This window comes from Hypanus sabinus, unplaced genomic scaffold, assembly GCF_030144855.1.
Source record: "Hypanus sabinus isolate sHypSab1 unplaced genomic scaffold, sHypSab1.hap1 scaffold_578, whole genome shotgun sequence".
Taxonomy (NCBI): domain Eukaryota; kingdom Metazoa; phylum Chordata; class Chondrichthyes; order Myliobatiformes; family Dasyatidae; genus Hypanus; species Hypanus sabinus.
The window spans coordinates 24,845-96,933 of NW_026781437.1; the positions used below are offsets into that span (position 1 = coordinate 24,845).

General features: G+C 44.0%; 2 protein-coding genes, 1 long non-coding RNA gene and 1 pseudogene across 5 annotated transcripts in view; 2 read left to right on the plus strand and 2 right to left on the minus strand.

The window, feature by feature from the left end:
- Positions 1-27,923: 27,923 nt before the first annotated feature.
- LOC132389458 (zinc finger protein 235-like) lies at positions 27,924-29,794 on the minus strand (annotated as a pseudogene).
- Positions 29,795-45,288: 15,494 nt separating this feature from the next.
- LOC132389461 (zinc finger protein 420-like) lies at positions 45,289-59,155 on the plus strand. Of its 3 annotated transcripts, none has more exons than XR_009510530.1 (3): positions 45,289-45,951; positions 47,314-47,464; positions 57,131-59,155. XR_009510530.1 is itself a non-coding variant. In XM_059961985.1 (3 exons), the coding sequence occupies exon 3, from the start codon at positions 53,582-53,584 to the stop codon at positions 55,205-55,207; it is 1,626 nt and encodes a 541-aa protein (XP_059817968.1). In that variant the 5' UTR covers positions 45,656-45,951; positions 47,314-47,464; positions 53,173-53,581; the 3' UTR covers positions 55,208-58,755. The 3 variants fall into 3 exon arrangements, 2 of the variants coding, with proteins under 2 accessions (XP_059817968.1, XP_059817969.1); XM_059961985.1 differs by having other exon boundaries at positions 45,656-45,951; positions 53,173-58,755; XM_059961986.1 differs by having other exon boundaries at positions 45,656-45,951; positions 47,318-47,464; positions 53,173-58,755.
- Positions 59,156-63,583: 4,428 nt separating this feature from the next.
- Positions 63,584-68,217, plus strand: LOC132389463 (uncharacterized). The gene is made up of 3 exons (XR_009510531.1): positions 63,584-63,712; positions 64,601-64,712; positions 66,231-68,217. It is a non-coding gene; the product is annotated as an uncharacterized LOC132389463 (long non-coding RNA).
- A 2,612-nt stretch (positions 68,218-70,829) lies between these two features.
- The window catches only part of LOC132389462 (gastrula zinc finger protein XlCGF26.1-like), a 7,790-nt gene continuing 6,530 nt past the window's right edge, over positions 70,830-72,089 (minus strand). The window contains exon 2 of the mRNA XM_059961987.1: positions 70,830-72,089. This exon is cut by the window's right edge and continues 315 nt beyond it. Within this exon, the coding sequence (XP_059817970.1) occupies positions 70,890-71,996 (1,107 nt within the window). The 5' untranslated portion in view covers positions 71,997-72,089 and the 3' untranslated portion in view covers positions 70,830-70,889.

Below are 72,089 nucleotides of genomic sequence, written 5' to 3' on the forward strand. Positions count from 1 at the left end.
TTTACGCTGCACTTACATGGGGTTCTGGACGGCTTTGCCCCATTCAGACGGGAGAATGACTGTACGGTGAAGGAACCATGGCTGACAGATGTGAAACATCTGGTCAAGAGGAAAAGAGAAGCTTCAGGAAGTTGAGCTCAGGATTAGACACAAGGATCAGACATGACTCTAGATCTACAAAGTAGCCGGGGACAAACTGAAGAATGGAATTATGATAACTAGAAGGTCTACTGAGGGTCTGCAGTAACTTTAAAGAAAACCCAAGCCATTCTAGATGTATGTGAGGAAAACGATGACTGGAATGAGTGTAAGAACTGACGGGGATAGAAGATGAAACAAGCCCCTGAGTTCGAGAGAAGAAGGGCAGGTCCTGAATAAAGAATTTAGTTCAGTATTTACCAGTGACAGGGAAACTTGTGAGGAGAGCGGTAAACAGGCCGATGTGCGACAACATTCCGAGATTAAGAAAGAGGATGTACTGGAACTTTAAAAAAAACACATAGGATAGATAAGTACTCTTGTGTGTTCGGGAGTAACCCTGGGAGACTGCGGGAAGCGGTGAGTCCTAGTTCAGTGACGGGCAAATTATTGGAGAACATTCTTAGAAACAGGAGTTACGGGAATCTGGAGGAGTATTGCCTAATTTGGGAGAGTCAGTGTGGCTTTGTGAGGGGCAAATCATGTCTCACGAGCCTGCTTCAATTTGTAAGGATGTGACGGTTAAATTTACGGTTAACCATAGTAGGACCTTTCAGAGCGTCAGAAGGCTTGGTATCCTCAGAAAGTTGGCTGGTAGATTCAGGACTGACGCCCAAGAAGGCAGAGGATAGTTCTGGATGGAACATTTTCTCCCCGGATGCTGGTGCCAGTGGTGTCCTGCAGAGATTTGTTCTGAGACCCTCGGATTGATCTGCTTTAAAAGTGATATGAATAAGGAAGTGGAATGATGGGTTATTGTATTTTCAATGATGGGGAAGTTGGTGGAATTATGGATAGTGTAGAAGGTAGCCACAGAACACAAGAGGACAGTGACAGGAGGCAGAGCAGCGCTGAAAAGTTACAGATGGAGTTCAACCCGGAAAGGTACGGAGTGATTCACTTTGGAAAGATTAATTTGAAGGCAGAGGTATCACTTGCTCGAGTCAACCGAGTACTGCACATTAGTACGAGTTCCACAATGGAAACAGAGTGATGAGACTTTCTCCAGTGAAGCGAGGGCCGCTCATCGGTACGAGAACTACAATCGGCACGGAGCGAAAAAAAAACATGGATAGATAAGTCCTCTTGTGTGGTCGCGTGTAACCCTGGGAGACTGCGGGAAGTGGTGAGTCCAAGTTCAGTGACGGGCAAATTATTGGACAAAATTCTTAGAAACAGGAGTTACGGGAATTTGGAGAAGGATTACCTAACTTGGGAGTCAGCATGGCTTTGTGAGGGGCAGATCATGTCTCACGAGCCTGGTTCAATTCTGTGAGGATGTGACGGTTAAGCATGGCAGGACCTTTCAGAAGGTTTGGTGTCCCGGGAAAGTAGGCTTGTGGATTCAGGACTGGCGCCCCAAAAGGCCGAGGGTAGTTGTGGATGGAACATTATCTCCCCGGATGCTGGTGCCGGTGGTGTCCAGCAGAGATCTGTTCTGAGAGCCCAGGATATTTGTACTTTGAAATGATGTGAATAAATAAGTGTAAGGGTGGTTTATTGTATTTGCAATGATGTGGAGTTTGGTGGAATTAGGGATAGTATAGAAGGTAGTCAGAGTTTACAACAGGACAGTGACAGGACGCAGAGCAGTGCTGACAAGTTACAGATGGAGTTCAACCTGGAACGTTACGGAGTGATTCACTTTGGAAGGATGAATTTGAAGGCTGAGGTGATACTTTCTCGAGTCAACCGAGGGCCGCACATTAGTCCGAGTTCCACAATGGAAACGGAGTGATGAGACTTTCTCAAATAAGCCGAGACCCGCTCATCGGTACGAAAACCACAATCGGCACGGAGCGGTGCGCTGCAGGAGCAGACGGAAGTGTAATTGACAGGTGAGCTTGAACACTTCCGCTGTTCTTCACATACTCATAGTGACGCTGGAAAGGCAATATACCTGACAGTAAATCAGGGGGGAAATATACAACTTCGTGGCAAATGATACAACAGCCTGAGAACCTGCTGATTGATCATAGATTTTGCTTACTATATTTGTTCAAACAGAGAATGGATGGAGAAATAGTGGTAAAATTGTAGCAGGTCTGAGAATATCTTTAAAGTTAAATAGACTGCATCGCAGGTCACGGCTATGGGCGGACAAGTCCTACACTGGCAGAGGTCAGGTTCCTGCCAAACGGCCCACGTGTGCGCTGGAAAACATTGTTCTTCAAACTGTCCACAGCCCTCGCTAATCTCCCGAGGACAGTTTTCCTTTTTGAAGACAGGTCTCTGGAATATCGCTGTGGATCTTTTACAGTGTTTGGAGGGATATGTGCAGTTTATTTTATTGTAACACATGTCAGCTGTCACTGTGATTTCCATCACTCAAACCGCTCGGAATGACTGGAACGAACGAAAGAAAAGATGATGAACGTTCCCCTTTCATAAAGAAGTGTTCTCCATTTCACCCGCCAGAACAAACTCCTTCCCTCAATTTCAGAAGCGAATGTGCTCCGTGAAATATTCCAAATATATCGACTTCAAGCTGAATGCCTGATTTAAAATCAACAATGACAAAATATATCTTCATTTAAATAGCTGAAGCCAGGTATCATGGAAAACAACATGGGAAAAAAAAAAGCACATCATATTTTGTTTTAAAGTAATGACATTGCAAAATCCCTTGAGGAGTCAAATTCATGACAAGGGGATTGAAAGAGTAAAAATAGTTTAACGTAAATGTTTGTGTAGTTGGTTGTTACTAATGTCCCTGACGTGATCGCCACGCTAATTACCTCAGTGGAATTGCTCTCTCCTCAATAAAAGTCTGCTAAACCGATCACCAGTCCATCTGAGCAGCTGAAACGTTCCGTACGACTGAACGCTGCTTCTGACGGAATATGGGATATCCGACGATTTACTACATCGCGGCCATTTTCTATCCCACACTTGTAGCGGTCGGTGTCACCGGTAAGATGCCGGAGCTGCTCACTTTATGTATGGTGCCGTCGTTACTCTGCTGCGGTATTCGCACTGTTACTGAGCACAGATGCTACCGTCGGCTGAAACGTGTTTCCGGAATGGAGGTTTCAGGCATCTGATTGTTTTATTTTCATTTTCGTACTTTGTTCGAAGTGATTATTCTTTTGTCAATTACGTATATGCCGATATTGACATTGTTTCATAATTTCACCTCGCTAGGCTTTCTGAAGTGATGCTGCTCTCTGCTTTTCTGGGTCCAAGTTTCTATCAGTACAGACACTTCGACCTTAAAACAACATAGCAGCTTATTTAAATGACTGTCCAGTCTATTTCCGACACGCGGGTCTGTAAATGATAAATTGTGTTTTTTGATTCCACTTTGTCACGGCTGCAAACAATCCCTTCAGCTCTTTCACCTCCAGTAATGGAAATGGTGTTGTTTACTGGGACGATCGTCTGTTCACCGGTCCGTGAGCCGTGGAAGTCAGATTCTTTGCTCTAACCTGCCCAGCCAGAGTGCAGCGACGGAGATTCCCGCTTTCCACTTCCAAGACCCTACCCTGCATACCATCGGTAGAATGGGGCATGCAGGGAGATGACCATATCTCTAATCTCTTTTCAAATTTCTTGCAGTTAATTTAACGGCGATTGTGATCCTATCGCGGGGAAAATGCGGACTCTCCAAATGCATCACCTGTTACCTGGTTGGAATGGCAACAGCGGATCTGATGTTGGTTATCGTTGCTGCTTTAATGGAACAGACCAACAATATCTACATTTATTCTAGATTCCTGCTCATCACTCCTGTATGCGCTCTGACACTTGTATTTCGGGTTATAACGAGTGACTGTTCTGTCTGGTTCACGGTCAGTTTTACCTTCGATCGCTTCATCGCAATATGTTACGAAAAGCTACGGGAGCGATACTGCACCGAGAGAACAGCAACGGTGGTTATCGTCACCGTGGTTATAGTGAGCTGCGGGACAGGGGTCCCGTTTTACTTTGCCATTGAACCAGACGTCATCATTGACAACATGCCCTGGCGGTGCACCACCACATATGAATACCGTACTTCACCCGTGTGGAAAGGATACGAATTACTGGAGAGCATTTTAACACCATTGCTACCAATCGGCTTAATCCTGGTGTTTAACGGGCTAACCGTTAGACATATCGTTGTGGCAAATAGAGTCCGCAGAAAGCTTCGGCACAGCAGCGATAATCAGAAAGATGCCGAGGTGGAAAAACGCAGAAAATCGATGATTTTGCTGTTTTCTATATCAGCTAATTTCATATTATTGTGGATGCCCCATGTAGCCCGTACTCTAAAATGGCAAGCGCAAAACTATTTTTACGAGGACAGATATTTGAGTTCCCCGGTATATATCTTCCAACAATTTGGGTTCATGTTAAAATTTCTCAGCATGTGCACCAATACTTGTATCTATACACTGACACAGAGGAAATTCAGAGAAGAGCTGAGGAATGGAATGAAGTATGTGTTCACATTAAATGGCCATCTGTGTAGATAACGTCGGCCTTCAAAGGCAATTCAGTGAAGTTTTCAAATAAAGCCGTTTTACAATGAACAGGCTTGGCATGGATGTCATAAATTCAAACATTCATATGCCTGGTCATCCGGGAATTGGAGAATTGGTGGAAAATTGCTGACGTGATACAGTTCAGGGAGGTAGCAATACAAACACTCAATGCTGCTACCGTGATTGTTAGATTGGTTGAATTATGTGTCACTCGCCTGTCTGTGAAAGGTACATAAGATTCGCTTATGTACATAGACTAATTTTACGTACTTAAATGAACGCTGGTTGCGCGAACTTCCGAACATGATATGTGTCTGACAGGAAATTATAAATTGACAATGTCAATGGCCACTGAAATGTGTCAACAGGGCAGGGATGGCTTCAGGGCTTTCCGAGCTTTAGGTGTTTCAAAATGGACAGGGTCAGGTCACAGAGTGTAAAGTGAGTGCGATGGGAAACAAGGGATAGTATCGCAGCTGCAGAAAGGGAGGACAATGTGGAGAGTTCGTTTGTTAATAGACTGGGAGACGAACACAGAAACATGAAGGACGCGATCTCTCCGTTTGGAGTATTTTATACAGCTGCCCACAGATTGAACAAAAATAAAAACGGCGACTGAAACAGGGAGGTACCGACCGGGAAGCGGAACTTGAACACGTGTCATGTCATTGGCAAGGGCAACTGAAAATTCCCTAATATTCTGTGGCACATCCCCAGGGTAAAAGGTTTGGTTATAACAGATATCCTCAGTTGTGTGCTGGAAGGATTCACGTCACTATATGAAGACAGGCGGACTAGCGAAGAGTCCATTCCGGATCTAATATTAGAAAAGGAAACGGATCAGGTGTCAGATCTCTCCGCGGGTCAGCATTTCAGAACGACAGGGAGAACTCCCCGACATCCACCCTGCACGGAGATAGGACCAGAGAGCATGGAATTATTTAATTCCGATACATCGGGCTACGTGGCAGGAACTTGGGAAGGTAAATAGGAAAATGATGTACTCAGGGAAATGCACAACACACATGTGGAGATTGTTCAGGAAACACTTACATGGGGTTCAGTAAAAGCTTGCCTCATTCAGGCAGGGAAAGGATGATTGCGTAAAGTAACCCTTGCTGACAAGAAATTGGAACAGCTTGTCAAGAGGAAGAAAGAAAGATACTTAAGGTTCAGGAATAAGGATCAGATCGGGTTAGGGCGAGTAACAATGTAGATAGAAAATGAATTTAACAATGGACTTCAAAGTTAGAAGGGGAGTAGAGATCAGTAAGATAATTGAAGAGCAAAAAGATGGCTGGAGAGAGTGTGGGCAGATCAGAGGTAAAAGAGGAAAACTTGTGTCTGGACTCCAAGGAGGCGGTGAAGCTCCTCACTGAATACATTGATCAATGTGAACACAGCGTCAAAAGGCAGATCTGCCAGAACCTGCCGACGCTCAGAAAGAGGATGCGCTGGAAACTTGGAAAACATTATGATAAATGATTCCCCGGTGCCGAAAGGGATATAGTCCAGGTAATTTTGAAAGGTGAGCAAAGATTTTGCTGCACCTTTAGACAGGATATTTGTATCTTCGCTGGCCACGGAACTAGAACGAGATGATTGGAGAGTGGAAAATGTTATTCAATTGTTGACGAAAGATAATAGGGATATTTCTTTTAATTTTAAGCAGGCAGTCTTACATCAGTAGTGGGTAAACTACTGGAGAGGATAATTGAAGAAGGAATTTATGTGTATTTGGAGAAACTTAGTCTGGTTAAGGAGAAACAACATGGCATGTTGTCCTTTATTAGCCAGACTGAGTTATTTGAAAAAGTGAAAATAAATCAAACAGAAGAATTAGAACAATAGACAATAGACAATAGGCGCAGAAGTAGACCATTCGGCCCCTCTAGTCTGCACCGCCATTCTGAGATCATGGCTGATCATTCACTATCAATACCCAGTCCCTGCCTTGTCCCCATATCCCTTGATTCCCCTATCCATCAGATATCTATCCAGCTCCTTCTTGAAAGCATCCAGAGAATTGACCTCCACCGTCTTCCGAGGCAGTGCATTCCACACCTCCACAACTCTCTGGGAGAAGAAGCTCTTCCTCAACTCTGTTTTAAATAACTGACCTCTTATTCTCAATCCATGCCCTCTGGAACTGGACTCTCCCAACTGCTGGAACATATTTCCTGCCTCAATCCTTTCAAATCCTTTAATTATCTTAAACGTTTCAATCAGATCCCCTCTCAATCTCCTCAAATCCAGCGTGTACAAGCCCAATCTCTCCAATCTCTCTGCGTAAGACAGCCCTGCCATCCCAGGAATCAACCTAGTGAATCTACGCTGCACTTCCTCAATTGCCAGAATGTCCTTCCTTAAACCTGGAGACCAAAACTGTACACAATATTCCAGGTGTGGTCTCACCAGGGCCCTGTACAAATGCAAAAGAACATCCTTGCTCTTGTATTCAATTCCCCTTGTAACAAAGGCCAACATTCCATTTGCCCTCTTCACTGCCTGTTGCACTTGCTCATTCACCTTCATTGACTGGTGAACTAGGACTCCTAGGTCTCTTTGCATTTCTCCCTTACCTAACTCGACACCGTTCAGACAATACTCTGCCCTCTTGTTCCAGCTTCCAAAGTGCATAACCACATTTATTCACATTGAATGACATCTGCCAAGTATCTGCCCACTCACTCAGCCTATCCAAGTCTCCCTGTATTCTCCTAACGTCCTCTTTGCATGTCACACTGCCACCCAGTTTAGTATCGTCAGCAAACTTGCTGATATAGTTTTCAATGCCCTCATCTAAATCGTTGACATAAATCGTAAAGTGCTGTGGTCCCAATACAGAGCCCTGTGGTACCCCACTAGTCACCTCCAGCCAGTCCGAGAAACACCCATTCACTGCTACCCTTTGCTTTCTATCTGACAACCAGTTTTCTATCCATGTTGAAACCCTTCCCCCAATGCCATGAGCTCTGATTTTACTCACCAATCTCCTATGTGGCACCTTATCGAATGCCTTCTGAAAATCTAGGTACACAACATCTACTGGCTTACCCTCGTCTAACATCCTTGTTACACCCTCAAACAACTCCAACAGATTAGTCAAGCATGATTTGCTCTTGGTAAATCCATGCTGGCTCGGCCTAATCCTATTTCTGCCATCTAGATGTGCCACTATTTCGTCCTTAATAATGGACTCAAGCATCTTCCCCACGACTGACGTTAGGCTAACAGGGCGATAGTTCTCCGTTTTCTACTTCCCTCCCTTCTTGAAAAGTGGGACAACATTAGCCACTCTCCAATCTTCAGGAACTGATCCTGAATCTAAGGAACATTGGAAAATGATTACCAATGCATCCGCAATTTCCTGAGCCACCTCTTTTAGAACACTCGGATGCAGACAATCTGGACCCGGGGATTTATTAGCCTTCAGTCCTACCAGTCTACTCATCACAGTTTCTTTCCTAATGTCAATCTGTCTCAATTCCTCTGATATCTTATGACCCTGCCCATCCATACATCTGGGAGATTGCTTGTGTCCTCCCTGGTGAAGACAGATCTAAAGTATGCATTAAATTCTGTTGCCATTTCCCTGTTTCCCATAAAAATTACTCCCAATTCATTCTTCAAGGGGCCAACATTGTTCTTAACTATCTTCTTTCTCTTCACATAGCTAAAAAAAGCTTTTGCTATCCCCTTTTATATTCCTGGCTAGACTGAGCTCATACCTGATTTTTTCTCTCCGTATTGCTTTTTTAGTTAAGATCTGCTGTTCCTTAAAACTTTCCCAATCATCTGTATTCCCACTCATCTTAGCCCTGTCATACTTCTTTTTCTTTAATGCTATACAATCTCTGACTTCCTTTGTCAACCACTGTGGCCCCTTCCCCCTCTTTGAATCCTTCCTTCTCATTGGAATGAACTGCATTTGCATCTTTTGTATTATGCCCAAGAATATCTGCCACTGCTAATCCACTGTCTTTCCTGCCAGGGCATCCGCCCATTTAACTTTGGCCAGCTCATCCCTCATGGCTCCGTTGTCTCCTTTATTTAATTGCAACACTGACACCTCTGATCTGCCCCTATCCTTCTCAAATTGTAGATGAAAACTTATCATGTTATGGTCACTACTTCCTAATGGCTCCTTTACTTCAAGATCACTTATCAATTCCTGTTCATTACACATCACCAAGTCCAAAATAGCCTCGTTCCTGGTTGGCTCAAGCACAAGCTGTTCCAAAGATACATCCCTTAGACACTCCACAAACTCCCTATCCTGGGGTCCAGCACCTACCTGATTCTCCCAGTCCACCTGCATGTTGAAATCTCCCATAACGACTGCATTACCTTTATCACATGCCAATGTTAACTCCCTAATCAACTTGTACCCAATATCCACGGTACTGTTTGGGGGCCTGTACACAACACCCATTAGGGTCTTTTTACCCTTACTGTTCCTCAGCTCAATCCACACAGACTCTACTTCCCCTGTTCCCAAGTCACCTCTTGCTAAGGACTGAATCTCATTCCTCACCAACAGGGCCAGCCCACCCCCTCTTCCCATATTTCTGTCTCTACGATAGCACGTATACGCTGGTACACTCAATTCCCAGGCCTGATCCCCTTGCAGCCATGTCTCCGTTATCCCAAAAATATCGTAGTTCCCCATTTTCATCTGAGCTTCAAGCTCATCTGTCTTATTTCTGACACTACGCGCATTCAAGTATAGAATTCTTAGCCCATTCCTCCTCTCTTTGCTTAAAACACTGTCTACTGTACCTAACCCAGCTCCTTGAACTTCCATCGGGCAAATTGCACCCTGAATTTTGATGACCTTCTCAAGATCACCCAAACTTTGTACACATTTAACCCCATGCACCTTCTGACCAACCCTCTGGATCTGGATCCCTGCCCCCTGCACATCTAGTTTAAACCCCCCCCCCCCCCCCCCGAGCAGCACTGGCAAACACTCCTGCAAGAATGTTAGTACCCCTCCGGTTCAGATGTAGACCATCCCTTCGAAACAGATCCCAATGTCCCTGAAACAAAGACCAATTATCCAAAAACCTGAACCCTTCCTTCCTGCACCATGCTCTCAGCCTCGTATTAATGTGCATAATCATTCTATTCTTCGCCTCACTCGCACGTGGCACAGGTAGCAATCCCGAGATTGTCACCCTGGAGGTCCTGCCTTTCAGCTTCACTCCTAACTCCCTGAATTCTCTAAGCAGGACCCCCTCACTCACCTTACCTACATCATTGGTCCCTACATGGACCACTACATCTGGGTTCATGCCCTCACTCTCAAGAATAGCCTGCACCCCGATCTGAGATGTCCCGGACCCTGGCACCAGGGAGGCAACATACCATCCGAGACTCCCGATCTGCCCCACAAAATCTCCTATCTGTCCCCAGAACTATAGAATCCCCTAAAACTATCGCTCTCTTCTCCCCTTTCTAGTTGAGGGTTCAACCTCTGTGCCAGAGGCAGGACCACTACAACTCATTCCTGGTAGGTCATCCCCATCAACAGTATCCAGTACGGTATACTTATTGTTAATGGGAATGGCCGCAGGGGTGCTCTGCTCTCTATGCCTGCTCCCCCTGCCTCTCTGGACCGTCACCCATCTGTCTACTTCTTGGTTTTTTGGTGTGACTACCTCCTGATAACTCCTATCTATCTCTGCCTCCACCTCCCGAATGATCCGTAGTTCATCCAGCTCCTGCTCCAACTCCCTAACTCGGTCTGATAGGAGCTGCAGCTGGACGCACCTTTTGCAGGTGTGGTAATCAGGGACAACTGTGTTGACCCTGACTTCCCACATACTGCATACGGAGCACATCACTGCTCTGACTGTCTCCCCCATTACCTGAACTGGATTAATAGAATAAGTCTAAAAATCACCTAGCGACCTTACCTTCTTCCCCTCAGCGAGCAATCACACAAGCTTACCGAACTCCCCTTACGCCGAAGCCCACTTAGCCAAAGCCTGAACTCTGCTTCCACGGACTCCGCTGCCCGCTCTGAAAAGAAGTCCTGCCTTTTAAAGTGCGCGCTCGACGCTGACGTCACTCGCGCCTGCGCAGTTCCCCCTACTCCACAGGTATTGACCAGGTAGGCTTAAATCCTACCTACACGGTCGAATTCTCTGAGCTCCCAGGTGAATCACAAGCTGTAACTTGCTCCCGATTCAAATGACAGAACAGTCGATGTGGCTGCATTAATTATGCTCAGGCTTTTCATCAGCTCCCCAAAGTGGACTCATTCAGAAAGTCAGAAGGCATTGGATCGAGGGAAACCTGACTGCGTTGATTCAGAATTGGCTTCCTATCCGAAAGCAGATGATGTAGTAGACCGAGTGAATTCTGGCTGGAAGACAAAGGACATCCGTGTTCCACACGGAGAGTCGAAACTTCGGTGCAATTTACAAGTCTATTGCGAGTTCGCAGTTACAGTGCTCCAAGAAATAGAGCTGAGGAAATAATCGATTTAATCTGATCACACAGCAGCACCAGGATAATTAATGGAATTTGGACTGACGATGTAAGCAAATCGCTGAGCGATTGACTGCACCTGCTCGTTTTCTAAACTGACCTGTCATTTACATATTACAGGGCAAATGCAACAATGAGTTTACAACATGATTTCCAGTGAAGCCCTAGAACTTAAAACCAGCATTTCAAAGTGTTCAGCAGCAGGTTCTGGTGCTTATTAAAAGAACCTCCCTTCCAAAATGTCAATTCCAAATTCGCAATTCAAGTACACACCAATTTATCTGAATGCCAATTTACCACTGAATCGTGGTTTTATCATATCGGGTGTAGATACGCTCATATTTCGATCCATTTAACCCTGAATCCACATGGCAGGTGTAGAATCCGTGTCTCCCTCTGAAATCAATAATAATTGAAATACACAAATCTACACAACTGAAAACGCAGTGAAGGCAAAGCAAATATCCGGGCTCACTCTTGACTTCCTTGAAAACCATCGCAGGCAATTGGGGAATACAAAATAAACAATTTCCAAAGCTTCCATCTTCTCATGTCATAACCATTCAAGAACACTATCAACGACTTTCTAGATTGGTCAGTGCTGTGACACAGTGAAGTTCTAACCCAGACAGACAGTCAGACACCGATAGGGGTCCATTGCACAGGAACAGGGTCTTCAACCCGTCAGGCCACTGAGGAATTACTTAAACTGCCTACTGCCATCGACTGAACCCGGACCGTGGCCATCCATTCCCCAGTACTTATCCAATCATTTCGTAAGCATTGGCATTGGAATCTCAATCACTGTTTGCGTTGGCGACACTGTCTACCCTCTGACCACCCTCTGGGTGAAGAAGTTTCCCCTAATGTTTCCATTAAACCATTCGTCCATGATTTCTAGTTGTATTCTCACCGAACATCAGTGGAGAAAGTCCGCTTGCAGTTACACTCTCCATCCGCCTCATAGTGTTGTACACCTCTATGAAATCTCCCCTCGGTCCCCTACCCGCTCGGGAATAAAGTGCTAACATATGTAACCTTTCCTTTTAATTGAAAACATTCAGTCCCGGCAATAGCCGCGTAATTTTTTCTGCATTCTTTCAGCCCTTCTAGTCCATGCCGACCAGTTTTTGTTGTTACTGCCTGGTTCCAGCTACCAGCACCAGAGCCTCCATACACCTCCCATCCACGTCTCATCCAGATTCCTCTTTAGTGTCTCAATAAAACCCACATCCTCCACTTCCACTGGCAGCTCATTCCACACTCTCACCAACCTTTGAGTGAAGAATTCCCCTTCAGATTCCCCGAAAATAATTCACTTTCACCCTGAACGTATGTCCAATGTCAGGGTGAGAGGAGGGAAGGGGCAGAGAGGGAAGACAGTAAGGGGAGGGGGTGGTCGAGCGTGGAGAGGGAAACAGAGTGGAGAGGTTATACTTAATATCTTTCAGAAAAATTAATTATTTTAACTTGCTGCAAACCTACTCTCCATACCCTGTACATTCTCAACCAAATTACTGATCTCGATGACAAGTAGCAGTGGTTGATGTTCAAAGTAAATATCAGAGTACATAAATGTCACCACATACAACCCAGAGACTGCTTTTCCTGCAGGAACACTTAGCAAATCTATAGAATAGTAACAGGATCAATGAAAGATCAAGTGGAGCATAGAATTCAACAAACTGCAAATGCAAATATAGTTAAGTATCAATGAATAATGAGAGCAATGGGGTGTAACCCTGGGGAACCTCACTAAGCCCGGGCCTCGAGTCCAATAAACAGCCTCCCACCATCACTCTCTGCTTCCTACCATCAAGACAACTGTGCATCCAGTGAGCCAGCTCTCCCTGGACCCCGTGTGATCTAACTTTCCACAGAAACTTACCATGTGAACCTGATCAAAGGCCTCACTGATGCCCATATTGGCCACGATCCTGGGACAGAGGTGTCACTGATCAGAGGGCACAGATTTAAACAGAGGATGAAGAGGTTTAGAGGGATCTGAGGAAGATATTTTTCACTCAGAGGGTAGCTGAAATCTGGAACTCACTGGTGGTGGTGGTGGTGGAGGCAGGTCCCTTCACAGCATTTACGAAGAGGATGAGCATTGAAACTGCCGAGATACAGTCGACTGTGAACCAAGTGCTGATAAATGGGACCAATGTAGACAGTGAGTGGATGGTCAGAACAGGTATGGCCGGCCAAAGGCCTGTTTCCGTGCTGTGTGATCCACCACTCCGGACATGCTAAATTAACGATGGTGGCACCGCAAGGCATTGATTTCAAAACTCCACACCCCTCTCCAACCTGAAATAAACCAGACTGAACCCCTTTGTCACAACTGTGAGTATCGGTTTCTGTCAAGGTAACATACAAGTTGATCACTTTTGCTGAACAACTGGCAATTGATGAAGTTTCTTCCATTAATGTTGCTGCCTTACAGCAAAACTAACCCTCTCACTGTGTCAGAATCAGTGATTACATCTGGCCCCAAACACTGTGATTTCATCCCTGCACGTTATAACTGGAACCATCTCACTGAGGGTCTGATGGAAACATGTGATCACATCTCCCCTGCTTCTGTCATTTCAAATACCCTCAGAATGGTTTTCTGATTCAGTCTGAAGGTTATGGTACATTCAGCTCGTCGTCAGACCTGACAAACCGTGTCTTCCCACAGCTGGTTCCACCTGTTGGTGAGTCCTCTTTCCTCCACCTCCAGGGAAGCTGCATCTCCACACAAACTCCTCACTTGAGACGACTGTCTGTACCCGTGACACAGGAAATCACATCACTGTCACTCTCCTGATACCGTGTCTGACCTGCTCACCTCCGGGTATCCTCCCTCAACAAGCCTCTTCCTCAGTCTGTGAGATTATATAAAAACACAATTACTGTAAAACGATCTATCAGACAGCTCCTGTACCTCTCCACCCCGGACGATGGTTTCCCTATTTAAACTCTCTCTCTCCTCAGCTCTTCCCTATTCTGTTTCCCTTGGAAAACTCCAGATATGCCAGCTGATCCGAATCCACTGTGAGGACATTTATATCTCACAGGAGGATGTAGAAACCCGTGTTGTTCGCTGATACAGAGGACACTGACACCCCACCGCCATCCCAATCTGTACCAACAGCCCATGACGGTGACAGCTTTTCCAGACACTGGGGCTTTGTAACAAACACAATGTTAACAGCAAGATTAAACAGTAATTCATTTGAAGAGAGAATTGCTGCTTCCTGAAAGGACACGCGAGCGTCCGATACAACGGAGCAGATCCTCCCCTGTTTACAACTTTATTTGACCCGGGTCACGGAACGTCCGATCATCCCACTTTCTCACAACAGCAAACCCACCGCCCATTCCCCCCCCCCCGACTATGGTCCACTCATAACCTCTACCCACACACACACAGACAGATCCCCTTCACCCTAAACCCCTCCTAATCTGGGAGCACAACTAACAGATCCCACAGCCTGGCCTCGGGCGCAAAGCTAAAACCAGGGCTGCAGGACCGGAGAGCCCGGAGCCTCCAGCCGTCCGGCAGAGCTCGTTCCCGACACTTTTCATAGAAACATAGAAAACCTACAGCACAATACAGGCCCTTCGGCCTATCAAGTTGAAATTCCACGCCAACCGGCCCCGATTTCTACCCCACCACCCGGATCAAGAAGAGCGGGATCCCAATCATCAAACCCCAAAACCCACCCCTCCGCACAAAAGGGAACAATAACATCGACCCCCGATGAAAAGAGAACAACTCTAACCCGCACAACTGCGGAGTAGCCGGTGTCACCAGTATGGAGGCGGCCGCATCGGGAGCAGCGGACACAACAAGCGACCCCGGAAGATTCACAGGTGAATTGTCGCCTCACCTGGAAGGATGTTTGGACAACGGGTGGAGTTCGGCCGTCCGGCCCTTTCACTGTGACACCCCGAACTCCACATCAAATCCGTCCAAACGAATCTGGGTGAACTTTAATGACCAATAAATATAATTCCTCACAGCGATCAGCTGTCTGAGTGATTCCCTGACTCTGAGAGGAAGGGGTATCTATGGTCCACACTGTCAGGGTGTCGTGTTTACCAGGAGACAAAGACTGCAGGGATGAGAGGTTTTCTGTTGACTGTGTGGCGACCCCGCTGGCAATTCTGGTGTTGTGACCCGAATCGAGACAAACACCACGCTGCCCACTCCACCAACAACACGGCACAGCCGGACACATAACAGGGGACTTTACATCCCACAACACTGGATTCAGTGATGAAACCCGTGATTAATGTTGTTGTCCCACTGAAAAGTCCATTAAGGTGCTTTTGAATGCCAGCGCTTTCCCACAGGTGACGTCACACAGCTTCTCCCTCCCCACGCGCCTGACGTCACACATGGGCTCTCCACAGCGGGATCTGCCCTCACGTGCGCGGTGTCTTACGTCACCCACGCGCTGTTGTGCACGAGCTTTATCGGTTGAACGGCTGGGCTAATAATCACGTGACCACCCCTCCCCCACCGCTGTCAACAGGGGATTCAGGAGCTGCGCTATCCCATTGGTGCGAAGCGATGTCAATCACTGTTTACAACCAGTCGCGGAGGCGTACAAGCTGAGTGGGCGTTACCCCGCTGAACTCGTCTCCCGCTCATCAGAGCGGAGAAAACCTCAAAGTAAATGTCCGCTTTCTGATTTATTTCCATTTCCCTCCGAGGGCAGTTGGGGCGTTTGTGAATCGTCTCCTGCGGCCGGAGTCTGATGTATCGCTGAGAGGTAGGAGGAGACCGCTCGGCCCGTCGGTTTGATGCCGGTTCCCCGGGGAGGGATTTTATTGACAGGATGAAGATGGTGAGAGAGGGGGCGGACAGGATGTTTGTCCCGGTGGGGACAGGAGGGGCTCATCTGCGGAAATGTCTGAACCCACGGTGGTGTCGAGCAGAGGGATTCACCACATTGGGCGCAAACACCGGCAGATTCTGTTGTCCTGCAAGCGGGGCCAATGGTCCGGGCAAAGTGACAATTATTTGTGCTTTATTGAGATTGTACCTGGAATATGGTGTAAAATCCCGCTCCCCATACTAACACGGGTTATACAGACCAAAGAACAAACTGCTGGAGGAACTCAGTGGGTCGGGCAGCATCTGTGGAAGGAAATGAACCGTCAACATTTCGGGCCGAGACCCTCCCTCTGGACTGAGAGTGGACGGGAAATAGTCAGAGAAAACAGGTGAGGAGTGGGGATCGGGCAAGAGCTGGGGAGTGAGAGGTGGATCCAGGTGAGGGGGGAGGTGGGAAGGTGGAAATAGTGACGTGTGGGAGGTGAGTGGTTGGGGCAACACGGGGCTGCAGAAGATGGTAATTAATTCCATAGAGGATGAACAAAGAGGTTAGAGAGTATTTGTTATAGAGAGAGCAATGAAGATTCACCAGACTGATCCCTGGGGTGGTGGGGTCATCATATGAAGAAAGATCAAATGTGATAACCCTTTCATTTCGAGAATCGGGGACTGAGACACATTGAAATGCACAACCGGTTGAACCAGGTTACCGGTTGAACCAGGGATCACAGTCTCTGAAAAAGCGGGTGGACTGTCCGGGACTGTGATGAGGGGAAATGTCTCCATTCCGAGGGTGGTGAATGTCAGTAAATCCCCACCACAGAGGGCGGTGAAGACTCAGTGATCGTTCTCACATTAAACAGAGGCCGGCAGATGTGTGGAGACCAAAGGCATCGAGGAAATGAGGATCGGTCAGAAACACATGGCTGAGATGGGACAGCAGCCGCCATCTTGCTGATGGTTAGAGAGGCTGAATGGCCTCCTGCTGTTTCTCACTTGATGTTTCAGAGTTCCTGTCCAGCAAGGCTCCGGAGGAATGTAATACAAATTAGTCTTTATAAACACAGAACTGATTTAAATGAAACGTGAACATTTCCTGTTTGGGTCTGAAATACGTTTTGGACCTGGATGGGAATTGAACCGGTGACTCTGTAACCTGGAGGTGGAGGAACAGGGATCGGGGAAGATATGGTGTGGAAAAATAATAATGTATCTGGGGTAAATATGGATAAATGTGGGGAATGCGGCGGATGGGTCGGGCAGCGTGTGAGGGGCGAGGAGCAGAGTCACCGGTTCAAAAGGGAGACCCTCCACCCGTCACCTGATCCCATTCCCCGTTCATGTTTTTCTGCAGATCTGCAGCATCTGCGGGTCACTGCTCTACGTGTCCGTGTAGCTTCATCTTTCACCCGTTCAAACAAGGCAGTGAGATCCGGATCCACGTCCTCTCGTGGTGGGTGGACAATGCTTTATTTTCTCTCTGCAATAGTTTCTGTTGTTTCATTCCACTGTTTTGAGATGCTGAAGTGCTGCCGATGTTTCTGGGTGTCTGACCCGTTTATGTGAGAATTTAGCCATTTGGATTTCTCTGAGCTTCTCATAAATGTGTAAAGTTTAAATCAGCTTCACTTCAGAATTTCCAAAGCAACACCCAGTCAGTCAAATTGCTCCACACAATTAAAATAGCTTTTTACATTTTTTTCTATTTTTGTACTATATATATGTAATTCTTATATTAAATCACAACTGTTTAAAGACTATTTTTATGAATTAGGTTCTACTGCTACCGCAGGGACAACAAATTTCATGGCATATGCCGGTGCTATTAAACCTGATTCTGATATTGATATGGGAGACCCACCACCGGTCACCTGATCCCAGTTCCCGCAGATCGTAATGCGAGATTGAAGCCTTTTCCATATATTTGCATTCCTCAGAAATGACAACAGTTCAGTTTCCTTCTGTGGTTCCAGAGCAGAAGCTCAGTCTGTCTAATATTTCCACACAATTAAAATGGGAAATTTGTTTATTATCATCATGTACTGAGCTACAGTGAAAATCTTGCCTGATGTACCATCCAGACAGATGGATACATTACAACAGTACATTGAGCTGATATACATCAAAATAATCACTGTATCAAAGCATTATGGCTGCAGAGAAAATGCAGTGTAGATAGACATACGGTGCAGGGTCACGTCCAGTTACATTGTGAGGTTGAGTCCATTTTATCATTCATTAGGCTTATAACTGCAGACAGGAAGCCGTCCTTCAGCCTGGTGTTACGCACTTTAAGGCTTTTGTATCTCTTCCCAATGGGAGAGCAGGTTTGCAGCAAGAATGTTTGTGGTTGTGAGGATCTTTGAGTATATGGCCTGCTTTTCCGAGGGAGGGGAAGTGTAGGAAGAGCCCATGGAGGGGAGGCTTGTTTCTCTGATGTTCTCTGCAGTTCCTTGCAGTCATGGGCAGAGCAGTAGCCAGACGAAGGAGTGAAGTATCGACAAGGAGCTCAGAGACCTCGGCCTTCACCCTGCCTTGTGTAGCTGGATCCTGGACTTCCTGTCAGGTCACCGGCAGGTGGTAAGAGTGGGCTCCATCTCCTCTGTCTCTCTGACCCTCAGCACACATACCCCACAGTGTTGTCTCTTTGGCGCCCTCCTTTACTCTCTGTGCACCCATGACTTGTGTTGCCACCCACAGCTCCAATCTGCTATTTAAATTTGCTGACAGCACTACATTGATTGGCCTAATCTGAAATACTGATAACAATCAATCAAATGCCTTCTGACAAGGCTCGGTCCAAACAAACTTTTCACCCTTCTTCAGGAGGTTGGTCAGAGGAAGAGTGATAGCAGCAAAGTTCTCACAGAACTTACGATAATATCCATCCATTCCCAGAAACCTACTAAGAGCCTTCTTAGCAGTCAGAATAGGAACTTGAGAAATTGCCTGGACTCTTGCCCGAACAGAAGCCAACTTGCTTTGACCTACAACATAGCCAAGACAGGTCACACTGGCATTGCCAAATTCTCTCTTAGCCAAGTTAACTGTAAAGTTGTCCTAGGAAAGCCTGTCAAATAGCTTTTCTACTGCAGAGATATGCTCTTCCCAAGTGCCACTCCCTGTAACTAAGTCATCAATATAGGTATCTGTGTGTTCTAACCCTCGAATTAAAAAATCAATCATTCTCTGGGATGTTCCTGGAGCATTTTTCCTTCCAAAAGGCAAAACATTGTATTCATACAACCCAGATGGTGTCACAAACACAGAAATGTCTCTACCTCTGTCCGTCAATGGAACACACCAATACCCTTTCAACAGATCAATCTTTGTACGATATTAGCTATTCCAACCTTATCGATGCAATCATCCACCCTAGGGATAGGATAGGCATCAGTTTTTGTTACTGCATTTACCTTTCTACAATCAGTGCAAAATCTAACACTACCATCATGTTTGGGCACAATAATGCAGGGTGACTCCAATCTCATTTTGAAGGCCTAATAATACCATTCTCCAGCATATACTCAATTCCCTGGTCAGCCAATTTACATTTTTCTACGTTCATGTGAAGTGGGTGTTGTTTAATCGGTTTGGCTTGACCAACATCTACATCATGTACTACGACCGTGGTTTGCTTGGGAACATAGGGAAATCAATCTTTAAACTTCAGAATGAATTCCTTCAGCTGTTGTTGTTGCTTTGGCTGCAGATGAGACAACTTGTTATCAATGTTTTCTGGAACAACCGATTCATTAGCCTAACTGGGACCATGTTTGGCTTGTGAAAGGTCTCAGATGAGTCAATTGGTTCATTCTCAGGGTTGCCAGTTTCATTTGTTTTGACAACAATACTCACAGATGGTGCCTGCTTGTCAAAAAAGGCTGTATCATGTTTATGTGTACCACCTGTGTTAGTTCAAGTCTGTTCGGTGTTTTAATTACATAATTCACATCATTAATTTGGGAGACTATTTCATACCGTCTATTGAATTTCGCCTGAAGTGGATTCGTCAACATAAGGCAAGCACCTTATCCCCCACCTGGTATTTTCTTTCGCGAGCCCTGTTATCAAACCAACACTTCATTTTTTTTTGAGAAATCTTTAAATTTTGTCTTGCTGGACTACAGGCTTGGTGTAGTTTATTTTTGAGCTTCAAAACATAGTCTAAAGAGTTAACATCAGTCCACCGTTTCTTTTACCAAGGTCAAAGGTCACTCTGCGACCAAATACAAGTTCAAATAGAGTAAAGCCCAGTGATTCCTGTACTGACTCTCTTTCTGTGGACAAAAGCAAATATATTCCTTCATCCCAGTCTATTCCATTTTCAACACAATATGTCTTAATCATTGTTTTGAGGGTAGAATGAAATCTATCTAAACCCCCTTGTGATTCTGTATGGTACGCAGATGATGCAATTTGTTTTGCCCCCAGTTCAGAAACTACCTGCTGGAATAATCCAGATGTAAAATTACATCCTTGATCAGACTGGATTTCTTTAGGCAAATCAAATAAACTGAAAATCTTGGTAAGAGCCTTCGCCACAGTTTTAGCTTTAACATTTCTGAGAGGCATTGCCTCTGGGAATCTGGATGCAGTACACATAATAGTTAGCAGATACTGATGGCCAGCTTTAGTCTTTGGCAATGGGCCAACACACTCCAGTACAACTTTGCAAAAGGGTTCACCGAATGCAGGTATAGGCCACTGGGGTGAGCTCATTAGGATTTTTTTTTGAAAACTTTTTTATTGCATTTTTAAGTAATTACAGAGTAAAATATGAAAAAAATGTATATAACCCTTCCCCCCTCCCCTTAACTCCTCCCCCCGACTACCCTATAGAAAAAAAAAAGAGAAAGAAAGAGAAAAAAAAAGAAAGAAAGAGTGCCTGGTTGTTGGTAGATCTCCATATGCTCCATGGAGTTCGTAATAACTTTAATATATATATTTATTTCTTTCCCCAAATAACCAATTGTTTCATCTTCAGAGCATCCATATATTTAGTCCTGACTTTTGTAAATAAGGGCTCCAAATTTTCAGAAATGTTTCATATTTATCTCTTAAATTATAAGTAATTTTTTCTAATGGAATACAGCCATAGATTTCTTTCTTCCAAGAGTCTATACTTAAATATGTATCCGATTTCCAAGGAACTGCAATAGCTTTTTTGGCTACTGCCAGTGCAATTTTTATGAATTATTTCTGATATTTATTTAGTTTAAGTTTCGGTTTTATCCCTTCAATATCACCTAGTAAGAGTAATATTGGATTATGAGGAAATTGTGTTCCTGTAATTTGTTCCAGTAAAAGTCTTAAATTTGTCCAAAAAGGGTGAATTTTAGAACAAGACCATGTAGAATGTAAAAAAGTACCAGTTTCTTGGTTACATCGGAAACATTGATCTGATAAATTTGGATTTTATTAATTTATTTTTGTGGTGTAATATATAACTGATGTAGAAAATTATACTGCACTAATCTTAACCGAACATTTATTGTATTTGTCATACTATCAAGACATAGTCTTGACCAATTTGTTTCTTCAATTTTAATATTCAAATCACTTTCCCATTTTTGTCTTGACTTATGGACTCCTTGTTTAATTGCCTGTTTTTGAATTAAATTATACATACAAGATATAATTTTTTTAATATTTCCTTTTTGAATTAAAATTTCTATTTCATTAGATTTCGGCAATAACATTGTTTGAGCTAATTTTTCTTTTAAATAAGCCCTTAACTGAAAGTAACAAAATAAAGTGTTATTTGATACTTTATATTTATTCTTTAATTGATCAAATGACATTAATATACCTCCTTCAAAACAATCTCCTATATATCTAACCCCTTTTTAAAACCAATTATATAAAAGTTGATTGTCCATTGTGAAAGGAATAAGTCTATTTTGAATTAAAGATCTCTTTGCTAATAAAGATTTTTTTGTCTCATCATCAACATTTATCTTATTCCATAAGTCAATCAAATGTTTTAATATAGGAGATTCTTTCTTTCCCCGTATCCATTTAGATTCCAATTTATATATAAAATCTTCTGGTACGTTTTCTCCTATTTTATCTAGTTCTATTCTAATCCATGCAGGTTTATCTTTCTCGAAAAAAGATGCAATAAATCTAAGTTGATTTGCTTTATAATAATTCTTAAAATTTGGAAGTTGTAATCCTCCTAGATCAAATTTCCATGTCAATTTTTCCAACGATATTCTTGACATCTTACCTTTCCAGAGAAATTTCCTCACATATTTGTTTAACTCTTGAAAAAACTTCTGGGGTAATTGTATTGGTAATGATTTTAATAAATATTGTAGTCAAGGGAATATATTCATTTTTATAGTATTTACTCTACCTACTAATGTTATTGGTAATGCCATCCATTTATCAAGATCTTCCTGAATTTTTTTCAAAAGTGGTGAATAATTTAATTTGTCTAAGTTTTTATGTCATTATCAACTCTTATACCTAAATATTTTATACCGTTTGCCGGCCATCTAAATTGAGTTATTAATCGACATTGATTATAATCTCCTTTAGTAAGAGGTAAAATTTCACTTTTATCCGAATTTATTTTATAACCCGATCTTTTCCCATATTCTTCTAATCTATAAGATAGTTTGCGTAGTGAATGTAATGGATCTGTTAAATAAAGTAGAACATCATCAGCAAATAAGTTAATCTTGTACTATTCCTGATTAACTCTGAAACCCTTAATATCTGAGTCCATTCTAATTAATTCAGCTAGTGGCTCCAACACAAACAAAGCAGGTGATAATGGACAACCTTGCCTAGTTGATCTTGTTAATTGAAATGATGTTGAAATTTGACCATTTGTCACTACTTTAGCTTTGGGATTAGTATTTAAGGTTTTAATCCATTTTATAAATGATGTTCCTAATCCATATTTTTCCAATACCTTAAATAAAAAAATCCCATTCCAATCTATCAAATGCTTTTTCTGCATCTAAAGCAACTGCCACACTCGTTTCCTCCCTCTTTTGCGCTAAATGGATTATACTAAATAAACCGGCTACATTATCTGCTGATTGTCTATTTTTAATAAATCCTGTTTGATCCATATGCACTAATTTTGGTAAGCATTTAGATAATCTATTAGATAAGAGTTTTGCTATTATTTTATAATGTGTTTAATAAAGAAATAGGTCTATATGATGCTGCTTTTAAAAGGTCTCTATCTTTTTTTGGCAATACTATTAAAATAGCTGTTGGAAAAGATTCTGGAAGTTTATGCGTTCTTTTCGCTTGCTGTATTAACTCCATAAAAGGAGGGATTAATAAATCTTTAAACTTCTTATAAAATTCAGGCGGAAAACCATCTTCTCCTGGAGATTTATTACTTTGAAGTGATCCCAGAGCTTCTTCAAACTCCTTCAATGTAAAAGGCATACCTAATCCCTTCTGTTCTTCTGTATTTAATTTTGGAAGAGTTATTTGTGATAAAAATCCTTCTATCTTAACGTCATCATTCTTTGAATCTGATTCATACAACTCAGAATAAAAACTCTTAAAAGCCTCATTAATTTCTAGAGGCTTATAAGTAATTTCATTCACTTTTGTTCGAATTACATTTATTGTTTTAGAAGTCTGATCTGTTTTTACCTGCCAAGCAAGGACTTTATGTGATCTTTCACCTAGTTCATAATAACTCTGTTTAGTTCTCATAATTGCTTTTTCTGTTCGATATGTCTGGAGTGTATTGTATTTTAACTTCTTATTAATAAGTTGTCTTCGTTTTTCTTCTGTCATATTTCTTTGAGATCCTTTTTCTAATTTTATAATCTCTTTTTCCAATTGATTTATTTCTATCATATATTCCTTCTTAATTTTAGAAGTATAACTTATTATCTGGCCTCTCAAATATGCTTTCATTGCTTCCCACAATATAAATTTATCATCAACTGAATGTAAACTTGTATCTAAAAAGATCTGAATCTGCTTTTTCATAAAATCATAAAAATCTTGACGTTTTAGTAGAATTGAATTAAATCATCTATAAATTGATTCCTCTTCATCTATCATTATCATTGTCATTATTAAAGGAGAATGATCAGACAATATTCTTGCTTTTATTCCACATTTTCACTCTATCTTGAATATTCGTTGATAATAGGAAAAAATCTATCCTTGAGTATGTTTTATGTCTATTTGAATAAAATGAATAATCTCTTTCTTTTGGATTGATTCTTCTCCATATATCAATCAAATTTAAGTCTTTCATCAATGATAGTTAATTTTGCTACTTTTGATTTTGTAATAGCCTTTGTTGATCTATCTAAAACTGGATCTAAACAAAAATTAAAATCTCCACCTATTAATATTTTATCACGTGCGTTAGCCAAATTCAAAAAGACCTCCTGTATAAATTTTACATCATTTTCATTTGAGGCATAAATATTCATAAGAGTCCATAGTTCTGAAAAAAATTGACAATGTATAATTAAATATCTTCCTGCCGAATTAATACATTTTGTATTTTAATTGGTAAATTTTTATTAACTAAAATTGCAACTCCTCTCGCCTTTGAGTTAAATGAAGCTGCAATAACATTTCCAACCCAGTCTCTTTTTAATTTCTGATGTTCTATATCCGTTAATTGAGTTTCTTGTAAGAAAGCTATATCTATTTTCATTTTTTAATATATGTTAAAATTCTTTTTCTTCTTATTGGTCCATTAAGCCCATTAACATTGAAACTTAAAAACTTCAATAAATTAGTCATTATTTTTAATTATGTTACTCCAATCTATAATAATACCTAATCTTTCAACTTTCATGGTATCCTGGGAAATCTTTTTTGAAGTCTCCATGTTGCTATGTGTGTCGCCACCAATCATCCAGGCAAAAGAATAAAAGAAAAATAGAATATAAAGAAAAAAACAAAATACACCCCTACTAATGTTGTGAAAGAAAAAAAACCAACATTATCCCCCCTCTATTGTACGGGTCATGGCAATCGCCATGATTACACACGTGAATCCCGTAGTAACCGATACAAAGCTCCCCAGCCCCCCCCCCCAACATAAAAAGTATATATATAAAAAAAGAAAAAAAATACTATTCTCAATTAATATTTCTAAAATTTTACTTTTCTCCCTTATATCATCCTTAAATGTCCATCAGTTCCATTCACTATCTCTGTCTTCGTCTTTAACCATTACAGTTAGAAGTCTCTACGTTTAATTAGTGAATAAATGGAAGTTTTTGTGCGAACACCTCCGCATCTCGATAATCGGGAAAAAAATCTTTTTCCCTCCGCCAAAAAAATTATCATTGTTGCTGGGTGATGCATTAAAAACTTACAACCTTTTTCCCATAAGACTTTTTTAGCTGGATTAAATACTTTCTTTCTCTTCAAAATGTTATAACTTATATCAGGATAAAAAAGAACGGGTTTCTCTGCTATCATCAATGGACCCTTTCTTCTTTTGGCACTTTGGGCAGCTGCCCTCAAAATCTTTTCTTTATCCTGGTATCGTAAACATCTAATCAAAATTGATCGCGGATTTTGATCATCTTGAGATCTTGGCCTTAAGGCTCTGTGCACCCTTTCAATCTCAATTGAAGTTTCTTCTCCCATTTCCAATTTTTCAGGAATCCATTTTGGAAAAGATTTATTGGGTCTTCTCTTACGGTATCTTCTTTAAGTCCAACAATTTTAATATTGTTGCGTCTACCAAAATTTTCAAGCTTATCAATTTTTTCCATGAGTTGTTTTCTTTCTGATGTCCAGGCATTATTATCATATTCCATATTCTTCATTCTTCCTTCCATATCTTCCATTTTGACTTCCAAATCTGTAATTTTCTTTTCCATTTTTTGCTGTCTCTTTGTCATTTTATCAAACATAGCTTCCATATTTATTATTTTTCTTTAATTACTTTTAATGCATTTAATTTATGCATTATTTGCCTCAAAGTCTTTTTTGTATTTTCAGAGGCACTTTCATCTTCATCTTTGTCTGATTTTTCCAGAGAGTCCGGCTCTCTCTCAGATTCACTTTCACTGTCGGTTTCAGTCGCTGCTGGGTTTTGTAGTTCTGGTTGCTCTCGTTTGCGCATGCTCATTCCTTTACGCTTGCACAGTTCTCGTTGAACATTTCCTTTAGAAATGGCCGATGCTGCCACAGTCTCCTGTTCTGTTTCACCGGTGGTGTGTTGTACCTGAGTCCGTGGTTCTTCAGTAGAAATAGGCCTTGATTCTGTTCCAACTCGAGCTGTCTTCACGGTAGTAGTTTTCTTCGTCCTCTGTTTATGAGGCATAGCTTAAAACAATCCGGAGTAGTTTATAAGTAACCTTAAAAAAGTATTGATTAACTTTTCTTCACTGAAACATTGATTTATTAACTTTTTTACGGGAGGGCTGGGTTCCACCGTCTCGATCCTACGTCATCACGTGACGTCCCCAGCTCATTAGTTTTACCCACAACTTGACAAGTGCCTTTTGGAAACTCTTATTCAGGGTAAACATAACCTTATGAGTTAAAGCAAACTGATCTGCTAATCCAGCAGATTCCTGCATAGTGACAGCATCATTTCCATCTAAATACGTCTTTCTGTCATCAGGGACACACCTTCAGAATTCTTCAATTAAAACCAACTCTCTCAAGCTGTTAAAATCATCATTTACATGTTCAGATGTGCACCAGAGGTCAAATTTCTCAACAGCAAATTCCGTATGTCTGGTTCACAGATTTCTTCAAATTTCTAAACTTTTGCCTGTCTGCTTCTGGGACCAACTCGCAAGCTTTGAGCACAGACTGTTTCAATATGTCATAATGTGTGGTATGTGACCATGTGGTTAAGGTGTTGAACTAGTGATCTGAAAGTCATGAGTTCGAGCCTCAGCCGAGGCAGCATGTGTGTTTTTGAGCAAAGCACTGAACCACACACAGCTCCTGCACATTTATAGCCCAGTGGCGATGACTGGAGCAGCATAAATAAATAAATAATAAGCTGCTTCAGCAACTGTCAAAGCAGAATAGGCATGCTAAGCCTTCCCCTTAATTACACTTTGTAAGAGAATTTTCTTTCTGCTTATCTGCCACTCCAGCCTGAAACTGCCTCTGCCTTTCCGGAGCCCCCATCTTTAATATTTCTAACTTGTCCTGGAGCTCAAGCTCATGAAGTTTACTTTCAGGAAACACCTCCAACTCCTCCACTTTAAACACTCCCTCAGATACATAATGCTCAGCTATTATCCTCTGCATCTGTGCCCTCCTCATTGTCAATTTCACCTTAGCAAGTATTAACATTTTAGCAATACTCAACAACTCAATCCTTCTGGAGTCCTCTAATGCCTGAGAGGTTCACACTTCCAGATATCTATCAACATCCATTGCTGCTGATTTTCACACACAAATAAATCAAAAGGGATTTCCCCAATGAAATCAATATTAAATCAATCCTTAAATTTGTCTATATCCCAGACGCAGGCCCCATTTTGTACAAACCGTAACGCTTTAGAAACGAACCAACAGCAACAGACTACTCCCAGTGGCCACACTTTATAATTCCATGTCACATTCCCATTCTGATATGTCTATCCATGGCCTCCTCTACTGTCAAAATTAATCCAAACTCAGGTTGGAGGAACAACACTTTATATACTGGCTGGGTAGCCTCCGACCTGATGGGATGAACATTGACTCCTCTAACTTCCATTAATGCACCTCTTCCCCTTCTTACCCCATCACTGACATATTTAATTGTTTGCCTGTTTTCCATGTCTCTCTGGTGCTTCCCCCCTACCTTTCTTTCTCCCAAGGACTCCTGTCCAATGATCCTTTCCCATCTCCAGCTCTGTATCACTTTCGCCAATCATCTTTCCAGCTCATAGCTTCATCCCACCACCTTCGGTCTTCTCCTATCATTTCACGTTTCACCCTCCCCCCCCCCCCCCACTTTCAAATCTCTTAGTATCATTCCTTTCAGTTAGTCCTGACGAAGGGTCTCAGCCTGAAGCGTCGACAGTTCTTCTCCTTATAGATACTGCCTGGCCTGCTGTGTTCCACCAGCATTTTGTGTGTGTTGTTTGAATTTCTAGCATCTGCAGATTTCCTCGTGAGTGTTATGTGTATAAATATAACTCCCAAACTATTGAGCTTGGGGGAAACAAGGCTTGGAGTCTTGAGGTGGTAAGGTATGAAAGTTCAGTTGAACCACAGAACAGGTGATGAGAGAGAGATACTTGTAATCCAGGGTAAATGTTGAGAGAAGGCAATTATGTCGTACTCCACAGGTTCCATGGTGGTAAAATGAGACCAACAGTCGCTGTAGATTTTATCTGTCATCCTTCCAAATCCACATACTAATTATCACCCTAAGTGACTTGTCATAATTGGTATCGTCTTAATGAATTACCACACCACACCCTGGCAATGGTTAACACATAAGTGGTCTCCACAGGATACCCCAAATCAGATCCACTCCTATGAATCAAATGAGGTGACAGCCACACATTCGATGTACGGTGAATCGATAATTAGCCCACCCTTGTGGGTAAAGGAAAGTTCCAAACAGTGACCCTTGGCCACTGGTTCCCTGGTTTCGATGCTTCCATTTTTCCTCCTTCGTCTCCGTCTGACTCTAAGTGTCTGTGTCCTCAGTTTAAATTAGCAAGCTGCACGCGATGTAAACAAGCTGCAAGTCAGACACATTTGCCTTCTTAATCTCTCTCTCTCTTAAAATGACAATCCACAGCAAACAAAACCTTGGGATTCATAACAATGGCCACTCCTCATTGTGATCTGACAGGTGTGCCAGTAGGTGGGATGACTGAGTGAATCCTTTCCCACATTCTCAGCAGGTGAACGGTCTTTCTCTAGTGTGAACTCGCTGGTGTCTCTGTAGGGTAGATAACTGAGTGAATCCCTTCCCACAGACTGAGCAGGTGAACGGCTTCTCCCCAGTGTGAACTCGCTGATGTACCAGTAGGGTAGATGACTCAGTGAATCCTTTCCCACAGACTGAGCAGGTGAATGGCTTCTCCCCAGTGTGAATTCGCTGGTGTCTCTGTAGGGTGGATGAGCGAGTGAATCTCTTCCCACATTCTGAGCAGGTGAACGCTCTCTCCCCGGTGTGAACTTGCTGGTGACTCTGTAGGTGGGATAACTGAGTGAATCCCTTCCCACATTCTGAGCAGGTGAACGGCCTCTCCCCAGTGTGAACTCGCAGGTGATTCTGTAGGTGGGATGTATGAGTGAATCCCTTCCCACAGACGGAGCAGGTGAACGGCTTCTCCCCAGTGTAAACTCGCTGGTGTCTCTGTAGGTTAGCTAACCGAGTGAATCCCTTCCCACAGACTGAGCAGGTGAACGGCCTCTCCCCAGTGTGAACTCGCTGATGACTCTGTAGGTGAGATGAATGAGTGAATCTCTTCCCACAGACTGAGCAGGTGAACGGCTTCTCCCCAGTGTGAACTCGTTGATGACTCCGTAAGTCAGATGACCAAGTGAATCCTTTCCCACAGACTGAGCAGGTGAATGGCCTCTCCCCAGTGTGAACTCGCTGATGACTCTGTAGGGTGGAAGAGTCAGCGTATCTCTTCCCACATTCTGAGCAGGTGAATGGCTTTTCCCCAGTGTGAACTCGCTGATGTTTCTGTAGGCTGGATAAATTAGTGAATCTCTTCGCACAGACTGAGCAGATGAACGGCTTCTCCCCAGTATGAACTTGCTGATGTACCAGTAGGGTAGATGACTGAGTGAATCCTTTCCCACAGACTGAGCAGGTGAATGGCTTCTCCCCATTGTGAACCCGCTGGTGAGCCATTAGATCAGATGACTGAGTGAATCCTTTCCCAGAAATTCAGCAGATGACCAGCCTCTGCCCAGTGTGGTGTGAACTGACTGGTGTGTCCACAGGTGGGATGACCGACTGAACCCCTTCTCACACACAGGACAGGTGAATGGCCTTGCCCAGTGTGAACTTGCTGATGTACCTTCAATTGGGATAACCGAGTGAATCTATTCCCACTGTCTGAGCAGGTGAAAGGCCTTTCTCCTGTGTAAATTATAGGAGTGCCAGTTGGTCAAATGACTGAGTGAATCCCTCCCCACAGTCTGAGCAGGAAGGGTGGTCAATTGGATCCCTTGCTCCACTTCTTAAATATCTCGACAGAGACAACAAAACTGGTGTGCCGTGTTTGAGCTTCCTGGAGACAAATTCCTTCTCATTTTTAACCTGTAAAAAGATTTACAAAATCCATCAATGGGTGCAGGACAACATTTCAGATGAGATTACTTGAGCTGCCAAGGTTTCATCTGGTATCACACTGTTACAGTGATGTTCAACCCAAGTTGGACAGAGAAATCATCTCCTGACTGGGCAGAGTGCTGGAACCTGGAATGACCATCAATTCCCTGATGCTCTTCCTGTCTCTATAAGAATGGGGCATTTCTGCCGTCTCCAATCTGTGACCTGGCTCAGTTTGACTCTCTCCATTGGTATTATTCCCTGTTCCTGCTGAGCTGCATGGGTGCCTGGCCCCACAGTAACTGAAACACTCTCACACAAATAGTTTTTCTTGACGTGCAGCTGGGATCTGCTTTTATGTATTATTAACTTAAAGTGCCACAGTTTTAACGCCATATAAAAAATTCCTGCTGAAATGACTGGTTGGTTCACACAGCTGTCAAAAGGGGTTAGAGTGAATTTTTGTATTATTTCAGGTTCTTGCCATAATCATAGAAAATTTCAACACAGAAGCAGGCCCTTTGGGCCATCTAGTTTGTGCTGAACTATTTAATCAGCCCACTCCCACACCTCTACCATCCAGGTACCAACACAAACCTCTTAAATGTTGAAATCGAGCTCGCATGCACCACTTGTGCTGGCTGCTCATTCCACAGCCGGATGTCCGTCTGTGAGAAGAAGTTTCCCCTCATGTTCCCCTTAACATTTCACCTTTCACCCTTAACCCATGGCCTCTGGTTGTTGTCCCACCCAATCTTCGTGGAAAAAGCCAGGTTGCATTAACACTATGTGTGCCTCCATATCACAATCAAATCTCCCCTCAATCTTCTGCATTCCAAGGAATAAAGTCCTGATTTGTTCAATCTTCACTTATAACCCAAGTTCTCCAGACATGGCAACATCCTTGTGAATTTTCTCTGAAATCTCTGAACTTCTTTTACATCTTCCCTGTAGGTAGTTGACCAAAACTGCACACAATACTCCAAATTAGGCCTCACCAATGTCTTCGAGAAGTCACCATAACATCCATCTATTGTTATCAGTAATTTGGTTCATGAAGGGCAATGGGCTGAAATCATTCATTCCATCCCTATCTACCTGTGATACCACTTTCAGTGAATTAAGGACTTGTATTCCCAGGTCCCTTTCTTCCACAACACTCTTCCGTGCCCGACCAATCACTGTGAAAGACCTCCCTTGGTAGGTCATACCAAACTGTAACAACTCACACTGGTCTGCATTAAATTCCATTTTCCATTCCTCAAACCATTTTCCCACCTGGTCCAGATCACACTGCAAGCCATGATAGTCTTCTCGCAGTCCGCTAAACCCCCAGTCTTGTTGTCATCCACAAATGTGTTGATCCAGTTAACCACACTATCACCCAGATTACTGATATAGATGACAAACAACAACAGATCCAGTACTGATCCCTATGGCAACCACTAGTCACAGGGCTCCAGTCAGAAAGGCAACCATCTGCTACCACACTCTGGCTTCTCCCAAAGACAGTGTCTCATCCAATTTACTGTCTCATCTTGAATGCTGAGTGACCGAACCTTCTTGACCAACCTCCTATATGAGACTTTGTCAAGTGCCTTGCTAAAGTCCATGTAGACAACATCCACTGCCTTGCCTTCATCCACTTCACTGATAACTTCCTCGAGAGACTCTAACAGATTGGCTAGAGCCATGCTGTCTATCCTTTATCAGTCCACACCTATCCAGATACTTACAGTATATACCTGGTTCCTGCACACACATTCCAATAAATTTCCCAGTTCTGATGTCAAGCTCACCAACGTATTATTTCCTAGTTCATTTTTACAGCCTTTCTTGAACAGCAGAACAACATTGTCTGTCCTCCAATCCTCCAGTACCTCACCTGTCACTGAGGATGATTTAAATATCTGTGCTAAGGCCCCAATAATTTCTGCACTTGTCCTCCGCAGGGTCCTAGTGAACAACTTGTCAGGCCCTGGGGATTGATCCACACTAATTTGCCTCAAACCCCTCCACCTCTGTAATCTGTACAGGGTCCATGAAGTTGATGCGGCTTTGCCTCACTTCTATAGACTCTGTGTTCATCTCTTGAGTAAATACGGATACAAAAAAAATCTTCCCAAGTCTATGCCATACTTTCATATGGATTACCATTCTGATCTTCCAGAGAATTAATTTTTTTCCCTTGCAATCTTTTTGCTCTCAACATATCTGCAGAATCCCTGAGGATTCTCCTTCACCTTGTCTGCTGGGGCAACCTCATGCCTTCTTTTATTTATTTTATAAGTGTTCACTTGAATTTCCTGTATATCATAAGTACCCCATTTGCTCCTATCTGCCTGTACCTGGTATGCACCTCCTTTTTATTGATCTGGGAGAGGAAAGCCAAAGGGGTGATAGATCTGCATGGTGGGAGGTGGGGGTAAGGAGGGTTAAACTAAAGTTGCAGGGGGAATGGGAGCCTGAATAACAGAACAGAGATTGGAGAGGTTGTGGAGACAGATGTTGTTCAGGCCTCAGACAAAGTCAGGAATGAAAAAGTTGAGCATGGTGCAGTGAATATGCTGAGCCCTGTATATTTCAATCCAAGGAGCAGTGTAGGAAAGGTGGATGTGTCCAGGACATGGGTAAACACCTGGAATCAACACTAGGATCTGGCAACTGTGGACTGGGACAGGCTGCTTTATGGCACAGGTGTGCTTGGTAAATGGGAGGCTTCAAAGCAAAATATTGAAAGTAGTAAGCGGGTATGTCAGAATAAAAGGTAAAGATAGAAACTGTAGGGAAACTCGGATTGCAAGAGATATTGAGACCCTGGTAAAGCACAAAATGGAATTGCACAACAGGGATAGGCAGTCAGTTTCTTATGGAGTATAAGAAATGCAAGAGAACGCATAAGAAATCAATCAGGATGGCTAAAAGATGGCATGAGGTTGCTGTCACAGAAAAGGTGAAGGATAATCCTCAGCGATTCTAGTGATAGATTAAGAGCAAAAGGATTTCGAGACACAAAGTTGGTCCTCTGGAAGACCGGAATGGCAATCCAGGAGTGGAACCAAAGCAGATGGGGGAGACATTAAATATTTTTCAAACTCAATTTACTCAGGAGATGGACAAAGGGTCTTTGGGAGTGTGGAAACTCGGCATTAACCATTTCAACCCTGGGGGGAAAAAACACTCCTCTGGCCACTCACACGCTCAATACCCCTCATCATTTTATACACCAAAAAATGTCTCTAAGTATAAACAAGGAAATTATACATTGCACAATCTACTTTCCATGATTCAGTACATTTACACAGACAGGTGTGTAAAAAGGTCCCAACGAATATCGGGGACAAACAGGCCCAATTCACCACAAACACAAACTGTTCCTGCTGCTATCATCCAGGAAACGGTATCACAGCAAAAGGAGCAACAGGCCCCGAGACATCATCTTCCACCAGCCCATCAGACTGATTAATTCATGCTGATACAATTGCATTTCAATGTTATATTACTGTCCTATGTACAAACTATCTATTATAAATCACTATAAATTACACATTGCCCATTTAGATGGAGATGTAAGGTAAATATTTCTACTCCTCATGTTTATGAAGTATGTATCTAATAAAGTCAATTCAATTCACCCTCTCCATTATCTGTTCTGTCACTCTGGCTCCCATTCCCCCTACAACTTATTTTAACCACATTTTATTTAACCCCCTCCCCTGCTCACTACCACTAGCAAGCCTTACCACTAGGATATTCGTCCCCTCTTGTTCTGTTCCTCTGACAAATCCCCCATCAGCCCTTTGACTTTCCTCTGCCAGGTAATTCCCCCCAACAGCTTCTAAAGTGGTCCACCTGTTGTTGTGGGGGATGGCCACTAGAGTACTCTGCGATGCCTATTTAACCTCATTCCCCTTCCTGACTCTCACCCAGTTTCCTGTGTCCTGCACCTTGGGAGTAAATCACCTCTCTTCATGTCATATCTATCACCCCCTCCAACTGCTGGATGATCTGGAATTCACCCATTTCAAGTTGCAGCTCATTGAAGTGCTGGGTTACAAGCTGCACATCTTGTAGGTGAGGGCATCAGGGACACTGGTGGTCTCCCCTCCTTCCCTCCAATACCCCTCTAATTTGTAGTAATCTCCCCTCTAATTTGTAATAACCAGTGTGCAGATATATCTTGCACTGTGCATTTTTTACCCAGTGACAAGACGTGCACAGTGAATTTTATATAGAGAGGTATTCATTTTAACATCTAGCAAATCACTGTCAATAGGAACTTTGATCTCCTCTGGGTTTGATCGAGTTCATCTGCACTCTCACACAACCTATGTAGCAGGCCTGGAACAGGAAATGGAGGATTTTCTCACCAAAGCTTTTGCACATTGTCCATATGTGGTTTCCTTGCTAAATTACACTTTAAAAAGTCAGATTTCCAAATATCACTCCACTTCTTCCCACTTGCAAATTCTCCAGCAACTTTTGCATCACCAAAATGCAAACAGGCATCACTAGTTTCTGTATTCTACATAAATATTCCCCCTGAACCCTCCCCCAATGACTGACGGTGGTGAACTCAGTGAATGAAATCCCAATGAATATGAAGGGAAGGGCAGTAGTCTGTCTCACTGGAGTCTGGCACATTTGTGATGTGAAAGCTACTTGTTGCCCAGGGCAAGGGTGTTTGATATCATTACGTACCCAGAGAGAATGGGACAAAACATGTTCTCACCGGTAGAAAAGTCCAGAACAAGAGGAGGTAGAGGAAGCAACACACACTAAATACTGGAGGAGGTCAGCAGGCCAGGCAGCATCTACGGAAAAGTGTGCTAATGCCGATTTTCTCAACTGGAGATGTAAAAGATTTTGTTCCCTTTCTCCGAGTTCCTAATCCTTACATTTAGATAGCTGGAGCTCAGCTCTGTCTGAGAGATCCATCGGTTCCCATTCCCTCATCAGCCGGAAGCTCCCCGGGGCCCGTGTACGGATCGTGGGGCTGAGAGAGAGGGAAGAGGGCATGACTGTCCCGGGGTTGCTGGTCACGGTGTCCGAAATTCAGAGGAATTATCCCGAAGTCGGTGTTTAAGATAAAAACTCGGAGAATCACTCTTACCTGCAGTCAACATTTTCAGATGCTTCTGTGTACTGCGCGCATGCGTGAAACTCAGGGACGGCCTCAGCCTGACGCCTGCGCATTTCATCAGCGCTTCAGCGCCGACGAAATTCTTAACTCATGGCCCTATGGGTAATCACGGTGCCATTAAAGATTTCTGTAAGCACTGGTTCAATGTCCATATCTCATTTTTTTTTATCTTGGGTATAGAAAAAATCTGCAGCTGTTTTAACGCAGAAAGCGGCTCCCATAAGCAATATACTCAATATCAACGTGTATCTAATGCCAAAGTAAAATGCAGATATAAAACACAGGAGTTTCTGCAGTTGCTGGAAATACAGAGACGCATACACACAAAACAATTCAGAGAGCAACTAAGCAGCGGAGTACACAGGCTAGGCATGCGGAAGGGGCTCTGCCTAAACGTTTTCTATTTATTCCTCTCCAAAATTTCTGCCAGATCTGTTGATTTCCACCTGTGTTTTGCAGAAATTAACCCCCTTTTTTTTCGATCAACCAGTTTCCAAATGCTTCTAATCTTTCACTTTTAACCACATCCTGCTGGTCTTATTCGTCCTCCTCCTCTGGACCCCATTTCTCCCTGGAGCCCCTGATTCAGGCTGGCAACTCTTTTGTTTCTGACTCTGCACCATCGAAGTTTCACTCGCTTGCCTGCTGTCAGACTTTAGAGGTGCATTGTGTTACGAGACCGCAGGTTCGTTTACTGTGAGTGTCGCTTTAAGTGCCTGAGTGAGGCGGGGCTGTGACGTCAGACACAAGCTGCGGCAGCCTGAGGGAGCGGGAGAGGGAGAGGGAGACAAGCTGTTGGAACTTCAGCGTGTGACTGCTATAGGCTGCAACTCTTCCATGCCCAAAAGGTACGGTTGATCTGATCATCGGCACGCAGTGCACAACGGATGTGTGACTGTCACTTCGTATCATCCATATGTGTGGATTTGCTGGAGTATCCTGTGGTTTTACTTTTGTTGGCCCTTACCTGGAATCGGGGTGTTCTGTGGTAATCACTTGAAGACGATATTCCTGTGACTGTCACCTGGTGATATTTCTAAGTGGATTTCGGAGCTAATCGACGGATAAGATCTTTGGCGACTGTTATTTCGTTTACCCAGCGTGGAATGTGTGTGGAATTCTTCGTAATTGCCTTCTCTCTACATTTTCGAGTGGATTTACAAATCTCTCCCCTCACTCACTTATTCCGTAGATTACTGAATTTTTCTAATTTACCATCTGAAGACTTTAAGTATTGTTTCCCAAGCTTGACAGTTTGGGAGCTATATATCCGCATTACACTGTTAAATTCTGTTTATTTCCTTTAATCTTTTATATTTGGAGTAGATACTGTTAGGTACCCCGTGACGGGTCAAAGAACCAGCAGAAATTGAAAACACCGTGGAGTCTGGTATTGCTGTAAACTAATGCTGTTTATTAGTAACTACGCGATACAGCAATATAAATGCAGATATATCAACCAGGTTAGCAATGATTATGTGTGTGTGTGTGTGTGTGTGTGGAAATAGGAAAGCCAAGCTTCTTCACGCCTCGGGGTGAATGGATACCGTCTGACGGTGATGAGTGAAGTTCGGTTCAGTTCGTGGGATTGAGTCGAGCAGTGATGGAGAGAGAGAAGGAGAGGTTTGTGTCTTCAGGTAAGCTGACGCCGTCGATAGCCCCGTCGTCCTCCGAAATCCTTTGGAAGTCACCGACTGTGACACTACAAACGGGACCGTTCTTCAGTGGTGGAGTTATTAACCCAGGCGAGGGATGGACACACGAATAACTCCCCACCGGTCACAGCCTTTTCACACTGCGAGAGCCACTGATCGATGTTCCGGATCGATCTTCCAAAGCCCAACTTTTTCTGTGGACACAACAAAGCTCATTCAGTGTCCAAAACCATGTGTCTGGAGGTCTATCAGCGGACCTCCTACTTATCTCACCGTGCTGACCCCCAGCTGTCCATCAAACAGTTCCTCCCTTCTCTCTCTGGAAGAAGCTGACAGTGTCCTTGTAAAAGTGTCAACAAGCTTGCAGAGAAACCATAACACCATCTCCGAGCAGTCAGTCTGTCTGTCTGTCTCTCTCTCTCTCTCTCTCTCTCTCTCTCTCTCTCTCGTGTTGAACATCTCCCTCTCTCTTTTCAAAAACACACTTCATAGGGGTAATTCAGGACCCCGTCACAATACTAATAAAGATAGTGGTTTTAACATCGAAACCAGACTCCGTTGGTGATCTGTTGCTGCTGGTATGTAACAATTACAACAACCCAGCTGTCTGAGGCACAGTCATTTAAAATTGGTGAAAATGACACAAAACGTTGAAAAGAGCGGGGAAGAAGGAATTTAACCAACTTCGTCCGGAGCCCTGAACAACGTCACAACCACAGTGAGCTCATCGTCTTGTTCAGCCCGGAGAAAATCATGCAGGGAATTCATGCAGGTGTATAAGATGATGAGAGGCATTGGTCGTGTGGATAGTCAGAGGCTTTTTCCCAGGGCAGAAACGGCTAACACGAGGAGGAATAGGTTTAATCTGCTTGGAAGTAGGGACAGGGGAGATGACAGAGCCAAGTTTTTTAAACAAAGGATGGTGTGTGAGTGAAATGCACTGCCAGCGATGGTGGTAGAGGCGAATACAATAGGGTCTTTTAAGATACTCTTAGATAGGTACATGGAGCTTATGAAAATAGGTGGCTATGCGGTAGGGTAATTCTAGACAGTTTCTAGAGTAAGTTACATGGCCGGTACAACATTGTGGGACAAAGTATCGGTAATATGTTGTAGTTTTCTGTGATTCTATGACATTCAAGGGAAATCTCCTATCCCACGGAGTGGTGACTAGTTGCAACCTGTCATCTCAGTGAGGGTGAGAGGGGAACGTCAGGGATAGATTTTCATATACTGATATGGAACAGAAACATGGGCAGGGACCAGCTGGGCTGAGTGGCCCCTCAAGAGAGACACGGGATTTGATACAGACTGAATTGTCTTTCACAGATCCACAATATTAAACACCAGTCTAGTTTAAGGCTAACATCAGCAGAACAGACTCGTCCAATGCTCAGTGACCAGGGTTCAGTCCTGGGTGCGATGAGCAGCCGCAAGAACTGCAGAATCTGACAGTAACAGTCCCTCATGAACCTGCAGCTGCCTTCAGTCACCGTGATGGTGAAACATTTAACACGGAGCTGATTTGAACTTCCTCCCTGATGTGAAGTTGCTGGTGCTACAGCAGCTGGGATGATTGAGTAAAACTCTTTGCTCACTCCGGACAGAAATGTGGCCTCTATTTATTGTGAACTCACCGGAGCATCACAAGGTGGGTTAACTGAATGAGTCTCTTCACACACACGGAGCAGGTGAACGGCCGCTTCCCAGAGCGAAGCTGTTGGTGTATCTGCGATGGCCGACTGAATCCCTTCCAAAATGAGAGCCAGAATGACGTCACAGTGCTATCAACGTCATTGCGATGTATCCAATCAGATGACGGGCATGGATAATGTTTGGGCTCTCCTTGCAGCAAGAGGGAGCGTTGACTTCTCCGCCATCTCCGCCTCCACATTCAAGGATCGGCGGCATTCAAGCGCTGGTGAACTGACAGATACAGCGGCACTAACGAGCTGTTGTGTTTGTGATTCCCATGCACAAATCCTTTGTCTTTTCTAAACTGTTAAAAGTTTACAAACCACGTCAGAGGGTGCAGGACAACATTTCCACTCAGATTATTTACTTTCCATGGTGCCTTCTGAGAAAAACACTGTCACAACTCAAAACAACTTGGGGGGACAAGACTTCATCTTCTAACTGGCCAAAGTTCCGGCATCAGGCAGAACATCAAACTCTCCGCTTCCCTCTCTATATCAAAATGGATCATTCCTCCCCTTCATCAGTCTGTGACTTGGCTCAGTCTGTCCGTCTCCTTCGCATTCTGAGCATGCGCCACACACCTACTGAGATCACATTTTATTTACACGGCTGTGACTACAGACTTTCTGATTATTATGTCCCTCCCGGCATTTGACGGTGGTAAACTCAGAGTCAGCAATGGTATTGACCCTCAGGAGTAGGTGATTCGGCTTTTTCGTTGGAGATCGATAAACTGCCGGTAGTGTGTGTCTGGATGAGTGGATCGTTTTCAGACTGGAAGGAGGTAGCGTTTGGAGTACCCCAGAGATCAGTCCCTGACCACAGTTGTTCACAGTTTAATGTCCTGGCGGAGGCAGCGAGATGTGAGATGTCCCAGTCTGCTGGTGACGCAGAAAGAGTGGAGTTGGGGGAGGGGAGGCTATTCACATGCAATTTCGTAGCTTTGCAATCAGTACATAGTGCACTGTGGGGCTGCAGTGGCGGGTTCCAATCTGCTAATTAGATTTGCTGACCACACTGCATTGATCGGCCGAATCCCAAATAATAACGAGGCAGTGTATAGAGAAGAAGTCATCACCCCGACAGAGTGGGGTCAAGAAAACAATCTCTCCCTCATTGTGACAAAAACACAGGTGCTGGTTGTGGATTACAGGAGGAATGGAGACAGGGACCAAATTCAACATTTCCAAGTCTGTTATTGACACAAAATGCACATTTTATTATTGATCATGACGCAATGTATTTTATATATTGTTGATGACATAAAACATATTTATAGATTGTTACTGACAGAGAATCGTATAACTCGTGTTCCGTGTGTTATCTGAATGTACTTGCCTGTGATGCTGCCACAAGTCAGTGTTTCTCTGTACCTGTACCTTCCCGTACGTGTGCACTTGGCAATAAATTCAACAGGACCTGAGAAATCTCAGTGAGATTTGATTAGTGATGATCATCTTGGCAGCTCGGTAGGTCGAATGTATGCGACAGTACACTGTTAAATGCAAAACCCTGAACAGTGTTGATGATTAGAGGGATCTTAGACTCCAAGTTCATCGCTCCCTGAAAGAGACTGCACAGATTGATCGGGTGGTTAAGAAGGCAAATGACATGGTTGTCTTTATTAGTTGAAGCATTGAGCTCAAAAGTCAGGAAGTTGTGTTGCGGCTGTTACGAGCCTGCGGTCGTACTGTGACTGTTTCTTTAAGAGCGCCGGCGTGAGGAGGCGGGGCTATGACGTCAGTCACAGGCTGACAGCGCTGACTGTGGATTGAACCATAAGAGAGAGAGAGAGCGATCTGCAGACAGGCAGTCGGCCAGTCTAAAGAGAGAGAGAGAGACTGGAAAAGCTGATCGCTTCAGTTAGACGCAGCTGAGGCTTGGAACTCTCCTCTGCCCACAAGAGTGGGTTGATCATCGGTACACGGAACCACAACGAATGTGTGTGGCTGTCACTTCGTATAATCCATAGGAGTGGGTTTTGGAATATCTTGTGTTAACCCTTGCCTGGGTATGTTGTGTGGTAACCCCTGGAAGACGGTATTCCTGTGACAGGTCACTTTCGCCGATAACTCGTATGTGGACGGATTCAACGGATAAGAACTTCGTCGACGGTTATTTTGAAGTAACGGCCTTTTCTCTACGTTTCACCATGGATTACAAATATCTCTCCCCCATCATTTATTCCGTGGATTACTGAACTTTCCTACTTTTCCATCTCAAGACTCTGAGCTTTGTTCCCTCAGGCTCGATAGTCTGGGAGTTATATTTACACATCTATAACACTGCTAACTTTTCTTTATTTCGTTAAATTACTATGTTATAAGTAGATACTAATAAAGAGAATGGGTTTAACATCAAAACCAGACTCCAGTGTGAACTCTGTTGCTGGTGGTTCGTTTCTACAACGTCACAGTTCGTAACACAGTTTTATAAAACTAGTTAGACCACATCTGGAGTGTTTCATACAGTTCTGGTCGCCCCCATTCTCGGAAGGATGTCGAGGCTTTGGAGAGGGCGCAGAAGAGGTTTACCAGGACACTTTTGTAAATGGTTCTATTACCGGTATCTATAACTTGTTGATTGATTCTAGACAAGACTTCTTTGATAAAATAAAAAGAGCTTGGGAGGATGACCTAAATTGTCAGATTTCTGATGATAGATGGAATCGAATTCTTAAACGGGTTAATAAATCATCTTTCTGTGCTCGTCATTCTCTTCTACAAGTTAGTGTGGTTCATAGAGCTTACGATTCTGAACAGAAGCTCTCCAGTTTTTACCCGAATGTTTCTCCACTTTGTAATAAATGCAACACGGCTGATGCCTCTTTAATTTATATGATTTGGTTTGGCCCTACAATTGAAAAGTTTTGGTGGGAAGTATTCCATACCTTTTCACAACTTTTTTGGGTCCAATTTGACCCAAATCCCCCTTACTGCCTTGCTTGGTATACCTATCTTTTTAACTAAAATTTTTTTTCGATCAAATTGACTCTCTTATTTCTTCCTTTATTTGGAACAATAAGAGACCACGAATTAATAAGTATAATTTACAAAGATCTGCAAAAGATGGTGAACTTGCACTTCCTAATTTAAGACTGTATTATTGGGCTGTGAATATTAGACAATTATGATTTTGGTTATATTGGCTTGATATTAAAACAAAAATCATTATGAGTTGATTTGGAATTAAAAGCTGTTAAACAATTTCATTTAACTTCAATATTAGCAGCTCCATTACCTTTACAGCTCTCCAAAATTCCAAATTTAAATCGTTACCCGGTTATTAAACTATTCTTATCGATTTGGGTTTAGTTTCGTTATTTTTTTAAATTTGAAACAATTTAGTTGTCTAGTTTTTTATATCGAAACTTTTCATTTAAACCTTCAACAACTGACCCCATTTTTCTCCTATGGAACAATAAAGGGATCCATTCTTTTACAGATTTATTTTGTGATGGTCGATTGATGACCTTTGAAGGGCTAATTGACAAAATTTCTCTCGCTCATACACATTTTTTGGAATATGTTCAGTTTCGACATTTTTTACAACAATGCTTACCTAAGTTTCCATATTTACAAGAATCTGATTTGTTAGATAACATTTTGAAATTGAATCCCTTAGAGAAAGTTTCCATTGGCAGAATGTATAACTTATTTTTATTACAAATGAGAACATATCACTAAAGATTAAACAATATTGGGAGAGAGAGCTTAATATGACCTTTGTTAATGAAGATTGGCTTCGAGTTTTGAAAAACGGAAATTGTTCTTCTATATGTGCCAACCATTGTTTAATTCAATTTAAAATTGTTCACCGTTATTATTTAACAAAGGAGAGACTATCTAAAATATTTCCTCGTATAGACAAATGCTGTGATAAATATAAAACTGAAGTAGCTACTTTGTCACATATGTTCTGGCATGTTCATCATTAAAATCGTTTTGGAAATCTTTATTTCCAACAAGATCTAAAGCTCTGAAAATGAATTTACGACCTAATAGGTTGACTGTTCTATTTGGTATAGTTCCACATCATATTCAGGGTATTTCATCTCCAGATCAACATGTAATTGCATTTGTTACACTATTGACAAGAAGGGCTATTTTATTAAAACACAAAGGTACTTCTTCCCTTGAATTAATTGAATGGTTTTCTCAAGGAATCTTATGTCTTATTTTGAAAAAAATTAGGAGAACTTTTGATCCTCGATTCGATTTTGAGAGAAGATGGGGTTCTTTGCCAAATATTATCATTTAATTTGAACTATGCTATATGGTTTCCTTCCACTTTTATTTTTTTTTATAAATATGAAATGGCGGTTGATGATTCTATTTTTATATTTAGATGATGGTTAAACGTTTTGCTCCAGGGGGTTGATTCCTAATGGGTTTTTCCCCTTTTTTGTTGTTAGTGGGTTCCCCCCTAGTTAGATGGGGTTCTTTATTTCCTTCCTTTTCCTATATATATTTTCCATTTTTATATTTTGCGATTAGTTTTTTTCTTCAGCTTTATTAATTTTATACATATTAATCTATTGAAGTCTTGTTTCATTCTATAGCTGGAGAAGATTATGTACTAGTTAAAAAGATTCTAAAAATGAAAAATGTAAATGACAAAACAACAATGTAACAAAGCATTATGGCTGCAGAGATAGTGCAGTGCAGATAGACATATGGTGCAGGGTCACGTCGAGTTACATTCTGAGGCCGAGTCCATTTTATCATTCATTTGGCTTATAACCACAGACAGGAAGCCGTCCTTGAGCCGGGTGGTTCGCGCTTTAAGGCTTTTGTATCTCTTCCCCGATGCGGGAGCGGGTTTGCAGCGAGAATGTCCAGGTTGTGAGGGTCTTTGAGTACATGGCCTGCTTTTTCGAGGGAGGGGAATGAATGTAGGAAGAGTCCACGAAGTGGAGGCTTGTTTCTCTGATGTTCTCTGCAGTTCCTTGCAGTCATGGGCAGAGCAGTAGCCGTACGAAGGCGTGAAGTATCGACATGGAGCTCAGAGACCTCGGCCTTCTCCCTGCCTTGTGTAGCTGGATCCTGGACTTCCTCGGACAGATCGCCGGCATGTGCTAAGTGTGGGCTCGCTCACCTCTCTCTCTCTCTCTCTCTCTCTCTCTCTCTCTCTCTCTCTCTCTCTCTCTCTGACCCTCAGCACACATACCCCACAGGGTTGTCTTCTTCCTCCCTCCTTTACTCTGTGCACCCATGAGTTGTGTTGCCACCCACAGCTCCAATCTGCTAACTAAATTTGCTGACGACACTACACTGACTGGCCTGATCTCAAATAATAACGAGGCAGCCGACAGAGAAGAAGTCATCACCCCGACACAGTGGTGTCAAGAAAACAACCTCTCCCTCATTATGACAAAAACAATGGAGCTGGTTGTGGATTACAGGAGGAATGGAGACAGGGACCAAATTCAACATTTCCAAGTCTGTTATTGAGACAAAATGTACATTTTATTATTGATCATGACGCAATGTATTTTATATATCGTTAATGACTTAAAACATATTTACAGATTGTTACTGAATCGTATAACTTGTGTTCCCTGTGTTATCTGAATGTACTTGCCTGTGATGCTGCCATAAGTCAGTGTTTCTCTGTACCTGTACCTTCCCGTACTTGTGCACTTGGCAATAAATTCAACAGGTCCTGAGAAATCTCAGTGAGATTTGATTAGTGATGATCATCTTGGCAGCTCGGTAGGTGGAATGTATGCGACAGTACACTGTTAAATGCAAAACCCTGAACAATGTTGATGATCAGAGGGATCTTGGACTCCAAGGAGGCGGGACTATGACGTCAGTCACAGGCTGACAGCGCTGACTGTGGACTGAACCATAAGAGAGAGAGAGAGCGAGAGAGCGAGAGAGCGAGAGAGCGAGAGAGAGAGAGAGAGAGAGAGAGAGAGAGAGAGAGAGAGAGAGAGAGAGAGAGAGAGAGAGAGAGAGAGAGAGAGAGAGAGAGAGAGAGCGATCTGCAGACAGGCAGTCGGCCAGTCTAAAGAGAGAGAGAGAGACTGGAAAAGCTGATCGCTTCAGTTAGTCGCAGCTGAGGCTTTGAACTGTCCTTTGCCCGCAAGAGTGGGTTGATCATCGGTACACGGAACCACAACGATTGTGTGTGGCTGTCACTTCGTATAATCCACAGGAGTGGGGTTTGGCATATCTTGTGTTAACCTTTGCCTGGGTATGTTGTGTGGTAACCCCTGGAAGACGGTATTCCTGTGACAGGTCACTTTCGCTGATGACTCGTATGTGGACGGATTCAGCGGATAAGAACGTCGTCGATGGTTATTTTGAAGTAACGGCCTTTTCTCTACGTTTCACCCTGGATTACAAATATCTCTGTCCCATCATTTATTCCGTGGATTACTGAACTTTCCTACTTTACCATCTCAAGACTCTAAGCATTGTTCCATCAGCCTCGATATTCTGGGAATTACATTTACACATATATACACATAACACTGTCAACTTTCTTTTATTTCATTAAGTTACTATATACTAATAAAGAGAATGGTTTTAACATCAAAACCAGACTCCAGTGTGAACTCTATTGCTGCTGGTTCGTTTCTAAAACGTTACAGTTCGTAACACAGTTTTATAAAACTAGTTAGACCACATCTGGAGTGTTTCATACAGTTCTGGTCACCCCCATTCTCGGAAGGATGTCGGGGCTTTGGACAGGGCGCAGAAGAGGTTTACCAGGGCACTGCCTGGATTAGAGGGCATGAGCTATAACGAGAAGCTGGACAAACTTGTGTTGTTTTCTCCAGAGCGGCGCAGGCTGGGGTGAGACTGGATGGACGTTTATAAGATTACGAGAGGAATAGATAGAGTGGACAGACGATATATTTTTCCTGGGGGTTGAAACGTCTAATACATTTAAGGTGAGAGGAGATGTGAGCGGCAAGTTTGCTTCTTTCCACAGACTAATGAGTAGCTGGAGTCTCTGACTGGGGGGGGGGGGAAGGTGTCGCCAATCCCGACACGTGATCCCTTTTGCCCCTCCCATTTAACCGCACATGGGCAGCATCTGCGCGTCTGTTTCCGAGGCCCCGCCTCCCGATGATGTAACAATCTCTCCGCGCATGTTCACAGTCTCCGGGTGGACGGTGTTATCCTCTCCGCTCAGAGCTGAAGTGGGTCGGCTGTGTGTTCGCGAAAGACTTTCGTCTCTTCCGTCGGGATCACTGTCTGCGGGCCGAAGATATCACTTTCCCATCGGTGAGTATTGAGACCGATCCCGAGCGGGGAGATCCGATGTTGGCCGTGAGCCCCGAACTGAGGGCCAGGAATTCATTTGTTTCCCAACTAACTGGGCTCGTCAGAAATGTTGCGACTTCACTTAATCTGCATTGAACGATCCAAACCAGGAGCCCAGGCTGTCTGTTTCCGCAGAATTGAAATGGAAGTCCGGCCGACAGGTCACGTGAGGCTGTGTGCCGCAGATTTGCTCCGCCCTCCGCTTTGTGATGCCAGATCACGTGGTGTGATTTTGGCCACTGAGTCCCATTAACGTCCCCGAACTCGTCTCGCTTCCTGAAGCTCCTCGCGTTTGTCCTGGAGCTTTATGGCTGTTGTGTCTTCTCCCGGACTGGGGTGGGTGAGAAAGGAGAACGTCCCAGGTTGTGGGGATCTTTGATTTTACTGCCTGCTTTACCGAGGGACTGGGAAGTCCAGGGGGAGAATGGTTCGAGCCTCAGCTCCACGCAGCAGAGCAGAGCCACACGTTACTCCTGCAAGCCCAGCGACGGCGGTCGGTCCAGTATAGACAAGACAAGATCTGTAATACAAATTTCCTGAAATGGTCCTGTTTTAATCTGGAAATGGGGTGATAGTATAACAGTAAAGGAAGCACAACTTGCTGGAACCAATTTGTCTTTTATCCCTGGAAATGTGGCCAATGCAGTTGTTGCTAATGAGGTTCACATGAATAATCTCTTGATCGGTGTTACGTGTGAGGAGCATTTGATGGTTCTTGACCTGTGCTCGATGGAGTTCAGAGGGACGGTGTGGGTGGTGGAGGGGTGTATGGCTAAGTAAACCTACCGAATGCTGAAAAGCCTGGATACAGTGGGCATGGAGAGGATGTTTCCATCAGACAGGGAGTCTGTGATCTGACAGCACAGTCTCAGAATAAAGATGCTTCCCTTTAAAACTGAGATAAGAATTTTTTTTTGACTAAAAGATGTCTGATATGTGGAATTTGTTTGAGGCTGTCATTTGTGTATATTTGTGACAGATTAATATACTGATGATTGCTGAGTAGCTTCAGGGTTACAAGAGGAAGGCAGGAATATGGTGCTGGAATAAAAATCTTTCCTGGTTGAGTGGTGGGACAGACCAGATGGATCGAATCACCTGATTCTGTTCCTGTGTCGTATGTCTTACCGTGACTGGATGATGGATCCTTCTAATCCCGTATCGTCTGTGTCATGCGAGGGACAATAAAAGATTGTTCACTGAGATCATTATATTTTCCTTCAATGTTTAAATTTCAGTGAGTTTTGTTCCTAGTAACATTAAGCAGATATGTTTGGTCCTCCTTTTCATTGTTAATGTGCTTCATTATCTTTCATGTTAAAGTTAGACCTGCAGTGAGAGATTTATTGGAAGAAAAACCACGACTGAAGACATGGGAACAGCAACAAGTGAACCAGCCCGAGAACTGAGAGCATAAACTGTAGAGAACCCATCTGACTCAGGGTTTCCATTGATTCAGTCAGGAGAAAGTCTGGTGAGTCTCATTTACTCAAACACTGGTCCTTTAGGCATTACATGCCTGTGCAAAGGAAGGTACAAAATAGTTGGGAGTGAGACAGAATGTGCCCAGACGAACCAGTTATGCCAGTACCAGTCAGACCCAGTTGTGAAGAAGCCCCCCCCCCCCACCTCCAATATTCCCTTTAAACTTTTTGCCCTTCACCCTTAACCCATGTCCTCTGGGTTTTCTTCTCCCCTAGCCTCAGTGGAAAAAGCCTGCTTGCATTCACTCTATCTATACCCATCCTAATTTTATACACCTCTATCAAATCACCCCTCATTCTCCTATGCTGCAGGGAATAAAGTCCTAACCTATTCAACCTTTCTCTGTAACTCAGTTTCTCAAGTCCCAGCAACATCCTTGTCTCTGCACTCTTTCGACCTTATTAATATTCTTCCTGTAATTCGGTGACCAAAACTGCACACAATACTCCAAATTCCCCCTCACTAATGCAATATACAACCTCACCATTACATTCCAACTCATATACTCAGAACTTTGATTTATAAAGGCCAAAGTACCAAAAGCTCTCTTTACTACCCTATCTACATGTGATGCCACTTTTAGGGAATTTTGTATCAGTATTCCTACATCCCTCTGTTCTAGTGCACCCCTTAGTGCCCTACCATTTACCTTGTATGTTCTACCTTGGTTTGACCTTCCGAAGTGCAATACCTCACACTTGTCTGTATTAAACTCCATCTACCATTTTTCCAGCTGGTTCAGATCCCTCTGCAAGCTTTGAAAACCTTCCTCACTGTGCACTACACCTCCAATCTTTGTATCATCAAGAAATTTGCTGACCCTATTTACCAGATTATTATCCAGATCATTGATACAGATGACAAATAACATTGGACCCAGCACTGATCCCTGTGGCACACCACCAGTCACAGTCCTCCACTCAAAGTAGCAATCCTCCACTACCACTCTCTGACTTCTCCCTTTCTCAGTTCCCATTCAAATTTACTACCTCACCATGTATACCAAGTGAATGAATCTTCGTAACTAACCTCCCATGTGGGACCTTGTCAAAGGCCTTACTGAAGTCCATACAGACAACATCCACTGCCTTGCCTTCATCCACTTTCCTTGTAACCGCCTCGAAAATCTCTGATATATTTGTTAAACATGACCTACCGTGCACAAAGCCGTGTTGACTCTCCCTAATACGTCCCTGTCTATCTAAATAATTGTCGATCCTATCTCTTAGTACTCCTTCCAATAATTTACCCATGACCGACATCAAACTTACCAGCCTATAATTTCCCAGATTACTTTTAGAGCCTGCTTTAAACAATAGAACAACATGAGCTATCCTCCAAATCTCTGGCACCTAACCCGTAGATAATGACATTTAAATATATCTGCCAGGGCCCCTGCAATTTCAACATTAGTCTCCTTCAGGGTCCCAAGGAATAACCTGTCAGGTCCTGGAGATTTATCTACTCGCCTCAAGGTAGCAAGCACCTCTTCCTCATCTATCTGTATAGGTTCCATGACCTCAATACTTGTTTGCCTTATTTCCATTGACTCCATGCCAGTTTCCTTAGTAAATTCAGACACACAAAAAAAAAACATTTAACATCTCCCCAATTTCTTTTGGTTCCATACATAGCCGACCACTCTGATCTTCAAGAGGACCAATTTGATTCCTTCACTATCCTTTTGCTATTACTATACCTGTGGAAGCTCTTACTGTCCTTCACCTTGACTGCCAACGCCACCTCATGTCTTCTTTCAGCCCTTCCTGATTCCTTCCTGGTATTTTTTTGCACTTCCTATACTACTCAAGTACCTTCTTTGCTCCCTGTTTCTTACACATGTCATACATCTCTCTCTCTTCTTTATCAGAGTTCCAATATCCATCGAGAACCAAGGTTCCTTATTCTTATTCACTTTGCATTTAGTCCTGAGACTTTGTTCCCAGGGTGTCCTCATGGGCCATCCGGAAATGATTTCAGCTGGTGACAACCCTGTTTTCCTCTGTGGGGTAACCCTCATGTGGAATCAGGCTAATGGTCGGACCTTCAACCAAGTGAGTCCAGTCTCCGCTGTTAGTCTGGCCAGTTTACTCTTCAGAGTGCCATTGGCTCTCTCCACTCTGCCAGTGGCCCGTGGGTGGTGTACACAGTGGAATTGTTGCTTGATAGCTAGTTTGTTACATACCCATTTGTTTACTTTCACCACAAAGTGTGGGCCATTGTCAGAGCTCAGCATCTCTGGCAGGCCGTAGTGGGAATTGTTTCCCGTAGTCATGTACGTGAATATGTGTGTTCCGTGTCATCGAACCCAGACAGAGTGATTGTAGCGTATGATAGCTGGAATCCCTTTTCCAATACTATTTCCTAATCGAGAGTGGTTGTGATTGCCCCCACATCAGCCATAAACAGAAATGAAATTCCTGCAACTTGCAATATTACATTGGGCTCTTCCTCAGGGGTGGAACTCACAGTAGGAGGCATCCTTGCTTGTCAATTTCTAAATGGGTTGTTGTCCCCACCTGTCCGTTGGTAGGTTTTTGTTCCCATTTCTGATCCCCAGATGTCGCCCACTCACATCCTCCTTTCCACTGAACATAGTCACCTTTAATATTAGTTCCCTTCAGGGTTGATCGGGATTCGAAAGTCGGGTCAGAATGATATGTCAAAGCTCATCACTTTCGATTTCGGTCATTGTCAGGCCAATCCATATTATTTGTTTTAATCATGTTGGCTAACTCAGTTGGTAAGCATTGGAGCAGTAGGGCATTGAACAGGGGGGACAGATTCCAATCATTAAATGTTTGGTCTCCTGTGAAAGTGCAGTAGCAGGCCACAAATCACTCCCAATAGTCTGGTCCCAATTCCCCAGGCTTAGGTTTGCATTCAAGTACTTTAATGATGTTTACAGGTTGCTGGAGAGCCCTTTCCAAGGCTTGAATGATCTGGCCTGTCTGTTCATTCTCATTATGTTTTCCCACCTGTAACTCCTGATAGCTTTGGTATCTCAAATCTGCCTTCCATTTTCACCCCTCGTCATGCAGCAGAGACCAAATAAATCTTGTGGAGTCGCAGTAAACATTTTTGTACTGCGGACACACTGAGCAAACTGTGCTGGGTTTTCTCTTCTGTCTGGGGCCTGATTCATGATCATTATCATTTCTTGAGGCTTCCAGGGTGCATACACAGGAATCACTGAGGGCTGTCCCTCCTCCTGCTCGTGGATTGGGCAGCATTCGGGTGGGTAATTGTCTTTGTGGAGCCATTAACAAATTGGTTTTATTGGATTCTTCCCTCCCTGTCTGGAAATAATCCTCAGTATTCCCATTCGGGATCTGAGAGTAAAGAGAACCTCCCTTCCCTGTTACCCGAGCAGTCACCATTGGGGTTTTGGGGCAATGGGTGCACTTGGCCCCTGGCAAGGTAGGAGAGGTACGGGTGGTGCCCACTCCTCATCACGGTCACTGTCCTCAAACAGGGTTGGTATGACAGACATGGGTTTGGGATCAATAAAGTATATCTGTCTGTCTGTCTGATGTTCCTGCCCTTCTCTCCTATCTAGGCCGGCCTTGGTTTGCTTACTTTGTTTTTCCTGCTCTCGTTTTCGGCATCCATCCACCCATTCACACTTCACTTTTAGCATCACCCAACCTTTGCAGTACATACCTCTATCCCATTGTCACATGCATTCTTACTCCAACTTGCTAATAACATACCGTTCCACTGCACATCTGCTTTTCCTTCCATTCCCTTTACCACAATTTCCACTTCATTCCACAGTTCATTTTCCATATCAAATTTACTGCTTGTTCTCATGAGGTAATATCCCAGGATCCCCCCCAGTGGCCACATATTGTTCCCCAATTTCTTATTCAGCGCTGCACTCAACATTTGAAAATCGTTTTCCTTGTCTGGAAAACTCTAAATCGACTGCAATTGACCCATGTTCTCTTTGTCATTTACTCGGCACAAAGCCTCCTGCTCAATTATCAATCAGGTAACTTTACCCGGCTGGCACATCCTGCGCAATTGATTAATTTACATTGCAGATCTGCCTCCTGCCACGAGGGACTGTACCTGCAAAGGAACTAACGGACAGCAACAAAAATTAAAATAACTATTGGGCACCCAGTCAGTCTCTGCAGTCCCCAGAGTGGTCCAGCCAGTTGCTCAGCCCGTCTGCTTGGCACTCCCTGTATTGGGGTCCTGTTCATGATGACAAATGTTAAAAGTTGAATCCAAATAATACACAGAAGCCCAGTTTCCTATCATCACCACAGTTTATTGTGCATTCTCCTGCAGGAGTTTGAGACCCAGTTGTCAAAGGGAAGGCATGCAAGCACTGCCACTATCTTAACAAGTGGACTGACTTGTTATTGACTCAGGTTACAGCTGTATACTTGTACATAGCAAGCCCATACATTACTTTTGCAAGATGTTATTTGAACTGGTACACCCAACAAGTCTGTTGGTGCAAAACGTAATTATTAGAATTGAGAGTTTGCTAAATCAAGGTTTTAGTTACAGGTGGATGTACTGTCCAGTCCTTGTCAGTTATTCCCTTTGCAAGGCCCTGGCTTAATTTCAAACAGAAGTTCATTCCTGTCCTATCACTGAGTCCTCCATTTACTCAAACAAGAGAACAATCGTTATCAGCTAAGGTATAATGTATAATGTTATCAGCTAATGAGAGTACAATGTATAATGTTATCAGTTCTCAGTGTGTCTCTCTGCAAGCTGCAGAGAACTGGTATTGAGCCTGTCTTAGCTAAATGCTGAAGACTGAGTTCACTTCAGTTCAAAATTCCTATTCAGTACCAATTATTCTTTTAGTCAGAGATTACATAGGTTCAAAATGATTTTTTTTAATATATCCTCAATTCCTCTGGTGGGTTCAGGGGAAATATTTATGTCCAATATAGAAACTGGTGTTACCTGTGTGTGTTGTGGCAATGCAAAAGTTGCTGGAGAATTTGCAAGTGGGAAGAAGTGGAGTGATATTTGCAAATCTGACTTTTTAAAGCATAGTTTAGTAAGCAAACCACATATGGACAATGTGCAAAAGCTTTGGTGAGAAAATCCTTCATTGCCTGTTACAGGTCTGCTACATAGGTTGTGTGAACGTGCAGATGAACTCAATCACGTATAATGTGGTATGTCCTTATTTATGTTGAGACCCTTTTTTAGGTGTATAAGATGACGAGGGGCATTGATTGTGTGCATAGCCAGAGGATATTTTCCCAGAGCTGAAATGGCTAACACAAGGGAGCAGAGTTTTAAGATGCTTGGAAATCGATGCTGAGGGGATGTCAGGGTAAGTTTTTTTTACACAGAGAGTGGTGGGTGCATGGAATGCGCTGCTGGCTTTTTGTGTGTGAGTATTTCAGTTGCTGTGGGGCCAGGCACCCATGCAGCTCAGTAAACAGGGAAAAATATCAATGGAGAGAGTCAAACTGAGTCAGGTCACAGATTGGAGATGGCAGAAATGCCCCATTCTTAGAGACACAGGAAGAACATCTGAGAGTTTAGTGGTCATTCCAGATACCAGCTCTCTGCCCAGTTAGAAGATGATTTCTCTCTCCAACTCGGGTTGAACTTCACTGTAAGAGTGTGTTGCCAGATCACACCGTGACAACTCAAATGATCTCATCTGAAATGTTGTCCTACACCCATTGATGGATTTTGTATATCTTTTTACAGGTTAAAAATGACAAAGAATTAATCTATGGGAATCTCGAACACCACACACCAGTTTTGCTGTCTCTATCTAGATATTTAAGAAGTGGAACAAAGGATTTCCTCGATCATCCTTCCTGCTCAGACTGTGGGGAGGGATTCACTCAATCATCTGACTGACTGGCACGCCTGACATTTTAAACAAGGGAGGAAACCCATTCATCTGCTCAGACAGTCGGAATGAATTCATTTGGAAATTTCAACTGAAGGGACATCACCAAGTTGACACTGTGACGAGGCCATTCACCTACTCTGTGAGTGAGAAGGGATTTAGTCGGTCTTCCCACCTGTGGACACACCAGTATATCACACCGGGCAGCGGCTGGTCATCTGCTGAATTTGTGGGGAAGGATTCACACGGTCATCTGACCTAATGGCTCACCAGCGAGTTCACACTGAGGAGCGGCCATTCACCTGCTCAGAATGTGGGAAGGGATTCACTCGGTCATCCGATCTACTGGGACATAAGTTTGTTCACACTGGGGAGAGGCCGTTCCTCTGCTCATTCTGTGGGAAGGGATTCATTTCATCATCCAACCTGAAGGTACATGAGCGAGTTCACACTGGTGAGAAGCCATACACCTGCTCAGACTGTGGGAAGCGATTCACTTGCTCATCGGAACTGAAGGTACATCAGCGACTTCACACTGGGGAGCGGCCGTTCACCTGCTCAGACTGTGGGAAGGGATTCACTCAGTCATATCAGCTGAAGGTACATCAGAGAGTTCACACTCGAGAGAGGCCATTCACCTGCTCAGACTGTGGGAAGGGCTTCACTCGGTCAATCGACCTCCTGGGACACAAGTTGGTTCACACTGGGGAGCGGCCGTTCATCTGCGCAGACTGTGGGAAGGGATTCACTCAGTCATATCAACTACAGAGACACCAGCGAGTTCACACCGGGGAGAGGCCATTCACCTGCTCAGAATGTGGGAAGGGATTCAGTCGATCATGTCAACTACAGACACACCGGCAAGTTCACACTGGCGAGAGGCCGTTCATCTGCTCGGAATGTTCAAAGGGATTCACTCAGGCATCTCACCTACTGAGACACCAGCGAGTTCACACTGGAGAGAGGCCATTCACCTGCTCAGACTGTGGGAAGGGATTCATTTGCTCATCCCAACTGAAGGGACATCAGCGAGTTCACACTGGAGAGAACCCATTCACCTGCTCAGACTGTGGGAAGGGATTCACTTGCTTATCCCAAATGAAGGTACATCAGCGAGTTCACACTGGAGAGAGGCCGTTCACCTGCTCAGACTGTGGAAAGGGATTCACTCGGTCATCCCATCTGAAGGAACATCAGCGAATTCACATTCGGGACAGGCCATTCACCTGCTCAGACTGTGGGAAGGGATTCACTCAGTCACACGAATTACTGGTACACAAGTCAGTTCATACTGGGGAGTGGCCATTCACCTGCTCAGACTGTGGGAAGGGATTCACTCTGTCACACGCACTACTGGTACACCAGTCAGTTCACACTGAGGAGAGGCCGTTCAACTGCTCAGTCTGTGGGAAGGGATTCACTTGCTCATCCCAAATGAAGGTACATCAGCGAGTTCACACTGGAGAGAGGCCGTTCATCTGCTCAGTCTGTGGGAAAGGATGCACTAGTTCATCCCAACTGAAGGTACATCAACGAATTCACACTGGGGAGAAACCGTTTACCTGCTCAGACTGTGGGAAGGGATTCACTTGTTCATCCCAACTGAAGGTACATCAGCGAATTCACACTGGGGAGAAGCCATTTACCTGCTCAGACTGTGGGAAGGGATTCACTAGTTCATCCCAACTGAAGGTACATCAGCGAATTCACACTGGGGAGAAGCCATTTACCTGCTCAGACTGTGGGAAGGGATTCACTTGTTCACCCCAACTGAAGGTACATCAGCGAATTCACACTGGGGAGAAGCCGTTTACCTGCTCAGACTGTGGGAAGCGATTCACTCAGTCATTTCAACTACAGAGACACCAGCGAGTTCATACTGATTAGAGGCTGATCAACTGATCAGACTTTGGGAAAAGTTTCTCTCGGCCAAATCAACCAAATTGTGCATCATTGAGTTCATACTAGGAAGAGGCAGTTCACCTGCTGTGAATGTGGAAAGGGATTCATTCACTTATCTATCCTTATGACACACTACCTGGTTCACAATGGGAAGAGGCGAGTCAGCTGCTGTGAACATGGAAAAGGAGTCATTCATCTAACCTGATGTAAATCTCGCTTCGGCTAGCAGCTTAATATATGGGGGTGATAGCCACTCAGCCCGGTCAAACATAAGAAATCTCGTTTGGGTGGATGCTGTGTGGTGTGTCCCATGTTATAACTAAGTACCCTGAAATAACAAATGATACACAGTATGTGATTTAATGATTGATCTTTATAATTCATTCTTTGACTATAGGGTTAGTAAAAAAATCAAAAGACAAAAGGGCCCCCACTCTCCGTTCACATCTTCTCATCTCTCCCCAGCAAAAAACACAATAATCTCTCTTCCAGACTCACAAGAAAAAAAAAATTCTGCCATCGGAATGCCTTGCACTCCAAAACCCTGTTATCACTAGTCATAACCTAAATATTGCTGCTACAGAGAAACCATTACATCAGCAGTGAAACCTTACAGCGTGTTACACTTGTGACAGACTAGCGGGTTCACACTGGGGAGAAAGTTTCAATAAGCTTCATGCTGGATATTTGTCCATCACCATTGCTGAATGCTATTTTGAGAGTGACTGTAAGTGCTGAACTCTGCAATTATTGCTGCTGCTCACCACGCCCAGTTCTGCACCCTGGTCACTGGGCATGGGAGAAGATTCTCCTGCTGCGCATTCAACTTTACTGGGACAGGAGTTTAATATTCTGCATCTGAGACAAATAAATCTGTTCCATTTTAAACCCTGTCCTTGGTACTTACTGAATTTACATTACACCTATTGTACAGTAGAGAGTCAACTCAGGCTGGCTGGACCCTGCTAGTGATTCTGTTCCAGGACAGTCCTCTTAAATCTTCCCCTGTTGTTCACCTCTTCCTCTGTCTGTAGTGATGGGTTCCAAACAGTCACCAATCTGTTTGTGAAGAGGTTTCCCTTGAATTCTCTGCAGACTGAAGAAGTTAAGCTGACTGCAGTTCTGTCTGAGATGTTCTTTACCCCTGAAATCTCTGGACTGAGGAAGAATTAATTTCGGAGTTACCCTCCTTACTCATGGCTCATTACCACATTATTGGTCATTTTCTCTGCTTCTAAAGGGTTGTTAGAAAACACCACTGTCTTCCAAAGACTGAAAGCAGAATGGTAAACCATTAGCAGGACGTTCAATGGAGCAGGGTCAGAAACCAGAGACAAATCTGCACAGGGCAGAGTTTGGAGCTCTGGAAGATGGTTGGGGTAAGAACATATGATGAGGAGAAGGGAATCAGCAGTGGGGTATGGCAACAAATGACAGAGTAGCAACATTTGGAAGCAGATTGATGGAGAAAATCTTTTGGTGGTTTGACTGATAACAAACTATACCCGTGTGACATCTATGTGTTTGGAATGGTTTCAATTATTGAGGGTGTTGTTCCTGCTTGTTTATCCTGTAATATTATGTCTGGATAGTTATTATAGATTGTCCTATCTGTAACAATGTATTGATTATCATATCATTTGTAAGATTTTGACTGTAAAACTGGATCAGGCTTGAACTTACAGGCTTGTCTGAAGTGATGGAGGGCAATCATGAGTCAGTATTTTAAAGCAAGAATTTGGTGAATGATTTTATCTTTATAAGTAATCAGTTTGAGTTAAATTCCTGCTGGATCCTGGAATGTGTTGGATTGTGTCTGGTTTCTCTTGGCATTTCCAGCACTTACTGCCTTAAATACAAACAATATTGTATGTATTTTTGATTTTATTTTCCCCTTTTGTTAACCAGCTTGTCTTGTATTCCTGCAAGGAACCCCTCTGTTTCTGGTAAGAGGAGTCCAACTTGTCAACATCTTGTCAACATCTTCCTTGTCAACATCTCATCTGCTGAGATCGTTGCGATGCCATACTCATACCACCTGCTAATGATTTCTTCCAGAGTGATGATTTATTTTTCTGAGTTGGCCTCTCAGTTAATTTTTCTGATATGTATTCCGTATCACAACTGTATATACACACATGGAGTGCTGAATCCAGTTCATTTTTCTTGAAAATATAGAAGTTTTACCTCACTGTTGTGTGATCTTTCCTCGTGTGTTATTCCTCTTCCTCCTTCTGTCCAGGGTCATGTTAATCTAAGTGAGTTTCAGTGTAAATACTCTTTTCTAAAGCTTTCTAAAGTTCTTATTTACCTTTGTAAATTTTACTGATTGAAATGGGACAAATATATTTTTCTTATTAATAAGTCAATGCCGGTATTGAAGAAAGTGTTTATTGCCTTTGTTGTATTTGTTAACTAGTGAGCTCTGTTTGACAGGACTTCTTAAGGTGTGAACTAAATTTTTTCAAAGGTTTTCCCTATTTCGCACTACTTTCTATTTCTTTGCTTGTTGATATTCCAGATATGTGGGTATCAAGAGTCCCGGTGAAGGGTCTTGGCCCGAAATGTTGATTCCAATCCATAGATGCTGCCTGACATGCTGAGCTCCTCCAGCACTTTGTGTGTAGTTCTCTAGATTTCTAGCATCTGCAGGTCCTCTTGTTTCTCAGTTACTTATATATTTATTGAAAGAACAAGACAAAAACAAGCTGGTAGTGGGGTGGTGTGGCTCTGAAATATTAGATAAAATCATTAGAAAGAGGTGGCAAAGGGTTGGAAGTTGTAGAATTGAGGAACAGCAAATGTTAAAAAAAAATCCCTAATGGGAATTTTACAGAGACCTTTAAACAGTAGTAAGTATGAGGTCCTGAAATTACAATGGGAGATGGAAAATGCGTGCCAAAGGGCAATGTTACAATAGTCATAGGGGATTGTCATGCAGTTGATTAGGAAAATCAGGATGGTGTTGGTTTGAAGAGAAGGAATTCCTAGATTGCCTACAAGATGCTTTTTAGAGCAGCTCATGGTTGAGCCCAGTTGGGGATCAGCTATTCTGGATTGGGTGTTGTAATGAACCGGAATTAATTAGGTCACTGAAGTTCAAAGAACCCTTCGGGGCAACTGATCTTAATGTGAACAAATTCACCCGGACATTAGAGAAGGAGAAGTTAAAGTCAAATGTGGAATAAAAAGAATTAGAGAGGCATGAGAGAAAAATTGATCAAAATTGATTTAAAAAGATCACGAGCAGGGAAGAAAACAGAGCAGCAATGGCTGGAATTTTTGGAAGCAATTCGGAAGGCACAGGATATACCCATGCAAAAATTTGGGCACCCCTAGTCAAAATTTCTGTTAATGTAAATAGCTAAGCAAGTAAAAGATGACCTGATTACAAAAGGCATAAAGTTAAAGATGACACATTTCTTTAATATTTTAAGCAAGATTACATTTTATTTCCATCTTGTGGTGAACTACATATACCTGTCTGGACACCACCCCCCCACCCCCGCCCCCCCCCCCCGCTGACTGTTCCTGTGGCTACTCCCACAGACCCCGGTATAAAGGTGATTGAGGCCTGAGCCCTGGCCTCAGTCTCCAGGATGTAACATGGTGGTCAATTGCTGCTTGTTCTTTCTTCCAGTCAATAAACTCCGATATCTCGACTCACGGCTCAGAGAGTTATTGATGGTGCATCACATCTTTTACAGTTTCAAAATAGCAAAAAAAGATAAGGGCCAGAAGCAGAAGTTTGGGCAGCCTGCATGGTCAGTGTTTAGTAACACCCCCTTTGGCAAGTATCACAGCTTGTAAACGCTTTCTGTAGCCAGTCAAGAGTCTTTCAGTTCTTATTTGAGTAAATTTCTGGGTTCAGACATTAGTAGCAATGTACTAAATGTGGAAATTACAAATCACAATATTATTAGAATCACAGAGCCAAGTGGCACTGAAACTTCCAGCCCTTCCAGTCAATGCTGACCTGATTTTTGTTGTTACTGCCCATTTCCAACTACCTGCTCCAGAGCCTCCATACACCTCCCATCCACGTCCTCACCCAAATTCCTCTTTAGTGTCTAAATCAAACCCACACCCTCCACTTCCACTGGCAGCTCAGTCCACACTCTCACCAACCTCTGAGTGAAGAATTCCCCTTCAGGTTCCCCAAAATAATTCACTTTCACCCTGACTGTATGTCCAATGTCAGGGTGAGCGGGAGGATGGGGCAGAGAGGGAAGACAGGTAAGTGGGTGGTCGAGTGCGGAGAAGGAAACAGAGCAGAGAATTTATACTTAATATCTTCCAGAAAAAGTAATTGTTTGAACTTGTTGCAAACCTGCTATCCGTACCTTGTACATTCTTAACCAGATTATTGATCCAGGTGGCAAGTAGCAATGGTTGATGTTCAAAGTAAATGTTATTATCAGAGTACATATATGTCACCACATGCAACCCTGAGATTGTTTTTCCTACAGGAACACTTAGCAAATTTATAGAATAGTCAAAAGGATCAATGAAAGTTCAAGTGAAGCATCGAATTCAACTGTGCAAATGCAAATATCATTAAATATCAATGAATAATGAGAGCAATGGGTTATAACCCTGGGGAACCTTACTGGGCCCGGGCCTCAAGTCCAATAAACAGCCTCCCACCATCACTCTCTGCTTCCTACCATCAAGACAACTGTGCATCCAGTGAGCCAGCTCTACCTGGATCCCGTGTGATCTGACTTTCCACAGCAACTTACCATGTGAACGTTATCAAAGGCCTCACTGATGCCAATATCAGCCCCGATCCTGGGGCAGAGGTGTCACAGATTTAAGCATAGGAGGAAGAGGTTTAGAGGGATCTGAGGAGGAGATTTGTCACTCAGAGGGTAGCTGAAATCTGGAACACACTGCCCGAGGTGGTGGTGGAGGCAGGTCCCTTCACAACATTTACGAAGAGGATGAGCATTGAAACTACCGAGATACAGTCGGCTGTGAACCAAGTGCTGATAAATGGGACCAATGTAGACAGTGAGTGGATGGTCAGAACAGGTATGGCCGACCAAAGGCCTGTTTCCGTGCTGTGTGATCCACTGCTCCGGACATGCTAAATTAACGATGGTGGCACCACGAGGCATTGATTTCAAAACTCCACACCCCTCTCCAACCTGAATTGAACCAGACTGAACCCCTTTCTCCCCACTGTGAATATCTGTTTCTGTCAAGGTAATATACCAATTGATCACTTTTGCTGAACAACTGGCAATTGGTGAAGTTCCTGTGTCTTCTTCCGTTAATGTTGCTGCCTTACAGCAAAACTAACCCTCTCACTGTGTCAGAATCAGTGATTAAATCAGACCCCAAACACTGTGCTTTCATCCCTGCATGTTATAAACTGGGACCATCTCACTGAGGGTCTGATGGAGACATGTGATCACATTTCCCCTGCCTCTGACATTTCAAATACCCTCAGAATGGTTTTCTGATTCAGTCTGAAGGTTATGGTACATTCAGCTCGTCGTCAGACCTGACAAACCATGTCTTCCCACAGCTGGTTCCACCTGTTTGTGTGTCCTCTTTCCTCCATCTCCAGGGAAGCTGCATCTCCACACAAACTCCTCACTTGAGACGACTGTCTATACCCGTGACACAGGAAATCACATCTCCGTCACTCTCCTGATACGGTATCTGACCTGCTCACCTCCGGGTATCCTCCCTCAACAAGCTCCTTCCTCAGTCACTATCTGTGAGATTATATAAAAACACAATTTCTGTAAAACGATCTATCAGACAGCTCCTGTACCCCTCCACCCCGGACGATGGTTTGCTGATTAAAACTCTCTCTCCTCAGACCCTTCCCTATTCCCTCTGCAAACTCCAGATATGCCAGCTGATCCGAATCCACTGTGAGGACATTTATATCTCACAGGAGGATGTAGAAACCCGTGTCGTTCTCTGATACAGAGGTCAGTGACACCCCACCGCCATCCCAATCTGCACCAACAGCCCATTACAGTGACAGCTCTGCCAGACACTGGGGCTTTGTAACAAACACAATGTTGGCAGCAAAATTAGACAGTAATTCATTTGCAGAGAGAATTGCTGCTTCCTAAAAGGACACGCGAGCGTCCGACACAACGGAGCAGATCCTCCCCTGTTTACAACTTTATTTGACCCGGTCACGGAAATTCCGATCATCCCACTTTCTCACAACAACAACTCCTCCGAATACGGTCCCCCAGAAAGTCACTCCTCTCACCCCACACCCACAGTCCACCCATAACCTCTACCCACACACACACAGACAGATACCTTTCACCCCATATCCCTCCTCGCCTGGGAACCACAACTAACTGATCCCACAGCCTGGCCACGGACGCAAAGCTAAAACCGGGGCTGCGGGACCGGAGAGCCCGGAGCCTCCAGCCGTCCGGCAGAGCTCGTTCCCGACACTTTTCATAGAAACATAGAAAACCTGCAGCACGATACAGGCCCTTCGGCCCACAAATTTGTTCTTCCACGGCAGCCCCCGATTTCCACAAACCCGAGATCAGTACCATCTTCACGGAATCCTGAACAGAAGAACCGCCGGCGACAGCTACGGTCGGCCCTGCGCCTGCGTTTAGCAGGAGGTTCTGGGCTGCACCAGCCGTGGCCAGATGTCCCTATAGGGGGACCAGTGGACGGAGGCGGGAGGGACAACGGAGAGGTAAATCACAAACAAGACAAAGTCTACAGATGCTGGAAATTCAGAGCAACACTAACAAAATGCTGGAGGAACTCAGCAGGTCGGGCAGCATCTATCGAAAAGAATCAACAGTCGACGTTTCCAGTTGAACCCTCCTTCAGGACTGAGATGGGATGGGAGAAATATCTGAATAAAATCGGGGCGGGCGAGGAAATGTCTCGCTGGAAGGTGACAGGTGAAACCAGGTAGGTGGGAATGCTCAAGAGCAGAAGAAAATAGAGTCTAATAGGAGAGGAGAGTGGAGAATAGGAGAAAGGGATGGAGCAGTGGATCCAGAGAGAAGTGATAAGCAGGTGAGAGGACGTGAAAGGTCAGAGAGGGAGGGAGGGGTGTGAGGGAAATTTGTTCACCGGAAGGAGAAATCGATATTTATGCTATCAGGTTGTGTGTGTGTGGTGGGGGGGGGGGGGGATGCCCAGACGGAATATAAGTTGCTGATCCTGGACACTCAGGGTGGACTCGTCTTGGCACAAGATGGGCTGACACGTCGGAACGAGAATGGAAATCGGAATTGAAATGTTTGGACACCGGAAGTCCCGCTCGGAGCGGATAGTTCAAAGGTTAATTTATTATCAAAGTAGGTCTCCATAAACAACTCTGAGTTTTTTTCTCCAGAGAAGCACGAAACAAAGAAAGAGCATGAAAGTCGTTCAGAGAGAAAAAAAATCAAATCCCACCCCACCCCCTGCATAAAAAAGAACGACTTCCCGATCATCAACCCCCAAATCCACCCCTCCGGCACAAAAGGGAACAATAATATCGACCCCCGGTAAAACAAAACACGCCTACCCCGCACAACTGCGGAGGAGCCGGTGTCACCAGTGTGGAGGCGGCCGCATCGGGAGCAGCGGACACAACGGGCGACCCCGGAAAATTCACAGGTGAAGTGTCGCCTCACCTGGAAGGATGTTTGGACAACGGAGAGAGTTCGGACGTCCGGCCCTTTCACTGCGACACCCCGAACTCCACATCAAATCCGTCCACACGAATCTGGGTGAACTTTAATGACCAATAAATATAATTCCTCACAGCGATCAGCTGTCTGAATGATTCCCTGACTCTGAGAGGAAGGGGTATCTATGGTCCACACTGTCAGGGTGATGAGTTTACCAGGAGACAAAGACTGCAGCGACGAGATGTTTTCTTTTCACTAATACACTGTGTGTGGACCCCGCTGGCAATTCTGGTGTTGTGACCTGAATCGAGACAAACACCACGCTGCCCACTCCACCAACAACACGGCACAGCCGGACACATAACAGGGGACTTTCCATCCCACAACCCTGGATTCAGTGATGAAACCCGTGATCAGTGTTGTTGTCTCACTGAAAAGTCCATTAAGGTGCTTTTAAATACGAGCGCTCCGTCACAGGTGACGGCAGACACCCCCCACTCGCCAGACGTCACACATGGGCTCCCGACACCGGGATCTGCCCTCACGTGCGCGGTGTCTTACGTCACCCACGCGCTGCTGTGCTCGAGCTTTATAGGTTGAACGGCTGGGCTAATAATCACGTGACCACCCCTTCCCCACCGCTGTTATGGTGCGAAGCGATGTCAATCACAGGTTACAACCAGTCGCGAAGGCGCGACGTTACGCCGCTGAGTTCGTCTCCCGCTCGAGCGCCGACCGCCTCCTCAGAGCGGAGAAAACCTCAAAGTAAATGTCCGCTTTCTGATTTATTTCCATTTCCCTCCGAGGGAAGTCGGGGCGTTTGTAAAGCGACTCCCGCGGCCGGAGTCTGATGTATCGCTGAGAGGTACGAATAGGACACTCGGCCCGTTGGTTTGATGCCGGTTCCCCTGGGAGGGAGAGGGGGATTTTATTGAAAGGATGAAGATGGTGAGAGAGGGGGCGGACAGGATGTTTGTCCCGGTGGGGACAGGAGGGGCTCATCTGTGGAAATGTCTGAACCCACGGTGGTGTCGAGCAGATTCACCACATTGGGGGCAAACACTGGCAGACTGTTGCCCTGCAAGCGGGGCCAATGGTCCGGGCAAAGTGACAATTATTTGTGCTTTGTTGAGATTGTACCTGGAATATGGTGTAAAATCCCGCTCCCCATACTGACACGGGTTATACAGACCAAAGAACAAACTGCCGGAGGAACTCAGTGGGTCGGGCAGCATCTGTGGAGGGAAATGGACCGTCAACATTTCGGGCCGAGACCCTCCTTCTGGACTAAGAGTGGTCGGGAAATAGTCAGAGAAAAGAGGTGAGGGGTGGGGATGGGGCAAGAGCTGGGGAGTGAGAGGTAGATCCAAGTGAGGGGGGAGGTGGGAAGGTGGAAATAGTGACAGGGGTGGGAGGTGAGTGGTTGGGGCAACACGGGGCTGCAGAAGATGGTAATTAATTCCATAGAGGATTAACAAAGAGGAAAGAGAGTATTTGTAATAGAGAGTGCAATGAAGATTCACCAGACTGATCCCTGGGGTGGTGGGGTCATCATATGAAGAAAGATCAAATGTGATAACCCTTTCATTTAGAGAATCGAGGACTGAGAGGTGAACACACTGAAATGCACAACATCATTACCGGTTGAACCAGGGATCTCAGTCTCTGAAACAGGGATGGAATGTGCGGGACTGAAATGAGGGGAAATGTCTCCATTCCGAGGGTGGTGAATGTTTATAAATCCCCACCACAGAGGGCGGTGAAGACTCAGTGATCGTCCGCACGTAAAACAGAGGACGGCAGATATGTGGAGACCGAAGGGATCGAGAAAATGAGGATCGGGCAGAAACACGTGGCTGAGATGGGTGAGCAGTCGCCATCTTGCTGATGGTTAGAGGGGCTGAATTGCCTCCTGCTGTTTCTCACTTGATGTTTCAGTGTTCCTGTCCAGCAAGGCTCTGGAGGAATGTGAATAGAAATTAGTGTTTAGAAACACAAAACTGATTTAAATGAAACGTGAACATTTCCTTTTTGGGCCTGAATTATGTTTTGGACCTGGATAGGAATTGAGCCGGTGACTCTGTGACCTGGACGTGGAGGGAAAAGGATCGGGGAAGATAAGGTGTGGAAAAATAATCATGTATCTGGGGTAAATAGGGAATAATGTGGGGAATGCGGTGGATGGGTCGGGCAGCATGTGAGGGGCGAGGAGCAGAGTCACCAGTTCAGGAGGGAGTCCCTCCACCCGTCACCTGAACCCGTTTCCTGTTCACGTTTTTCTGCAGATCTGCAGCATCTGCGGGTCACTGCTCTACGTGTCCGTGTAGCTTCACCTTTCACCCGTTCAGACAAGGCAGTGAGATCCGGATCTGTCACGTCCTCTCATTGTGGTAGACAATGTTTTTTTTGTCTGCAATATTTTCTGTTGTTTCATTCCACTGTTTTGAGGTGCTGAAGTGCTGCCAATGTTTCTGGGTGTCTGACCCGTTTATGTGAGAATTTAGCCATTTGTATTTATCTGAGCTTCTCATAAATGTGTAAAGTTTAGTTCAGCTTCACTTCAGAATTTCCAAAGCAACACCCAGTCAGTCAAATTGCTCCACACAATTAAAATAGCTTATTACATTTTTTCTCTATTGTTGTACTATATAAATGTATATTCTTATTTTAAATCACAATTTTTCAAAACTATTGTTATGAATTAGGTTCTGCTGCTACCGCAGGGACAACAAATTTCATGACACATGCCGGTGCTATTAAACCTGATTCTGATATTGATATGGGAGACCCACCACCGGTCACTGATCCCAGTTACCGCAGATCGTAATGTGAGATTGAAGCCTTTTCCATATATTTGCATTCCTCAGAAATGACAACAGTTCAGTTTCCTTCTGTGGTTCCAGAGCAGAGGCTCAGTCTGTCTAATATTTCCACACAATTAAAATGGGAAATTTGTTTATTATCATCATGTACTGAGCTACAGTGAAAATCTTGCCTGACGTACCATCCACACAGATCGATACATTCCAAAAGTACATTGAGCTGATATACAACAAAATAATCACTGTAACAAAGCATTGTGGCTGCAGAGAAAGTGCGGTGCAGATAGACATATTGTGCAGGGTCACGTCCAGTTACATTGTGAGGTTGAGTCCATTTTATCATTCATTTGGCTTATAACCACAGACAGGAAGCCGTCCTTCAGCGTGCTGTTACGCACTTTAAGGCTTTTGTATCCCTCCGCCAATGTGGGAGCAAATTTGCAGCAAGAATGTCCAGGTAATGAGGTTATTTGAGTACATGACCTGCTTTTCCGAGGGAGGGGAAGTGTAGGAGTCCATGGAGGGGAGGCTTGTTTCTCTGATGCTCTCTGCTCTCCAAAGTTCTCTGCAGTTCCTTGCGGTCATGGGCAGAGCAGTAGCCATACAAAGGCGTGAAGTATCGACAAGGAGCTCAGAGACCTCGGCCTTCACCCTGCCTTGTGTAGCTGGATCCTGGACTTCCTGTCAGATCGCCGGCAGGTGGTAAGAGTGGGCTCCATCTCCTCTGTCTCTCTGACCCTCAGCACACATACCCCACAGAGTTGTCTCTTTGGCGCCCTCCTTTACTCTCTGTGCACCCATGACTTGTGTTGCCACCCACAGCTCCAATCTGCTATTTAAATTTGCTGACAACACTACATTGATTGTCCTAATCTGAAATACCGATAACAATCAATCAAATGCCTTCTGACAAGGCTCGGTCCAAACAAACTTTTCACCCTTCTTCAGGAGATTGGTCAGAGGAAGAGCGATAGCAGCAGAGTTCTTACGATAATATCCATCCATTCCCAGAAACCTTCTAAGAGCCTTCTTAGCAGTCAGAATAGGAACTTGAGAAATTGCCTGGACTTTTGCCCGAACAGGAGCCAACTTCCTTTGACCTACAACATAGCCAAGACAGGTCACACTGGCATGGCCAAATTCACTCTTAGCCAAGTTAACTGTAAGGTTGTCCTAGGAAAGCCTGTCAAATAGCTTTTCTACTGCAGAGATATGCTCTTCCCAAGTGCCACTCCCTGTAACTACGTCATCAATATAGGTATCTGTGTGTTCTCACCCTCGAATTACAAAATCAATCATTCTCTGGGATGCTCCTGGAGCATTTTTCCTTCCAAAAGGCAAAACATTGTATTCATACAACCCAGATGCTGTCACAAACACAGAAATGTCTCTACCTCTGTCCGTCAATGGAACACACCAATACCCTTTCAACAGATCAATCTTTGTAAGATATTAGCCATTCCAACCTTATCGATGCAATCATCCACCCTAGGGATAGGATAGGCATCAGTTTTTGTTACTGCATTTACCTTTCTACAATCAGTGCAAAATCTAACACTACCATCATGTTTGGGCACAATAATGCAGAGTGACTCCAATCTCATTTTGAAGGCCTAATAATACCATTCTCCAGCATATACTCAATTCCCTGGTCAGCCAATTTACACTTTTCGACGTTCATGCGAAGTGGGTGTTGTTTAATCGGTTTGGCTTGACCAACATCTACATCATGTACTGCGACCGTGGTTTGCTTGGGAACATCGGGAAATAAATCTTTGTACTTCAGAATTAATTCCTTCAGCTGTTGTTGTTGCTTTGGCTGCAGATGAGCCAACTCGTTATCAATGTTTTCTAGAGCAACCGAGTTCATTAGCCTAACTGGGACCATGTTTGGCTTGTGAAAAGTCTCAGACGAGTCAATTGTTTCATTCTCAGGGTTACCAGATTCATTTGTTTTGACAACAATACTCACAGATGGTGCCTGCTTGTCAAAAAAGGCTTTATCATATTTATGTGCACCACCTCTGTTAGTTTACGTCATTCGGGTGTTTTAATAACAGAATTCACATTATTAATTTGAGAGACTATCTCATACGGTCTATTGAATTTCGCCTGAAGTGGATTCGTCAACATAAGGCAAGCACCTTATCTCCCACCTGGTATTTCTTTCGCGAGCCCTGTTATCAAACCAACACTTCATTTTGTTTTGAGAAATCTTTAAGTTTTGTCTCGCTAGACTACAGGCTTGGTGTAGTTTATTTTTGAACTTCAAAACATAGTCTAACGAGTTAACATGTACATCCCCATCAATCCACGGTTCCTTTTAACAAGGTCAAAGGTCACTCTGCGACCAAATACAAGTTCAAATGGAGTAAAGCCCAGTGATTCCTGTACTGACTCTCTTTCTGTGGACAAAATCAAATGTATTCCTTCATCTGGACAAAAGCAAAAGTATCCCTTCATCCCAGTCTTTTCCATTTTCAACACAATATGTCTTAATCATTGTTTTGAGGGTAGAATGAAATCTTTCTAAAGCCCCTTCTGGTTCCGGATGGTATGCAAATGATGCAATCTGTTTTGCTCCCAATTCATAAACTACCTGCTTGAATAATGCAGATATACAAATACATCCTTGATCAGACTGTATTTCTTTAGACAAATCGAATAAAGTGAAAATCTTGGTAAGAGCCTTCACCACAGTTTTAGCTTTAATATTTCTGAGAGGCATTGCCTCTGGGAATCTGGATGTAGTACACATAATAGTTAGCAGATACTGATGGCCAGCTTTAGACTTTGGCAATGGGCCAACACAATCCACTATAACTTTGGAAAAGGGTTCACCGAATGCAGGTACAGGCCACTGGGGTGAGCTCATTAGGTTTACCCACAACTTGACAAGTGCCTTTTGGAAACTCTTATTCAGGGTAAACATAACTTCATGAATTAAAGCAAACTGATCTGCTAATCCAGCAGATTCCTGCGGAGTGGCAGCATCATTTCCATCTAAATACGTCTTTATGTCATCAGGGACGCACCTTTGGAATTGTTCAATTAAAACCAAATCTCTCAAGCTGTTAAAATCATCATTTACATGTTCAGATGTGCACCAGTGGTCAATAGACACAAATTTCTCATAAGCAAATTCCGTATATCTGGTTCACAGATTTCTTCAAATTTCTAAACTTTTGCCTGTCTGCTTCTGGGACCAACTCGTAAGCTTTGAGCACAGCCTGTTTCACTACGTCATAATATGTGGTCATAATGCGTGGCCATGTGGTTAAGGTGTTGAACTAGCGATCTGAAGGTCATGAGTTCGAGCCTCAGCCGAGGCAGCTTGTGTGTCCTTGAGCAAAACACTGAACCACACACAGCTCCTGCACATTTATAGCCCAGTGGCGATGATTGGGGCAGCATAAATAAGTAAATAATAAGCTGCTTCAGCAACTGTCAAAGCAGAATAGGGTTGCTAAGCCTTCCCCTTAAGTACACTTTGTAAGAGAATTTTCTGTCTGCTTTTCTGCCTCTTTAGCCTGAAACTGCATCTGCCTTTCCGGAGCCTCCATCTTTAATATTTCTAACTTCTATTGGAGCTCAAGCTCACGAGGTTTACATTCAGGAAACACCTCCAACTCCTTCACTTTAAACACATCCTCAGATACATAATGCTCAGCTATTATCTTCTGCATCTGTGCCCTCCTCATTGTCAATTTCACCTTAGCAAGTATTAACGTTCTAGCAATACTCAACAACTCAATCTTTCTGGTGTCCTCTAATGCCTGAGAGGTTCACACTTCCAGATATCTATCAACATCCATTGCTGCTGGTTTTCCACACACAAGTAAATTAAAAGGGATTTCCCCAATGAAATTGATAATTAATCAATCCTTAAATTTGTCATATCCCAGACACAGCCCCATTTTGTTACAAACCATAATGCTTTAGAAATGAACCAACAGCAAAAGACTACTCCCAGTGGCCACACATTTTAATTCCACATCCCATTCCCATGCTGATATGTCTATCCATGGCCTCCTCTATTGTCAAAATGAATCCAAACTCAGGTTGGAGGAACAACACCTTATATACCGGCCGAGTAGCCTCCAACATGATGGCATGAACACTGACTTCTCTAACTTCTGTTAATGCCCGTCCTCCCCTTCTTACCCCATCCCTGACATATTTAGTTGTTTACCTGTTCTCCCCCTCACTCTGGTACTTACACCCCCACCCTTTTCTTTCTCCCAAGGCCTCCCTTCCCATGATCCTTTCCCTTCACCAGCTCTGTATCACTTTCGCCAATCACCTTTCCAGCTCTCAGCTTCACCCCCACCCCCTCAGGTCTTCTCCTATCATTTGCATTTCACCCTCCCCTCATTACTTTCAAATCTCTTACTATATTTCAGTTAGTACTGTCGAAGGGTCTCGGCCCACAACGTCGACAGTGCTTCTCCCTTCTCCCTGCCTGGCCTGCTGTGTTCTATCAGCATTTTTTTTGTGTTTGTATTTCCAGCATCTGCAGATTTCCTCATGAGTGTTATGTGTATGTATGTGTGTAAATATAACTCCCAAACTTCTGAGCTCAGGGGAAACAAGGCTTGGAGTCTGGAAATGTTAAAGTATTAAAGTTCAATTAATTCACAGAATAGGTGATGTGAGAGAGATATTTTTGTAATCCAGGGTAAATGTTGAGAGAAGGCAATTATGTTGTATTCCACAGGTTCCATGGTGGTAAAAAGAGAGAACAGTCGCTCTAGATTTTATCCATCATCTTTACAAATGTACATACGAATTATCACCTAAAGTGAATTGTCATAAGTGGTATCATCAAATGAATGACCACGCCACAGCCAGGCAAGGCTTAACACATAAGTCGTCTCCACAGGATATCCCAAATCAGATCCACTCCTGTGGATCAAATGAGGTGACAACCACACATTCGATGTACGGTGAATCGATAATTAGCCCACCCTTGTGAGCGAAGGAAAGTTCCAAACAGTGATCCTTGGCTACTAGTTCCCTGGTTTTGATCCTTCCATTTTTCCTCCTTTGTCTCCGTCTGACTCTGAGTGTCTGTGTCCTCAGTTAAAACTAAACAAGCTGCGAGCGATGTAAACAAGCTGCAAGTCAGACTGATTCACTTTCTTAATTTCTCTCTCTCTCTCTCTTAAAATGACAGTCTACAGCAAACAAAACCAAAGGATTCATAACAATGGCCTCTCCTTACTGTGAACTGACTGGTGTGCCAAGAGGTGGGATGACTGAGTGAATCCTTTCCCATATTCTGAGCCTCTCTCTAGTGTGAACTCGCTGATGACTCTGTAGGGTGGATGACTGAGTGAATCTCTTCCGACAGAATAAGCAGGTGAACGGCTTCTCCCCAGTGTGAAGTCGCTGGTGTCTCTGCAGCGTGGAAGAGTCAGTGAATCCTTTCCCACACACTGAGCAGGTGAACGGCATCTCCCCAGTGTGAACTCGCTGGTGTCTCCGTAGGTTGGATGACCGAGTGAATCGCTTCCCACATTCTGAGCAGGTGAACGGCTTCTCCCCAGTGTGAACTCGCTGGTGTCTCCGTAGGGTGGAAGAGTCAGTGAATCTCTTCCCACAGTCTGAGCAGGTGAACAGCTTCTCCCCAGTGTGAATTCGCTGATGTACCAGTAGGATGGATGACACAGTGAATCCTTTCCCACAGACTGAGCAGGTGAATGGCTTCACCTCAGTGTGAACTCGCTGGTGTCTCTGTAGGTTGGATGACTGAGTGAATCCTTTCCCACAGACTGAGCAGGTGAATGGCTTCACCTCAGTGTGAACTCGCTGGTGTCTCTGTAGGTTGGATGACAGAGTGAATCCTTTCCCACAGACTGAGCAGGTGAAAGGCTTCTCCCCAGTGTGAACTCGCTGGTGACTCTGTAGGGTGGATGACAGAGTGAATCCTTTCCCACAGACTGAGCAGGTGAATGGCTTCACCTCAGTGTGAACTCGCTGGTGTCTCTGTAGGGTGGATGACAGAGTGAATCCTTTCCCACAGACTGAGCAGGTGAATGGCTTCTCCCCAGTGTGAACTCGCTGGTGACTCTGTAGGTTGGATAACTGAGTAAATCTCTTCTCACAGACTGAGCAGGTGAACGGCTTCTCCTCAGTGTGAATTTGCTGATGTACCAGTAGGCGGGATGACAGTGTGAATCCCTTTCCACAGTCTGAGCAGGTGAACAGCTTCTCCCCAGTGTGAATTCGCTGATGTACCAGTAGGGTGGATGACAGAGTGAATCCTTTCCCACAGACTGAGCAGGTGAACGGCCGCTCCCCAGTGTGAACCCACTGGTGAGCCATTAGGTCAGATGACAGAGTGAATCCTTACCCAGAAGTTCAGCAGAAGACCAGCCTCTGCCCGGTATGAACTGATTGGTGTGTCCACAGGTGGGA

Bases quoted from the DNA above. Each gene is read 5' to 3' on its own strand.
- LOC132389461 (XM_059961985.1), top strand. From the start codon at position 53,582: ATGGCTCACCAGCGAGTTCACACTGAGGAGCGGCCATTCACCTGCTCA.